The 72,089-nt window shown below is 45.6% G+C and overlaps 2 protein-coding genes across 2 annotated transcripts in view; both read left to right on the top strand.

Annotated features, from left to right (window-relative positions):
• The first annotated feature begins 70,125 nt into the window (after positions 1-70,125).
• LOC137374999 (dynein heavy chain-like) lies at positions 70,126-71,925 on the top strand. The gene has a single exon (XM_068041625.1). The coding sequence runs from the start codon at positions 70,126-70,128 to the stop codon at positions 71,923-71,925; it is 1,800 nt and encodes a 599-aa protein (XP_067897726.1).
• Positions 71,922-72,089, top strand: part of LOC137374998 (dynein heavy chain-like) — a 1,314-nt gene continuing 1,146 nt past the window's right edge. Inside the window, exon 1 of the mRNA XM_068041622.1 lies at positions 71,922-72,089. This exon is cut by the window's right edge and continues 1,146 nt beyond it. Coding sequence (XP_067897723.1) covers positions 71,922-72,089 — 168 coding nt within the window.

Genomic DNA, 72,089 nt, shown 5'->3' with positions numbered 1-72,089 from the left:
TATTCAAGATCATCCATTGAAGAACATGCCAAAACCATGCTAGTGAGGATGGATTAGCCAATAACTTCCAAGGTGATGAACACTTCGAGAGCTAAGAGCTCCTATATGTTTAAAGGATGTCAGTATATAAGCAATAAATGGGAAGTTGAAAGGTCAGAGAGTGCTCAGTTTTCTCATTGGTGGGGGGAATACAAGCAAATCTCTCAGGAATAGACAAGATTGCCTGTGAGTAGGAGATTGATGGCACTGTTTGCTATGAGGAAAATTTTGGATCATGTGAAATGCCCAGTGCTCAAGCTCAACAACAGTTTTAATGTCCAAATCATGTGCTCATATTATGCAGCTGTTTCAAACCACACTGCAGGTCTTCTGTAATCAAAATATTAATCCTTGAATTCTGCAAAGCTCAGATTCAGACAAAGAACTTGCATATTCCTAGTATTATGAGGGTTTGCAATGTAGATCTGTTGCCCTTGTCATGGCCTGAAACAGGGAACAGATTAATGTGCTATGGGACTTGCAAAAACAGCTAACTTGCAAGGGAGTCTTGAAAAGCAATTAATATGAGGGCCTATTCCCCAGTCATGAATTGGACACCAAAAGAAAGGGAAGGAGTGTCACACCTAATTGGAGTTCTGCCGTTCAGCAAACTAATTGGCATTTGGCAATTATAGTTCCTGAGACATGCCTGTCCAGTTGAATAATGCCCTGATTCCATATGATGGAACTGATTGTCATTATTGGTCCCATCCCTTTTGTGGGATTTGCTTATCAAATAAGACCTACGGGTTCCAAAGCTCTCCCTCACTGTGGTTTTCCTTGCATCCTGTCTGGGGCTGTTTTGGTCTTGACTTTGTGCGCTTGTGTGAAAAGGGTGACAGCGAGTCGGGAGCCTGTTTTACATCTTTCACCATTTTTTATGCTCTTTCACTTCAATGTAAAATGAGTTACCAATTTGCTGTCACCCTTTTCATACGAGCACACAAAGTCAGAATTACCGTCATTGATAGGTCAACATCTGCTCATCATTATGTTGCTGTTTGTGGGAGCTTGCTGTGCACAAATTGGCTGCCACATTTCCCCTACATTACAACATTGACTACACTTCAAAAGTACTTCATTGGCAGTGAGCATTCTAAGGCTGTGAAAGACTTTATGTAAATGCAAGTCTTTTTTTCTATAAACACTGAATAACTATTAACACATGTTATGTGATCATCAGAATGTTCGAAGAAGAGCTAGATGGACCTTGATCTTTTTTCATCTGGCAGCTTGGCAGCTGTGCCTTCAGTCACCTGGGCCCACACTCTGGAATTCGCTCCCTAAATCTCTTCGTCTCTCCACCTCTCTGTCCTCCTTTGAAACCATCCTTAATACCACCTCTTTGACCCAGCCTTTGGCTTCCCTTCGCAGTATCTCCTCCTATGGCTGGAAGTCCATTTTTTCATTACGCCCCTGTAAAGCACCTTGTTGTATAAATGCGATTTCTGTACCTCCTCCAATATAGCTTTGTAAATGAAGAATCTGTTTTTATTAACAGAATTACATGAAATCTGCAATACAGAAACAGGCCATTTGGTCCAACAGGTCTATACCAGTGTTTGTGCACCACACCAACCTCTTCTCATTCGCATTACCTCTTGCCACACGGCTCCTTCATCTTTCTACTCCCATCTCCCTCATGTATGCAGCAAGCCTTTGCTGAAATGTATCATTGCTACATGATTCAACCACTCCATGTGACAGCAAGTTCCTCATTCTCACCACTCTCTGTGTAAAGAAATTCCTCCTAAATTCTTTATTTGATCTGTTCATGCCTATCTTAGATTTATATCTCTTGTTCTGGACTCACACGCAAGTGAAAATGTTTCTCCATGTCCATCCTATAGAACCCCTTATTAATGTTAAAGTCTTCTATCAGGTTTCCTCTTAGACTTCTGTTCTCTAGAGAAAGGGGCTCCCACCTGCTCAGTTTTTCCTGATAATTGCAACCAGTTAATTCAGGTAACATCTTAATGAATCTTCTCTGCACTTTCTCCGGTCTTTCAATTTTTTTTTGCAGTGTGGAGACCAGAACTGCACAGTACAGCATAAATTAACATTATCTCCCTCAGTTTGTATTCTATCCCTCTAGAAATGGAACCGAGTACTTTGTTTGCACTCGTTGCTTTTGTTTCGCCAGTGTTCCATTAAATTCTGTTCAGAGTATTGGATTTATAGGTTGGAGTTTCTTTCAAAATGGTTGTAGTGATCAGGAACTCTGATCTAAAGCATCACTTGACATACTAATTTCTGACTTGAGATCAGAATTAAGTTCATGGTGGTTTGAGTGAAGGACAGTAGTTGATTTGTACAGATGAAAATTTGCCCTTGTGAACATTTTTGGCAATAAACATAAATGATCAAATATGGTTGTGGATCATGAATCCTTTCACAGAAACACCATTGGGTGCAATACACAGGCACACATTTGCATCTGTGCCTCTGACATATTCCCAGCCTGTCAAAGGGAGCAGGTTTAGTGAGTTCAACCCAAGGTAAATTCAGCTTGAATAATTCTTGATGATAAACCAAGTGAATCCCTGGCACAACGCCTGCTTAAGGCATTGGTCTGTCCACTTGATTGCCACAGGAGCCATGCCAGAAGCAGCACTGTTCGAAACAATCTCGGTGAAGCATCTGATTTGTAGTTGTCTGTGCACCAGGTAATTTATGGTATAGATATTACATTGAGCCTCTGGGATGGTACATTATCCCTGCTGGCCTCTACTGCATGGCCTGCTTACATCTCATTCTGTAATGGCATGTTGTCCAATCTGTATTTTAATTGCGGTCCTTACTACTTTATTATTCTTTCACAGGAAATGGTCACCACTGCCAAGGCTAGTATTTATTGCCCATCCCTAAATTGCCTCTGCAAATGCAACTGAATGTCTTGCTCAGCTATTTCAAAGCAGTTAAGAGTCAACCATATTGCTGTGGGTCTGCAGTCACATGTAGGTCAGGCTGGTTAAGGAGGGCAGATTTCCTCCCCCAAAGTACATTCGTGAACCAGATGCGATCTGGTAGTTTTCATGGTCATCATTTCTGAGACTAGCTTTTTTATTCCAGATTTGTTTAAATAATTGAATTTAGATTTCCCTTCTGCCGTGATGGGATTTGAACTCATATCCCTGGATTATTAGTCCAGGCCTCTGGATTACTAGTCTAGTAACAGAACCACTATGGTTTGAATTTTGCAGAAGACCATCAAGTCCTGCTACCAAGGCCCAAGGGGCTTCATTTTGCTGACTGCAGCCAATTAACAGGTGGTCGCCGGGGCTGCCGTCCAATTAAGGATGGGAGTCTGCCCCCCAGAGCTGCCAGCCTAATTAGAGGGCTGGCAGCTCGGCAGCCTCGGCAGTGCCATTGCTAGCTGTGCCCTCAAAGCTGGGTGAGTTTTTTGGGAAAGCCAGTGCCAGGCAGGCAGGCTCCTTGTGCGCGGGGTGGACATTGCCACCAGGTGGCCGAACAAGGAGGGCCTCCCTCCCGAGAACCTGCTGGTAGGCTGCAAAGGTTTATAGCATGGCCAGCGGGAAGACATCAGGCTCCCCTCCCGATGCCTTCCACTGCTATGTTGCCAGCCCTCCCACCTCCCAGCCCTACCCCAGTGGGCCGGGAAAATTCAACCCTATCCAACCGTACTACTTTATTTCATTATCTGATTTCTTTTAATTATCTAATTGCACAGTTGATGATAAGACAGCATGTGCCTGAGCAACGTTACATCTCACAGGTCTGCTCGCCTCTCTCTTCAATGTTTAATAAATGAGAGAGAGAAAGAGTCGACCAATGATTGCTCTTGAGAGAATACAAAGGTGCAATGGGTATTGTGTATCAGGAGTTATTTCCGAGGCAAGGTGAAGAATTTTGTCTGTGGAAAAGAGGAAGAATGACAGTTTTCAAGTTTATGAAAAGAATTGGCAAAGCTTGTTTTGTTGTGAGGATGAGTTCAAATACTATGAGGGAGCTGGGAGTCAGGCAGAACCTTTGTCCAGTGAAGTGTAGTAGGTTTGTGGGATAAGTTACCACAGAGGACCTTTGCAGCAGAAAATATAATCCGACTCAAAAGACAATTGGGAGATTCATTTCTTCTGGTGGCACCTTGGTTAACACGTTTGAACAAAATTATATAGTGCACTATTTTAGCATGATTCCACATAAATAGGTTAGTAACTACTCAGTGGCAGATGAAGGAACTTTACTCAAACATTTTAACCAATGCACAACAGGAGGAATTGATCTGCTTCTCCCTCAGTATTACTGGAGAGAAACGGTACCAAGGGACATGGTGAATCGGGGGTTCTGATCTAACCAAAATGCCAGGCTTTATTGACCTTTCTCCTATCCCTAAAAGTCCAGGGTGGAACTTCCACCCACTGCCAGGATGTGCCCCGAAACCAGACGATTTTTCTGGTTTTGAGGTCATTTGCATTTTTCAGGTATGTCTTTTGGTCTCTGGTAGGGAGAGCAGGCTGTTTCCGGCCTAGCACAATGAGTGACCTCTGGCAGAGATTGGGCCTGGAGAGTGGCCACTTCCAGCCTAGTGAGGTCAATGAGCTCTGGTGGGGAGTTGGCCCGGAGATGGGATGTTCCAGTCTAGCACAGTCAGTGACCTTTCTCCTGCCTTCAAAAGTGACAGAAATATGAAAGTTTTTAAAACTAATGATTGCACAGGTTTAAGTTATCAATATAATAAAAGCAAAATACTGCGGATGCTGGAAATCTGAAATAAAAACAAGAAATGCTGGAACCACTCAGCAGGTCTGGCAGCATCTGTGAAAAGAGAAGCAGAGTTAACGTTTCGGGTCAGTGACCCTTCTTCCTTCTTTAAGTTATCAATCCTGCACAGCACAGCTGAAGTTTAAACTTTTTATTTTCAATTAAAATCCCATTTTCACTATTTTATATTTAATGATTATGATTAATATCACAGCAGTAAAGCTTCTCATGAAATATCATTTATTTTATTAATTTCACAGGGAGCCAGTCTTTTCCCAGGAGCTGTCAGCAGTGTAGTATTGAAGTCCCATTCAAAGCCAACAGTGTGCGAGAGCTGATTTAGGAGCGTGTTGTTGTAACTGCAAAAAAAAAGGAAAAATGGAAATGTTTTATTCTGAAGTACCCGCGGTTTTGTCCCTGAAGAGTATGTGCTGATTCCACATTCACCACTAATGCCTCTCCGTTATGTGGGAAATGGGTAGCAGATCAAGAACCATTTGAAACAGAGACACAACTGCTCAAAGAGTTCGAAAGGATACAGAATGTTTTTCAAATATCTGGAAGGAGCTGAAGAAGAGCATATAATCCACCTCAAAAAAATTGGGGAGAGGAAATCTTTTAATTCCTTTATCTTTCTCCCATCCCCCATTACCAACAATTGTGCCTCTGGTTTGAAATCCTGATCCAACTCTGTGAGTTGGCAATCACCAATCACTGATACGCTGATCACAGTGTTTGTAGTTTAACATAAGCTTCTTGTCCCTTGTCCACACTGATCAGACTACACCAAAGCACTGACTCGCTACTGGAGCATGAGGAACTATTTTTCTCTGCAAAGTTCACTTTGTTCTGCAGCAGGGTTTCTGGTTATTATTGTTTTTTCCAATTACTTCCAGTTTTATCAAAAAGTGGGCGAATATTTAATTCCAGGAATAGAATTTTTATGTTGCAGTCACAAGGCCTTTTAACTGAAACTGATCCAGTTGTCCCCGGTCTATGCAGGAGATGGCAGTGTTATACCTTCGCTCGAGCTTTAAGCAGGCAATGTAGAAATATGTATGTTGCAAGAGAAATGAAAGGTTTCTCCATACAGTCATCCTTCAACCAGGAATGCAGGGGTATTCAGCTGTCCATAGATCCCATCAGATAGCAAGGAATACAGATTCAAATGTACAACAGGCATTGCCTCTCGCTAACCCCCTCCCCCGTAGTCAACTGATGATGAACATTTGAACACATGTCAGCATGAATGCTTCTTTTTCATTCATTCATGGGATGTGAGTGTCACTGACAAGGCCAGCACTTATTGCCCATATCTAATTGTCCTTGAGCCCGACCCGACCCGAGCCCGACCTGACCATAGTGCACTCACTTTTGGATTGAATGGAAGGAAGCTGCAGCATGAGCGCGATGACGTCATAGAAACCCTCACTTGCTCACTGCGCCGACTCAGAGTCTGTGGAGTCCGGATGCATGTTTCCCTGCTTGACATCCCAGACTCCCAGCTCAGGTAGGCTTTTCAAATTTTGACGCTTACTTACTCAACTTCCCTTTTCCTCCCCGCAGAGCAAAAGGTAGTACTGTGTGTGTCCGACCCGGACCCGGCCCGTCCCGGACCTGGCCTGACCCGATCTGAGCCCGAATGCTGGACCCGGAAGAGTGACCCGACGGGACCCAAACCCGACACATGTTGTTGGATCCCGTCGGGTTCAGGTCGGGTAGCAGGCCTTTAAGTGTAGGTACACCCACAGTGCTGTTCGGGAGGGAGTTCCAGGTTTTTGACCCAGCGACAGTGAAGGAACAGTGATCTAGTTCCAAGTCAGGATGTTGTGTGGCTTGGAGGGGAACTTGCAGGTGGTGGTGTTCCCATGCATCTGCTGCCCTTGTCCTTCTAGGTGGTAGAGGTCGCGAGTTTGGAATATGCTGTCGAAGGAGTCTTGGTGAGTTGCTGCAGTGCAATTTGTGGACAGTATACATTGCTGCCATTGAGCGTTGGTGGTCGAGAGAATGAATGTTTAGGGTGGTGGATGAAGTGCCAATCAAGCGGGCTACTTTGTCCTGGATGGTGTCAAGCTTCTTGTGTGTTGATGGAGCTGCACCCACCCAGGCAAATGACATGTGCCTTGTAGGTGGTGGACAGGCTTTGGGGAATCAGGAGGCGGCCCCCAGGATGTCAATGGTGGGTGATTTGATGAAGATAATGCCATTCACACTTCAGGGACGGTCGTTACATTCTCTCTTGTTGAAGATGGTCACTGCCTAAAACTTGTGTACCACAAAGGGGCGGCACAGTGGCGCAATGGTTAGCACTGCAGCCTCACAGCTCCAGCGACCCGGGTTCAATTCCGGGTACTGCCTGTGTGGAGTTTGCAAGTTCTCCCTGTGTCTGCGTGGGTTTTCTCCGGGTGCTCCGGTTTCCTCCCACATGCCAAAGACTTGCAGGTTGATAGGTAAATTGGCCATTATAAATTGCCCCTTGTATAGGTAGGTGGTAGGGAAATATAGGGACAGGTGAGGATGTGGTAGGAACATGGAATTAGTGTAAGGATTAGTATAAATGGGTGGTTGATGGTCGGCACAGACTCGGTGGGCCGAAGGGCCTGTTTCAGTGCTGTATCTCTAAACTAAACTATAAACGTTACTCACCATTTAGCAGCCGAAGCATGTTATCCAGGTCATTCTGCAAGAGGGCATGGGCTGCTTCATTATCTGAGGAATTGTGAATGGAACTGAACATTGTGCAATCATCAGCGAACATCCCCACTTCTGACCTTATGACTGAAGGAAGGTCATTGATGAAGCAGCTGAAGATGGTTGGACCTAGGACACTACCCTGAGGAACTCCTGCAGTGATGTCCTGGGGCTCAGATGGTTGACCTCCAACGACCACAACCATCTTCCTTTGTGCTAGGTATGACTCCAGCCACTCCAAGGAGAGTTTTGTCCCTGATTCCCATTGACTTGAATTTTGCTAGGGCTCCTTGATGCCATACTCAGTCAAAGGTTGCCTTGATGTCAAGGACAGTGACTCGTACCCCACCTCTGGAAGTCATGTTTAGACCAAGGCTGTAATGAGGTCTGGAGCCGAGTGTTCCTGGTGGAACCCAAACTGAGCGTCGGTGTGCAGATTATTGCTGAGTAAGTGTCACTTGATAACACTGCCGAAGGCACCCTCCATAACTTTGTTGATAATAGATGGTAGACTGCTAGGGCAGTCATTGGTCAAATTGGATTTGTTCTGTTTTTTGTGGACAGGGCATACCGGGGCAATTTTTCGCATTGTTGTGTACAGCCAGTGTTGTAGCTGTATTGGAACAGCTTGGCTAGGGGCACAGCTAGTTCTGGAGCACAAGTCTTCAGTATTATTGGATTTATTTACCTTTTTATGCCCCTCAAGCATACAAAGTTGCTGCACATTGGGTACAATCATTGTTGCTATGCAAGTCATTGTGTCAGCCATTTTGCTTGTGGCTCAGTTTCAGAAGAAACCAGTTAATCTGCTTTTACTGGAATTGCTCCGAACACCAGGGGATGCCCCGACTTTCAAAGAGCTGATACAGGCACAATGGGGTGAATGGCCTCATTCTGTATTGTACAATTCTATGGACTAAGTCTTCTGGAATCTGTTCTGATGCTAGGATGGAGGTCCGTGTCCCTCAGCAACATTTGAGTTGTTTTAAAATCACCTTTCTCCAAGGCAGAGTGCAGAACTGCTGCATGAACCTCTCCCAGAACAAACCAATTAAGATTCCAGCTAAAAACAGACCATTACCTAGGCCTTGAATTAATCATAGGATTACTTATCTTTCGACCTGACTTTGGAGAAATGATGAGTATTCATTTAAAGAAAGAAAAAAATTGGAATGTGCTTCATGATTTTAGATTCTCAATTTTGCCAAATGTTAGAGACAGAAAGTCGCCTGTAGGTACTATCAAAATGAAAGTCTGTTTTACAGGTCTTTGAAGCTTGCTGATGTCATGCTTATGAGAAGTGTGATGATGAAAAAATAGACTCAAACTGAACAGTTATAAAAGTGGACTTTTATTTTTTTTTTAAATGGACAGTGCTGCAAAAGCTGACCGAGTGTGTATTCGAACATTGCCACACTGTTTCAAACAAAGGATGCCTAACTAGGTTGAAAGGTGTCAATTACACCCATCCTGAAACATTCCTGAATTGAATGGGTTCGACTGAAACAAAGAAGGTACGAACTGGAAACATCATAAGCAGATTATTTTCATCCTGGGTGTGATCACCATGGGGGAGAGACTGAAGCGTCTCCTACCAGAATCTGATGTGACAAACCTTTACCTTAAAAAGGCAGCACTCAAGGAAGAGAGAAAGAGACCCAGAGAGAAACATCACCAAAAAAGCTTGTCCAGCTAAGGGCTGGGAAAACGTTCAGCAAGCCAGAAGGGAAGGCACCCTGCTGTAAATTCTACATTTCCAACCTGTGCAGCAGTGAATTGTAAATGATCCTCTGTCTTCAAACTGAACTTTCAACCAACAAAGAAATCTACAAACACCTCAAGCCTGCAACGAAAGAGAACTGGAGTCATACCTAGCGCAAAGGAAGATGGTTGTGGTTGTTGGAGGTCAATCATCTGAGCTCCAGGACATCACTGCAGGAGTTCCTCAGGGTAGTGTCCTAGGCCCAACCACCTTCAGCTGCTTCATCAATGACCTACCTTCAATCATAAGGTCAGAAGTGGGAATGTTCGCTGATGATTGCACAATGTTCAGCACCATTCGTGACTCCTCAGATACTGAAGCAGTCTGTGTAGAACTGCAGCAAGACCTGGACAATATCCAGGCTTGGGCTGATAAGTGGCAAGTAACATTCGCGCCACACAAGTGCCAGGCAATGACCATCTCCAACAAGAGAGACTCTAACCATCTCCCCTTGACATTCAACGGCATTACCATCGCTGAATCCCCCACTATCAACATCCTAGGGGCTACCATTGACCAGAAACTGAACTGGAGTAGCCATATAAATACCGTGGCTACAAGAGCAGGTCAGTGGCTAGGAATCCTGAGGTGAGTAACTCACCTCCTGATTCCCCAAAGCCTGTCCACCATCTACAAGGCACAAGTCAGGAGTGTGATGGAATACTCTCCACTTGCCTGGATGGGTGCAGCTCCAACAACACTCAAGAAGCTCGACACCATCCAGGACAAAGCAGCCCACTTGATTGGCACCCCATCTACAAACATTCACTCCCTCCACCACCGACGCACCGTGGCAGCAGTGTGTACCGTCTACAAGATGCACTGCAGCAATGCACCAAGGCTCCTTAGACAGCACCTTCCAAACCCGCGACCTCTACCAACTAGAAGGACAAGGACAGCAAATGCATGGGAACACCACCACCTGCAAGTTCCCTTCCAAGTCACACACCATCCTGACTTGGAACTATATTGCCTTTCCTTCACTGTTGCTGGGTCAAAATCCTGGAACTCCCTTCCTAACAGCACTGTGGGTGTACCTACCCCGCATGGACTGCAGCGGTTCAAGAAGGCAGCTCACCACCAACTTCTCAAGGGAAATTAGGGATAGGCAATAAATGCTGGCCTGGCCAGCGAAGCCCACATGAATAAAAAAAAACTTGTCTTCTGAGAGAACTCAACAGGTTTACTGTTGAACTCCAAAACCCTACCTCACTTGAAAACCACTTACCCTTTTGCTCCATATCTGTCTCTTCTTGTGTGTGTTTTTGTGTGTGTGTGTGAGTGAATGCGTGAGTGGGTGCAGTTGCAACAATTTCAGGATAAGGTAGATTACTCAATAAATAATGAATCTTTTGTTTTAAACCTACAAGAAAACCTGTCAGTGTCTGTTCATTTGACAAATAAACAGAAATCGGTTGAACTCTGATGACAAAAATATTTCACTGCAGTCTAGTGGGAGCTGAACAATGGGAACCACCCACACCCCTCACCACATGGCCGTAACACTGCCCATTTCAAGATGGTTTAGCTCCAGCACAGTAGCTGAGTCACTCTGGAACTGGACTAACAACTCAGAGGAGTGCATTTTACAGAACCCCAACATCGGGAGTCATACGAACATATGAATTAGGAGCAGGAGTAGGCCACTCAATCCCTCGAAAGTGCTTCGCCATTCAATAAGTTCATGGATGAACTGATTAGTCCACATTTCCAGCTACCCCTGATAACCTTCCACGCACTTGCTTATCAAGAATCTATCTACCTCTGCCCTAAAAATATTCAAAGACTTTGCTTCCACTGCCTTTTGAGGAAGGGAATTCCAAAGACTCACAACCCTCTGAGATAAAACATTTCTCCTCATCTCTGTCTTAAATGGGCAACCCCTTATTTGTAAACAGTGACTCCTGGTTCTCGATTCTCCCACAAGGGGAAACATCCTTTCCACATCCACCCTGTCAAGACCCCTCAGGATCTTATATGTTTCAATGAAGTCGCCTCTTACTCTTTTAAATTCCAGAGGATACAAACCGAGCCTGTCCAATCTTTTCTTGTAAGACAGCCCACCCATTCCAGGTATTAGTCTAGTAAACCTTCTCTGTACTGCCTCCAACCCATTTACATCCTTCCTTAAATAAGGAGACCAGTACTGTACACAGTACTCCAGATGTGGTTTCACCAAAGCCCTGTACACCTGAAGCAAAACATCCCCTCGCAATAAATGATAACATTCTATTAGCTTTCCTAATTACGTGCTGTACCTGCGTACTAACCTTTTGCGATTCATGCACTAGGACACCCAGATCCCTCTGCATCTCAGAGTTCCGCAGTCTCTTACCATTTAGATAATATGGGTCATGGCGGGGGGCTTCTGAAAATGCCTCCAGGAGAGGCCCACCACAGATCTTGACACCGGGAAGGCCTGGCCCCATATTGCCGGCGGCAGTAAGGCCACGTGGTGGACCCCTGCGATATTTGTGTCAGTGGCCAGCACTGCCGTGCCTTCAGATCTCCGTTAACACTGGTGGGGAGGGGGGAGCAGCTAAGTATTTCAGTGCGGGAGTGGGGTCAAACTAATATTATTGGTGTAGGGAGGGGATGGTGGGAAGGGTTAAAGATAACAGTTTGTGAACTTTGGAGGTGATGAATGTTCGGTACACAGGGTAAGTAGTTTGGTGGGGAGAGGGTAAAGAGTGTTTGGTTACTGGGGGTTGGGAGAGGGGCGAGGAACATTTATTGTTTTGAATGAATTCTAACTCTATTTCTTTAAAAATTCAAATGAAATGTAAGGACTCTAAGCCCTTTAAAATTGGTGTCGGTACCTGCGCAATGGCACCTGACGCTGTTGCTGGGGATGCACCACCCACCCCCTCCACGTCATCGGAGGGGGGCGGGGCGGTGGTGAGGGGCGGTCCACCCCAGCCATTTAAATGAGCCATCGTGTTTAATATCGCGGCGGCACCATGGCGAGTGGTCCGCACTGGCGGACCGGCGGCAGCAACATAAATTGCAGCCCAGAGATTATGGGTGGAATTTTAGGAGCCCTGCAAGAGTGGATTTGGTGGTGTGCAGGGTGATTTAATTAAGCAGGAGGTGTTTTCTCGGATTCCCGACAGTGTGATCTTTTTCCCAAATTAAGTCGACAGCGTGTTTGCAGCATTCCAGGGTTCCCCCCCGCACGGTGGCAGATTGCAGCTTTGAATTCATTTGCATGCCATGAATACTCATTATCCGACACTTCGTTACAATTAAATCCAATTTGCCAGATTAAGTGAGCAGCGAGTGATAGTCCCGTGCCACCCAGTTCACGCTTGTTTCAACATGGCGTGCAACAGTCAGCTTTGTGCTGTTGAGTCTCAGGTCAGTGTTTTCTCTCTCTAACTCATTGGCAAAATGAACAGCAGCATTGGAATGGATGTTTGACTCCAGGCCAGCACCAGCAAGAGTGATTCTTCTCAGGGAATGGCAGTGAAGGCATGGGGGTGTGTACATGGGGGAGCAGAGGAGGGAGGAGGGGAGGACAAAGGGTGGGGTGATCAGGTGCATGGAGGAGCAGGGGAGGGAGGAAGGGAGTGTCCAGGGTGTGTAATGGTTGTTATTGCTGCTGAAGCTGCATGTGGGCAGCTGCGAGGGTGGTCGGTTGATTTGGGTTTTACAATCAGAGATACTCGGGAAGGGTCAAAAGGGAGGGATGAGTGCTGTCAACATTGGGGACCTGTGGAGTGAATTCAGGGTACTGGCTGGCAGAGGGAACGGCCACAGTCAATGGGGGCAAATGGATTCTGTAGGGCAAAGGTCACGACTTATGCTTGGGTATTCTACAACATCATAGGGAGGGGAAGGGGACTCAGCAACAATATTTAAGACGATTTGAGGAGGATCAAGGATCAGAATTGGCATGTCAGTGGTAACGGGAGTAGGAACGGGGGGGAGCGATGGCACAAATACATGGATGATTACACTGAAAAGTAATGGGGGGAGGCTCAATGGTAACAGAGAGAAGGGTCACAATTTCGTCTAGGTGCTAGGTGCTACCCCGACATTAGTAGCTGAGGTGGAGGCAGTCTGCTCAGTGCGCTGCCCCATTGCCGTGGATGACCGTGGCGGGCGTCCTCTGGAGGAATGGGGCCTTGATGACTTAATCCGACTGGGGGTTTGCAGCACTGGTGCTCGAGTATCCCCCGTTTGCTCGCCTGCTGGAGGTAAGGGGGCCAATGTCAGGGGGGAGGACAAGACGCCGTTTACCCTGCGGGTGTCCTGAGAGGAAGGCCGCAGGGAAGCTGGCACACGGTCCTCCTCCATCTGTGTGCACGATGGCACCTGCCTGTCTCCCTGAGGGGAAGGAGCACCTGGAGAGAGGTACAGGTTCCTCGTCCCCCTCTCACTTAGACTCAGCATCAGTGATGGCGTGCAGGTGAGGTCACATATGGCTTGAGTGCTCAACCAGACTCGCCACGGAGCTCGCCAAACTCTCAACTGAGGAAGCCATATGCTCAAATGCCTGGGACAGGGCAGACTTCATGACTTGCATGGACTCCTCCATGGCATGCACAAAGCCACACATGACCTGAGGCATCTCTGACATATTTTTCACATGGCTTTGCTGCACATCCAGCAGACTTCTCGAGCAGGATGTGTCTGTTTCGTGCACTGAAGATTGTGACCCAGATTCTAATCTTAAACCCCCTGCAGACAGTGTGGATGTATCTGTGCTGGCGGAGGTGAAAGAAGAAGCAGGTGACAGAGCACCTTCTGGGACATTGGCTTCATCATCCTCCCCAGAGGAGGAGTCTTGGGCCTCGCGGCGTCCTGGGCATTTGCAGTGGTGACACAAACAGAGGCACATTGAGCATCAGCTAAATATGTGTTCACACACTTTCCTTTGGTGTGAGCATGTGGATGAAAGACTGAAGATGAAACTTCATCTTTACGCCTTGCGGATCCTGCCCCACCATCTGTGATTGCCCTCCCTCCCTCCTCTCTCACAATTTCTGACACCTCCTCTTCAGCTGGTGTTAGGTCTCTGATATCTGGGACACCTCCATCTGCCTTTGTGCGCTCGTGCTGGTTCTGGGTGCATTAGTCCTGCAGGAGACAGTGCAGATTTAATGACAGGTCAAAAGATGAATCACAGCCATTGTGCACATGCATTGATATCACTCATTCAGGACTGACTTTCACACGACACATCCAAGCACATCAACAATGTCAGTCGTCAACTTTGTACACAATCAATAAGTACATGGCACCAAGACTGCTCACGCAATCCACAGCATGTCTTGTCTGCCCTCCGTCTTAAAGAGATGGAGCCAGGGAGAAAAACAATGGAACAGCTTCACCAAGACCACTTACCCTTACCGCTCTCAGCAAGTCATACATTTGCGACACTGCACCCGGTTCTGTGCATCACCCCACGGCTTGACTCCTCCTCTACTATCTCCATCCAGGCCACCTTGGTCAGGTGGGAGGGTCTTCGGACTCCATCTGCAGGGAAGACGACGTCCCACCTTTCCCTGATGGCCTGGAGGAGGACCTCCAGGGAGGCATCACTGAACCGTGGGTCGGCACACTGCCTGCTCGCTGCCATTTTCTTTGTTGTTGCTGCAATGAAAATAAATGATGTGAAATTGGTGCTGGGTAACAAAAATTAAGGAAGGCAAAAACATTTTAAATTAAGTACAAGCTTTTACTTCAGGTTCCTATGTAGAGACTTACATGACATGAGGCTGTAAGCACAGAATGCTTTATATCTGTGGTGATCATGCTGCTTGGCCCAGTGATGGTGGGTTCCACCTATGAAAGGCCGTCCCCACCATATAATCCCATGTGTCTCCCATGCCTGTCGCCACATGGTTCATTTACATACAAAATAGCGCGTGAAACAGGAAAAATGGCACTAGCAAAAGTTGCACCGACTTCCAGTCTCACCATCGACAATGTTATGGGACTCATAAAATCCCAGTTATTGTGTTCAAGGCCCACTGAGGAAAATTGTGGAATTTAATTTGATAATCCTGGGAATTTGAAGGCTCGTACCAAGAAAATGTAAAACTGCTGGATTGTTGTAAAGGCCTAATTGGTCCTCAATGAAAAAGAAAAGAAAGACTTGATTGAAAGAGCACCTTTCATGACCACTGGACATCTCCAAACGCTTTACAGCCAATGAAATACTCATTGAAGCGTACCACTGTTGTAATCTAAGAAACATAGCAGTCAATTTGCACACAGCAAGCTCGCAGAAATAGTAGTGTGATAATGGCCAGATAATCTGTTTTTGCGATATTGATTGAGGGATAAATATTGGCCAGGACACCAGGGATAACTCCCCTGCTCTTCTTCGGAATAGTGCCATGGGATCTTTCACACCTCTCCAAGCAGGCAGATGGGGCCTTTGTTTAACACCTCATCTGAAAAATTCCCTCAGGACTGCAGTGGAGTGTCAGCCTTGATTTTTGTGCTCAGGTCCTGGAACCCTGAACCTTGTGACTCTGAAAGGAGAGTGCTATGAACTGAGGCACAGTTGACACACACCAATGTCCTTCACTGAAGAGAACTTTCTCTCCCTACTTGGTCTGGGCCTACATTTGACTCCAGGCCCCACACAATGCCATTAGGTTTAGAAATACGATAGCGCATTGTTGTTTTCAGGCACAAAACAGGCATCTAAGAAGGTGGAGCAATCATTCCATGCCCCTCCATGACATATTGATAAAGGCAGATAAAGAGGAGTCCAGTACCTGCTCTGTTTATCTGCCACTTGCTTGTGGACCTGCTTTGTAAAACTGGGCTGTCCTGAGGCAGCTGGTGCCAGACTGGCTACATTCTGAAAAAATGGGTCTACATGCAGCCTAACCAGGGATCCTCAAAGCAATTGCTGTAGCCCCCCCACCACCTAAAGGTAAGTTTAAAAGAACCTATCTGGATGTGGAGCCAGGAGGTGTAGGAGAGGGAGGAGGTGTAGGAGAGGGAGGAGGTGTAGCCGGATGGCTAACAGCTAAGCAGCTGCAGAGCGTGAAGGGAAAAATAGCCAGCCTTACACAAGGTCAAGGACTGTGAAACAGCTGCAGTTGCAGTTCAACGAACCCAACCTGAACAGGCAGTGTGTGATAAGATGTGCACCAAATGAGACTGTGAACAGTTGCGAAGGTTGTTAAATAAGGATGAATAAGAAGGACAAGGACAGCAGAGGTATTTTGTTTTGCTTTGCAAATAACACCGACTCCAAGTCAGGGGTGTACGTGACTAAGAACATACTTGAGGTTGGGAACAACTGGATAAAAAGGGGAGGCTAGGGGCCTCCAAAGGAAGAAGACGTGCAGGACCATCGTGGAAAGGGAACCCTGAGTTCGGGATTCAGTGAAGAGAACCCATCAGAGGGAGACTGATCACCTTGCCTCGCAATGGGTAGTATTTAAGTCCAAGCTGTGGGTCATGTGATTTATTGTAACAAGTAGTTTAACAAGTGAAATAACAGCAGATATGTGATTTAAGTATCAATAAAAGTGTTTATACGAAGAATCTCGTGCAGGTGTCTTTTGTCCAACATGTTAGTTGACACTCTAGTTTGAGGGTCAACAGAGGTGATTGGGAGGGAGCATTGGGAAGGGGGTCAAGATCCTTCCAGCTCCAGTGCAAAACTGAAGACTGTTGCTGTTCCCCACTTGCTGCCTCCTAATCGCCTCCCTCAGGAGCTACCCGAGGGCCGTACCAATGATACAGCAACCTGAAACTGAAATCCTCTGCACTGTCAGCTGCCTGAAGACACCCAGTAGATGTCATGTATCTCTCGGCTGGGGGGAATGGGGGAGAAGCGTGGGTGTGGGGGTGATTCAGGCAGACGGGCTATGCTGTGTTCCCAACCTGTTCCCACGCCCTCATTATAGTTCCTTTCCTCAAAGCAGGGTCCGGGATGGCCGCTTTCTAAGAGGGGTGGGGGCCGACTTTACATGGAAAAGGTGCAGATCAATAGCATCACTGGATCTGTGAAGCTATCTTCACTCGAGGGTTCGGGGGCCCACAAGAGGCCAAACAGAACAGCTCAAGCATGGTGGGATTCTGCAGAGTGGTCAGTAGAGGCCAGGCTAAACTTCCATGGAATCTTTGTGGAACACATAAGGGAGAAAGATCGTCATCACCAGGTCACGCATTGAGTCCTGGCGCCTCCCCGATGATCCTGGCCTTGCCTCCCCCGCCCAGCCCCGTGATCTTAAACCAAACCCTACCATACCCCATCCTCACCACACCAACACTAACTTCACACCAGGCCTTCCAGTTCAGTGCTTGGGCCCCAGTTATTCAGTGCTTGGGCCTAACTTATTCAGTCCTTGGGACCCAGTTATTCAGTTCCTGGGCCCCAGTTATTCAGCCCTTGCACCCCAGTTATTCAGTGCTTGGGCCCCAGTTATTCAGTCCTTCGGCCTCTGTTATTCAGTCCATGGGACCCAGTTATTCAGTCCTTGGGCCCCAGTTATTCAGTGCTTGGGCCCCAGTTATTCAGTCCTTGGACTCCAGTTATTCAATCCTTGAGCCCCAGTTATTCAGTCCTTGGGCCCCAGTTATTCAGTGCTTGGGCCCCAGTTATTCAGTCCTTGGGCCCCAGTTATTCAGTCCTTGGGCCTCAGTTATTCATTCCTTGGACCCCAGTTATTCAGTCCTTGGACCCCAGTTATTCAGTGCTTGGGCCCCAGTTATTCAGTCCTTGGGCCCCAGTTATTCAGTCCTTGGGCCCCAGTTATTCAGTCCTTGCACCCCAGTTATTCAGTCCTTGGGCCCCAGTTATTCAGTGCTTGGGCCCCAGTTATTCAGTCCTTGGGCCCCAGTTATTCAGTCCTTGGGCCCCAGTTATTCAGTCCTTGGGCTTCAGTTATTCATTCCTTGGGCCCCAATTATTCAATCCTTGGGCCCCAGTTATTCAATGCTTGGGCCCCAGTTATTCAGCCCTTGGGTCCCAGTCATTCAATGCTGGGGCCACAGTTATTCAGTCCTTGGGTCCCAGTTATTCAATGCTTGGTTCCCAGTTATTCAGTCCTTGTGCCCCAGTTATTCAATGCATGGTCCCCAGTTATTCAATGCTTGGGCCCCAGTTATTCAGTCCTTCGGCCCCAGTTATTCAATGCTTGGGCTCCAGTTATTCAGTCCTTGGGTCCCAGTTATTCAATGCTTGGGTCCCAGTTATTCAGTCCTTGGGCCCCAGTTATTCAGTCCTTGGGCCCCAGTTATTCAGTCCTTGGGCCTCAGATATTCGGTCCTTGGGCCCCAGTTATTCAGTCCTTGGGCCCCAGTTATTCATTCCTTGGGCCTCAGATATTCAGTCCTTGGGCCAGAGTTATTCAGTCCTTGGGCCCCAGTTATTCAGTCCTTGGGCCCCAGTTATTCAGTCCTTGGGCCCCAGTTATACAGTCCTTGGGCCTCAGTTATTCATTCCTTGGGCCCCAGTTATTCAGCTCTTGGGTCCCAGTTATTCAATGCTTGGGCCACAGTTATTCAGTCCTTAGGTCCCAGTTATTCAGACCTTGGACCCTAGTTATTCAATGCTTGGGTCCCAGTTATTCAGTCCTTGGGTCCCAGTTATTCAATGCTTGGTTCCCAGTTATTCAGTCCTTGGGCCCAAGTTATTCAGTCCTTGGGCCCCAGTTATTCAGTCCTTGCGCCCCAGTTATTCAATGCTTGGGCCCCAGTTATTCAGTCCTTGGGCCCCAGTTATTCAGTCCTTGGGCCTCAGATATTCAGTCCTTGGGCCCCAGTTATTCAGTCCTTGGGCCCCAGTTATTCATTCCTTCGGCCTCAGATATTCAGTCCTTGGGCCAGAGTTATTCAGTCCTTGGGCCCCAGTTATTCAGTCCTTGGGCCCCAGTTATACAGTCCTTGGGCCCCAGTTATTCAGTCCTTGGGCCCCAGTTATACAGTCCTTGGGCCTCAGTTATTCATTCCTTGGGCCCCAGTTATTCAGCTCTTGGGTCCCAGTTATTCAATGCTTGGGCCCCAGTTATTCAGTCCTTGGGTCCCAGTTATTCAGTCCTTGGACCCGAGTTATTCAATGCTTGGGTCCCAGTTATTCAGTCCTTGGGTCCCAGTTATTCAGTCCTTGGGCCCCAGTTATACAGTCCTTGGGCCCCAGTTATTCAGTCCTTGGGCCCCAGTTATACAGTCCTTGGGCCCCAGTTATTCAGTCCTTGGGTCCCAGTTATTCAGTCCTTGGACCCGAGTTATTCAATGCTTGGTTCCCAGTTATTCAGTCCTTGGGCCCAAGTTATTCAGTCCTTGGGCCCCAGTTATTCAGTCCTTGCGCCCCAGTTATTCAGTCCTTGGGCCCCAGTTATTCAGTCCTTGGGCACCAGTTATTCAGTCGTTGGGCCTCAGTTATTCATTCCTTGGGCCCCAGTCATTCAGTCCTTGGGCCCCAGTTATTCAATGCTTGGCTCCCAATTATTCAATGCTTGGGCCCCAGTTATTCAGTCCATGGGCCCCAGTTATTCAATGCTTGGGTCCCAGTTATTCAATGCTTGGGCCCCAGTTATTCAGTCCTTGGGCACTAGTTATTCAATGCTTGGGCCCCAGTTATTCAGTCCTTGGGCCCCAGTTATTCAGTCCTTGGACTCCAGCTATTCAGTCCTTGGGCCCCAGTTATTCAGACCTTGGACCCCAGTTATTCAATGCTTGGGTCCCAGTTATTCAGCCCTTGGGCCCCAATTATTCAGTCCTTGGGTCCCAGTTATTCAGTTCATGGACCCCAGTTATTCAATGCTTGGGTCCCAGTTATTCAGTCATGTGGTCCCAGTTATTCAATGCTTGGTTCCCAGTTATTCAATCCTTGGGCCTCAGTTATTAAGTCCTTGGGCCCCAGTTATTCAATGCTTGGCTCCCAGTTATTCAATGCTTGGGCCCCAGTTATTCAATGCTTGGGTCCCAGTTATTCAATGCTTGGGCCCCAGTTATTCAGTCCTTGGGCCGCAGTTATTCAGTCCTTGGGCCCCAGTTATTCAGTCCTTGGACTCCAGTTATTCAGTCCTTGGGCCCCAGTTATTCAGTCCTTGGACCCCAGTTATTCACTGCTTGGGTCCCAGTTATTCAGCCCTTGGGTCCCAGTTATTCAATGCTTGGGCCCCAGTTATTCAGTCCTTGGGTCCCAGTTATTCAGTCCTTGGACCCCAGTTATTCAATGCTTGAGTCCCAGTCATTCAGTCCTTGGGTCCCAGTTATTCAATGCTTGGTTCCCAGTTATTCAATGCTTGGGCCTCAGTTATTCAGTCCTTGGGCCCCAGTTATTCAGTCGTTGGGCCCCATTTATTCAGTGCTCGGGACCCAGTTATTCAGTCCTTGGACCCCAGTTATTCAGTCCTTGGGCCTCAGTTATTCATTCCTTGCGCCCCAGTCATTCAGTCCTTGGGCCCCAGTTATTCAATGCTTGGGTCCCAGTTATTCAATGCTTGGGCCCCAGTTATTCAGTCCTTGGGTCCCAGTTATTCAATGCTTGGTTCCCAGTTATTCAATGCTTTGGGCCCAGTTATTCAGTCCTTGGGCCCCAGTTATTCAATGCTTGGGTCCCAGTTATTCAGTCCTTGGGCCCCAGTTATTCAATGCTTGGGTCCCAGTTATTCAGTCATGTGGTCCCAGTTATTCAATGCTTGGTTCCCAGTTATTCAATCCTTGGGCCTCAGTTATTAAGTCCTTGGGCCCCAGTTATTCAATGCTTGGCTCCCAGTTATTCAATGCTTGGGCCCCAGTTATTCAATGCTTGGGTCCCAGTTATTCAATGCTTGGGTCCCAGTTATTCAGTCCTTGTGTTCCAGTTATTCAGTCCTTGTGTTCCAGTTATGCAATGCTTGCTTCCCAGTTATGCAATGCTTGGGCCCCAGTTATTCAGTCCTTGGACCCAAGTTATTCAGTCCTTGGGCCCCAGTTATTCAGTCCTTGGACTCCAGTTATTCAGTCCTTGGGCCCCAGTTATTCAGTCCTTGGACCCCAGTTCTTCACTGCTTGGGTCCCAGTTATTCAGTCCTTGGGCCCCAGTTATTCAGTCCTTGGACCCCAGTTCTTCACTGCTTGGGTCCCAGTTATTCAGCCCTTGGGTCCCAGTTATTCAATGCTTGGGCCCCAGTTATTCAGTCCTTGGGTCCTAGTTATTCAGTCCTTGGACCCCAGTTATTCAATGCTTGAGTCCCAGTCATTCAGTCCTTGGGTCCCAGTTATTCAATGCTTGGGCCTCAGTTATTCAGTCCTTGGGCCCCATTTATTCAGTTCTTGGGACCCAGTTATTCAGTCCTTGGACCCCAGTTATTCAGTGCTCGGGAACCAGTTATTCAGTCCTTGGACCCCAGTTATTCAGTCCTTGGGCCTCAGTTATTCATTCCTTGGGCCCCAGTCATTCAGTCCATGGGCCCCAGTTATTCAATGCTTGGGTCCCAGTTATTCAATGCTTTGGGCCCAGTTATTCAGTCCTTGGACCCCAGTTATTCAGTCCTTGGGCCTCAGTTATTCATTCCTTGGGCCTCAGTCATTCAGTCCTTGGGCCCCAGTTATTCAATGCTTGGGTCCCAGTTATTCAATGCTTTGGGCCCAGTTATTCAGTCCTTGGGCCCCAGTTATTCAATGCTTGGGTCCCAGTTATTCAGTCCTTGGGTTCTAGTTATACAATGCTTGGTTGCCAGTTATTCAATCCTTGGGCCCCAGTTATTCAGTCCTTGGACTCCAGTTATTCAGTTCTTGGGCCCCAGTTATTCAGTCCTTGGACCCCAGTTATTCAGTGCTTGGGCCCCAGTTATTCAGACCTTGGACTCCAGTTATTCAGTCCTTGGGCCCCAGTTATTCAGTCCTTGGGCCCCAGTTATTCAGTCCTTGGGCCTCAGTTATTCATTCCTTGGACCCCAGTTATTCAGTCCTTGGGTCCCAGTCATTCAGTCCTTGGGCCCCAGTTATTCAATGCTTGGGTCCCAGTTATTCAATGCTTGTTTCCCAGTTATTTAATGCTTGGGCCCCAGTTATTCAGTCCTTGGGCCCCTGTTATTCAATGCTTGGGTCCCAGTTATTCAGTCCTTGAGTCCCAGTTATTCAATGCTTGATTCCCAGTTATTCAATGCTTGGGCACCAGTTATTCAGTCCTTGGGCCCCAGTTGTTCAAGGCTTGGGCCCCAGTTATTTAGTCCTTGGACCCCAGTTATTCAATGCTTGGGTCCCAGTTATTCAGTCCTTGGGTCCCAGTTATTCAATGTTTGGTTCCCAGTTATTCAGTCCTTGGACTCCAGTTATTCAGTCCTTGGGCACCAGTTATTCAGTCCTTGGGCACCAGTTATTCAGTCCTTGGGCCTCGGTTATCCATTCCTTGGGCCTCAGTTATTCAGTCCTTGGACCCCAGTTATTCAGTCCTTGGGCCCCAGTTATTCAGTGCTTGGGCCCCATTCATTCAGTCCTTGGGCCCCAGTTATTCAATGCTTGGGTCCCAGTTATTCAATGCTTGGGCCCCAGTTATTCAGTCCTTGGGCCCAGGTTATTCAGTCCTTGGGCCCAAGTTATTCAGTCCTTGGGCCCCAGTTATTCTGTCCTTGCGCCCCAGTTATTCAGTCCTTGGGCCTCAGTTATTCAGTCCTTGGGCCCCAGTTATTCAGTCCTTGGGCCTCAGTTATTCATTCCTTGGGCCTCAGTTATTCAGTCCTTTGACCCCAGTTATTCAGTGCTTGTCCCCCAGTTATTCAGTGCTTGGGCCCCAGTTTTTCAGTCCTTGGGCCTCTGTTATTCAATGCTTGGGTCCCAGTTATTCAATGCTTGGGCCCCAGTTATTCAGTCCTTGGGCCCCAGTTGTTCAATGCTTGGACCCCAGTTATTCAATGCTTGGGTGCCAGTTATTCAGTCCTTGGGTCCCAATTATTCAATGCTTGGTTCCCAGTAATTCAGTCCTTGGGCCCAAGTTATTCAGTCCTTGGGCCCCAGTTATTCAGTCCTTGCGCCCCTGTTATTCATTCCTTGGGCCTCAGTTATTCAGTCCTTGGACCCCAGTTATTCAGAGCTTGGCCCCCAGTTATTCAGTGCTTGGGCCCCAGTTATTCAGTCCTTGGGCCTCTGTTATTCCATGCTTGGGTCACAGTTATTCCATGCTTGGGCCCCAGTTATTCAGTCCTTGGGCCTCTGTTATTCAATGCTTGGGTCCCAGTTATTCCATGCTTGGGCACCAGTTATTCAGTCCTTGGACCCCAGTTATTCAATGCTTGGGTCCCAGTTATTCAGTCCTTGGGTCCCAGTTATTCAATGCTTGGTTCCCAGTTATTCAGTCCTTGGGCCCAAGTTATTCAGTCCTTGCGCCCCTGTTATTCAGTCCTTTGGCCCCTGTTATTCAGTCCTTGGGCACCAGTTATTCAGTCCTTGGGCCTCAGTTATTCATTGCTTGGGCCTCAGTTATTCAGTCCTTGGACCCCAGTTATTCAGTCCTTGGGCCCCAGTTATTCAGTCCTTGGGCCTCAGTTATTCATTGCCCCAGTTATTCATTGCTTGGGCCCCAGTCATTCAGTCCTGGGGCCCCAGTTATTCAATGCTTGGGTCCCAGTTATTCAATGCTTGGGCCCCAGTTATTCAGTCCATGGGCCCCAGTTACTCAATGCTTGGGTCCCAGTTATTCAGTCCTTGGGTTCCAGTTATGCAATGCTTGGTTCCCTGTTATTCAATGCTAGGGCCCCAGTTATTCAGTCCTTGGTCCCCAGTTATTCAGTCCTTGGGTCCCAGTTATTCAGTCCTTGGGCCCCAGTTATTCAGTCCTTGGGTCCCAGTTATTCAATGCTTTGGCCGCAGTTATTCAGTCCTTGGTCCCCATTTATTCAATGCTTGGGCCCCAGTTATTCACTCCTTGGGCCCCAGTTATTCAATGCTTGGGTCCCAGTTATTCAATGCTTGGGCCGCAGTTATTCAGTCCTTGAGTCCCAGTTATTCAATGCTTAGGCCCCAGTTATTCAGTCCTTGAGTCCCAGTTATTCAATGCTCGGTTCCCAGTTATTCAGTCCTTGGACCCCAGTTATTCAATCCTTGGATCCCAATTATTCAGTCCTTGGGTCCCAGTTATTCAGTCCTTGGGCCCCAGTTATTCAGTCCTTGGGCCCCAGTTATTCAGTCCTTGGGTCCCAGTTATTCAATGCTTGGGTCCCATTTATTCAGTCCTTGGGTCCCAGTTATTCAGTCCTTGGGCCCCAGTTATTCAGTCCTTGGGTCCCAGTTATTCAGTCCTTGGATCCCAATTATTCAGTCCTTGGGTCCCAGTTATTCAGTCCTTGGGCCCCAGTTATTCAGTCCTTGGGCCCCAGTTATTAAGTCCTTGGGCCCCAGTTATTCAATGCTTGGGCCCCATTTATTCAGTCCTTGGGCCCCATTTATTCAATGCTTGGGCCCCATTTATTCAGTCCTTGGGCCCCAGTTATTCATTGCTTGGGTCCCATTTATTCAGTCCTTGAGTCTCAGTTATTCAGTCCTTGGGCCCAAGTTATTCAGTCCTAGGGCCCCAGTTATTCAGTCCATGGACTCCAGTTGTTCAGTTCTTGGGCCCCATTTATTCAATGCTTGGGCCCCTGTTATTCAGTCCTTGGGCCCCAGTTATTTAATCCTTGGCCCCCTGTTATTCAGTCCTTGGGCCTCAGTTATTCATTCCTTGGGCCCCAGTTATTCAGTCCTTGGGCCCCAGTTATTCAGTCCTTGGACCTCAGTTATTCAGTCCTTGGGCCTCAGTTATTCAGTCCTTGGGCCCCATTTATTCAGTCCTTGGGCCCCATTTATTCAGTCCTTGGGTACCAGTTATTCAGTCCTTGGGTCCCAGTTATTCAGTCCTTGGGGTTCAGTTATTCAGTTCTTGGGCCCCAGGTATTCAGTCCTTGGGCCCCAGTTATTCAATGCTTGGTTCCCAGTTAGTCACTGTTTGTGTCCCAGTTATTCAGTCCTTGGGCCCCAGTTATTCAATGCTTGGGTCCCAATTATTCAATGCTTGTTTCCCAGTTATTTAATTCTTGGGCCCCAGTTATTCAGTCCTTGGGCCCCAGTTATTCAGTCCTTGGGCCCCAGTTATTCACTGCTTGGGGCCCAGTTATTCAGTCCTTGGGTCCCAGTTATTCAATACTTGGGTCTCAGTTATTCAGTCCTTGGGCCCCAGTTATTTAATGCTTGGGCCCCAGTTATTCAGTCCTTGGGCCCCAGTTATTCAGTCCTTGGGCCCCAGTTATTCAGTGCATTTGCCTCAGTTATTCAGTCCTTGGGCCCCAGTTATTCAGTCCTTGGGCCCCAGTTATTCACTGCTTGGGTCCCAGTTATTCAGTCCTTGGGTCCCAGTTATTCAATACTTGGGTCTCAGTTATTCAGTCCTTGGGCCCCAGTTATTCAATGCTTGGGCCCCAGTTATTCAGTGCTTGGGTCCCAGTTATTCAATGCTTGGGCCCCAGTTATTCAATGCTTGTCTCCCAGTTATTCAATGCTTGGGCCCCAGTTACTCAGTCCTTGGGTCCCAGTTATTGAACGCTTGTACCCCAGTTATTCAGTCCTTGGGCCCCAGTTATTCAATGCTTGGGCCCCAGTTTTTCAGTCCTTGGACCCCAGTTATTCACAATCTATCTCAGTGATTTGGATGTAGGGACCAACTGTAATATTTCCAAGTTTTCTAATGACACAGAACTATGTGGGAATGTGTGTTGTGAGAAGGATGAAAAGAGGCTTCAAGTGGATTTAGACAGGTATTTAGTGGGCACGGACATGATAGATGGAATATAATGTGGAAAAAGGTGTAATTATCCACTTTGGTAGGAAAAACAGAAATACAGAGTATTTCTTAAATGGTGAGAGATTGGGAAGTGTTGATGTCCAAAGGGACCTGGGTGTCCTTGATAATGAGTCACTGAATACTAACATGCAGGTGCAGCAAACAATTTGGAAGGCAATTGATATGTTGGCCTTCATTGCAAGAAGTTTTGCGTACAGGCGTAAAGATGTCTTGCTGCAATTGTTTAGAGCCTTAGTGAGAATGCACCTGGAGCATTGCGTGCAGATTTGGTCACCTTACCTAAGTCAGGATAAACTTGCCATAGAGGGAGTGCAATGAAGGTTCACCAGACTAATCCCTGGGATGGCAGGATTGTCCAGTGAGGAGAGATTGGGGAGGCTGTACATGTATTCTCTCCAGTTTAGAAGAATGAGAGGTGATATGATTGAAATATACAAAATTCCTACAGGGCTTGACAGGGTAGATACAGATAGGAGGTTCCCCTGGCTGGGAGGCACAGTCTCAGAATAAGAGATAGACCATTTGGGACTGAGATGAGGAGGAATTTCTTCACTCAGAAGGTAATGAATCTTTGGAATTCTCTGCCCCAGAGGCAGTGCCAGGGCAGTCATTGAGTATATTCAAGACAGAGATCGATAGTGTTCTAGATATTACATTTAGGCATCAAGGGTTGTGGGTGTAGTGGGGGAAAATGGCAATGAAGTAGAAGATCAGCCATGATCTAGTTGAATAGTGGAGCAGGGTTGATGGGCTGAATGGCCTATTACTGCTCCTGTGTTCCTATGTTCCCTTGTACCTCTGGTATGCTCAACTTCCTGGAACATGGTCCTGCATTATTTAAATGTTAAAATTGGCTAGGCCTCATGTTGAGTTCCCTGAATTGAAACAAATTCCATCCTGCTCTGCATTGAACATGCTTCGAGCATGCACTGATTTCAAATTGACCCCTTGGTGTCAGAACCTGATATCCCACCATTGCCTTGGTGACTCTAAAGTCCAGGTTATCGGCAGTTTGACCTGTACTGAGTAGTGTTTATACATCTTGGCAATGCCACCTGAGCTCTGCGGAGAGCTGGTCAGGGACACATGGTAAATGTATATCACAACCCTCCGAGGTATCTGCGCTTCTAAAATGCTGACCTCTTGTACATCCGCCATTTTAATCACTCCACCTCTCTGCCTTTCTACCACTTTCTCCTCCTATAAGATGCTCCTCAAAACCTTCCTCTTTGACCAAGCTTTTGGTCATCTGTCCTAATACCTCCTTTGGTTCAGTTCAAATTTCAAATTTCAGTTCAACGTACCTTGTAATGTTTCACTATGTTAAAGGTGTTAGATAAATGAAAGTTGTTGTTGTTTTAGATGCACACTCCAGCTATTTTCAAAAGCACTGTTCATTTTTCTTCAAATTCAAACTGAAGCTGAGCTTATTTGATCTTTATGAGTGCAGAATAAAGTTCTGTAAAGGTACCCAGAGAATGAGTGACATGTTAAATATCGCGACCCAACGAAAGCAGCATTTTAAATTTATCCACTCAGTAAGGGTATAAAAAATGGGGCCAAATATTCGCAGCCTTTCTGGCACACTTGCACAGAAATTGCATTGCACATGTTGGAAAACAGACCAGAACCAGGATGCACCGAGCCCTTGTATGAGCTGGGATTTTTTTGCGGAGCCTTGTGCAGAGAGAGACAGAGTTTCTTCCCCTTTGTTACGAGGCCATACTGGGAGCCCCTGCCACCTCAGCTAAGGAGGAGGAGGTTGGCACACTGTTGGAGGCCCACTGAGGATACATGCATCAACCCTCTCAATGGCACATGTGGATGTTCGGGTTTTGTCACAATGGCTCAGTGGGTAGCACGGTCATCGCTAAGTGAGGAGATCATGTGTTCAAGTCCCACTTCAGGTGCTTAAGCACTTAATCTAGGCCAACGCTCCAGTGCTACACTGTCTGAGGGTGCTGTCTTTTGGATGAGATGTTAAACTGAGGTCCCATCTGCCCTACTATCTGGATGGCATTATTTTGAAGAATAGCAGGAGAGTTTTCCCCTGGCCAATATCTGTCCCTCAATAAACATCACAAAGGGGCCCACTATGGCGAGGCAGGAGGATACATCTAGCTGATTTGGGGGAAATGCACGGTTGCTCTCTCCTCCCTTCCCCGCAGCCTTGGTGTCAAGCCCATATTTTTATTTTTTATTTATTTTTTTATTTCGAGATACAGCACTGTAACAGGCCCTTCGGCCCACCGAGTCTGTGCCGACCAACAACCACCCATTTATACTAACCCTACAGTAATCCCATATTCCCTACCACCTACCTACACTAGGGGCAATTTACAATGGGAAATTTACCTATCAACCTGCAAGTCTTTTGGAGGTGGGAGGAAACCGGAGCACCCGGAGGAAATCCACGCAGACACAGGGAGAACTTGCAAACTCCACACAGGCAGTGCCCAGAATCGAACCCGGGTCCCTGGAGCTGTGAGGCTGTGGTGCTAACAGTTTAATATGTAATTGAGGTGACCTCCTATGTTCATATTCCATGGGGTCAGCAGAGCAGAGGCCACCAGCAGGCCTGATCTAGGTATAATTGCAGACGCTGCATCCCCAAGGAATGACTTACATTGAATTACGAAGATTTCACAGCACAGAAACAGGCCATTCAATCCAAATGGTCAATTCCAGTGTGCACGCTCCACATGAGCCTCCTCCCATCCTAATTCAATCTCACTCTCTTAGCAGATCCCTCTAATCCTTTCTCCCTCATGTATTTAGAATTGAAGCTGTATTAACTCCCAAAGTTCAATTACATCAGAGAATGGAATTTCAGCTGTTGTGGGACGACCTTAAGAAGCTGTAAGTGGTCACCAGAGGAGGTAATGTCATGTCACACATGACCAGGGAGTTGAGGGGATAGCCTGACAAAGTGAGACATGTCTTGGTATGGTTCCTGCAGTAGCTGTTCTAGTTCAGTTACAATTAAAGTATTCTTTGAATATTAATTGTAATACTGTGAATCTTACAACAGTTCACACACCAAAAGAACAAGTAATATGACATGGTGGCAACTTTTGGGATTTATTTTTCTGAAGCCCACAAAATATTACATCATAGCAATGTTTGATTTTTACTGAAGAACACACCCAGAGAGAACAAAGAACAGCTAATTGCTTATTTTTTTAATTTTTATTTAGAGATACAGCACTGAAACAGGCCCTTCGGCCCACCGAGTCTGTGCCGATCAACAACCACCCATTTATACTAATCTTACATTAATCCCATATTCTCTACCACATCCCCACCATTCTCCTACCACTTACCTACACTAGGGGCAATTTACAATGGCCAATTTACCTATCAACCTGCAAATCTTTTGGAGGTGGGAGGAAACCGGAGCACCCGGAGGAAACCCACACAGACACAGGGAGAACTTGCAAACTCCGCACAGGCAGTACCCAGAACTGAACCCGGATCGCTGGAGCTGTGAGGCTGCGGTGCTAACCACTGCGCCACTGTGCCGCCTAATATGGCTGTGTGCCATATTAGGTAAAACCCCGTTTCTGCCCATTTGATTGGTCAGTCATTACCTAACTGCCCTTCTATGATGGTACCTTGAGCCTTGTTTAGGCCATTGTCATTCCGGGAGTTCCAGATTCGTGCTTCCTTGTTTATTCATCAACAATGACCACTTAACGAGATTGATAGGCACTTGTCCTGTTTAATAGCTATTTGGGCCAGACATGTTTACAGTCTTTTACCATTTAAAAATCTAACAGTCTCCCTAGGGTTATCCACAGTCTAATGACTTTTAATTACAGGGTCATTACATAGTCTGAATTAACCCTTTCCATCACTTCTCAACATGTCATGACTTGTACAGAACTTTATCTAACATCATGCAATGTGGTTATGTTACATACAGATTACAATTTTAACTAATATATTTACAATTAAGTTCTAACAGTCCTATAATAAAATAAACTCAATCCTGCATGTACCCGGAGGTCAGAGGGATTGCTGATGATTGGTGATGTTGCCAGTCATCATTTTTCTAAGCTTTCTAAATTGTAAGAAGGACAGAGGGTCAGAGGCCTCATTCATGCTTCAGGAACTTGGTATCTGGCAAAGGTTGCTAGGATATGCGACCAGCCCAGAGAGCTGTATGACAACACTCCATGTGACAACCCTGTGGCATCGCGGACATGTTCAAAGACAAAGTCTGAAGACAAATGTACACAGGCTATGAGCACAGAGGAAGAACATGCTAACCGGAGCTCCGAGTGACCAGAGTCATAGAGGAGTCATCAAGACGAGCTCGACTCTGGGAAGAGGTTTACAATAACAAGAGCGGGATGAATAAGCAAATCTCCTCTATGCTTTAGAGAGTGTGAACATTACTGACCTGTAAATGATGTTTTGTTTTAATCATGTATAGTTAGTTTGAACTGCAACTATTGCATATTATAGGTATGATTTTATCTTTGGGAAAAAGGAGGATGTTGTGGGACCACCTTAAGAAGTTGTAAGTAAAGGTTACCAGAGGAAGTGATGTCATTTCACATATGACCAGGGAGTTGTGGGTGGAGCCTGACAGAATGAGATGTGTGTTGGTGTGATTCCTACAATAGCTGTGTATATATCTGTCCTAGTTGTTACAATAAAAATCCACGTATTCTTTGGATATTGCTTGTAGCCCTGTGAATATTACAATAATTCACACACCAAAGGAACAAGTAATACTACAGTAGCCAGAGAATTACCTGCAATGGCTCTTTTCCTACTCCTGCACCGTTATCTCTGGAGCTCCCAAGGATCTACCCTTGGTGCCTTCCCATTTTTCATTCACATGAAAGCACGTCAGGTTCCACATGCACCCTGATGGTGCCCAGCTCTTCCTCAACACCACCTCTCTTGACCACTCCACTGTCATTGATTTGTCATGCCGCTTGTAAGAACATGTTACTTTTTTACTCTGTCATGTTACTTTTTTGGGGTGGTACAGTGGCGCAGTGGTTAGCACCACAGCTCCAGGGACCCGAGTTCGATTCTGGGTACTGCCTGTGCGGAGTTTGCAAGTTCTCCCTGTGACCGTGTGGGTTTTTGCCGGGTGCTCCGGTTTCCTCCCACAGCCAAAGACTAGCGGGTTGATCGGTAAATTGGCCATTGTAAATTGCCCCTAGTGTAGGTAGGTGGTAGGGAATATGGGATTACTGTAGGGTTCGTATTAATGGGTGGTTGTTGGTCGGCATAGACTTGGTGGGCCGAAGGGCCTGTTTCAGTATCTCTAAATAAAAAAATAAATAAATAAACATAACTATGTATGCTGTGTGATCGGAGGCGGAGTGAAGATTGCAGTTTGTTTAGAGGGCTTGGGGGCAGGATGACATTAGCCTTGCTTTTCCAAACCCTATTAGATTAGTCGGTGCCCAGCAGTGGTTGGAATTCCGGAGCTGTACATTTGGAAGGAATGATTGTACATTAGTTCGTATTTGTACCAGATGCTCTGTTTGGTCTCCCATTTGAAGCTTATTTTCAAATTCTCATTTTGTTGGTAGCTGCCAACAGCTGATGGAGTTTCTCACTGCTGCTCAGATTGGAATATTCAATCTATTATCTCTAATGCTGCAGTATTGATTCCTGTGGTCTGCCCCAGTCTCCTGGATTATACTGAATCCCATGTTTGCTGTAACTCATTTGCTGCTGTGCGTTTTGTTTTGTGAATTTTTAAATCTTGAATGCTGAGAGTTTCTTTCAGCTCCATTTCCATTTTCTGATTTATTAGTTTTCTTTCCTGGAATACTCATGCTTCATGTTCAATTTTTTTCCACCGAGTTTTGCACTTGTATCTTCTGAGCAATGTTACGATGCCTGGTGGGCTGGAGATAGACTTTCTCAACTTGAAAATTCATTACTAAACTAAAGATATACAGCAAGACAGCCAGAATATGAAAAATAAACAGTTTGAGGTGCAGGGCAGGCCCCTTCCCCAGTTTAATGCCTCAGGTATGATTGCCATCAGTGACTGGGGGCATTTCTGGTAATTTGACATGCGTTCTCATCATATCTGCAAAATACTACTGCATTGCTCTTTATATATCCTTGCACTGTGGTTTGGACTCAGATTCTGCACGAAGGTGACAACTCTGAATTGGTATCCTCAGTCAGAGCTGTTCAGCACTTGGACATTACACGTCAAAACCAGTCAGTACAGACTGACCTGAAACAGACTGAGAGATTGGACAAAGGGCAACGGAATTGGTGCTTAAGGCACTTTAGCCACCTCGGCCCCCCACTGGTCTCGTACGGAAAATCCTTGATCGGATCCCGGGAAAAGAAGCTCCACATCGCGGACGGCCATAACACTAACGCCCCCACCCTCTCTCCCCTCCCCCCCTTGCACAACCTTGCCCCCCACTCCCTCCCCCTTCCCCCCTCGCACCACTTTCCCCCCTCGCACCCCCTTCCCCCCCGCACCCACTTCCCTGTCCTCCCTCGCATCCCCTCCCCCCTTCCCTCTCCCCCAATGAAATCGCACAGTTTACTTGTTAGGATCCCTGCTCAGGGATAGAAGCTAACAACCCCACTGCCTTGTGGGCATCTCAGGAGAGTCCAAGGCTAAGGGAGTAAACCATAACAGAAAATCCGTAGCGGAACCCCTAAGGCGGTCATGTGTCACCTTTGGCATGTTTCCGGCAGTTCCTGCAGCCATCCCGGTGCCAAACGTCGTGCTCTGCACTCCTTTGGACCCCACCAGAAAGGCCGAGAGGGGGGTTTTGATGCTTGGGCAACTCACAACCTCCATACATTCCGCCCAGGCATGCGCCATGGAGAGGTCACTCCATAGTCTCCTCACAGCATGGAAGGCAGCAGTTACGGGTTATAAGTGCAGCTCCATTGGCGTAGAGTTTGGGCGCCACGAGTTTCCTTTGTCGGTGGGAGAGGTCATCACATCTCACTGGACAGCTGCCGCCTGCCTCAAACCGGGAAGCCCCGGACAGTAAGGTTCTGTCCCGCCACAGTCTACCTGCTTCAATAGGTGCTTGGAGCTCAGGGTCATTGCCCGACAAGTGGACTGTAACACCACACCAAACAGCACGAGAAAAAAAGGATAGAAGCCCTTCGTTTTGCAAGCTGGAACATCAGAACTATGTGTCCTGGCCTGTCGGAAGACCTTACACAAGTCAACGACTCTTGGAAGACCGCCATCATTAACAACGAGCTCAGTAGACTCAATGTAGACATTGCAGCACTTCAGGAGACACGCCTCCCTGCGAGCGGATCTCTAAGAGAGCAAGACTACACCTTCTTCTGGCAGGATAGGGAGCCTGAAGAACCAAGACAGCATGGAGTGGGCTTCGCCATCAGAAACTCTTTGCTCAGCATAATAGAGCCACCTTCAAATGGCTCGGAACGCATACTGTCCATCCGACTGCTCACCGCCTCTGCTCCAGTACACCTACTCAGCATCTACGCTCCAACACTCTACTCCCCCCCTGAAGTTAAGGACCAGTTCTATGAGGAACTCCATAATATCTTTAGTAGCATTCCTAATACCGAACATTTGTTCCTGCTGGGAGAATTTAACGCCAGGGTTGGGGATAACCATGTCTCATGGCCCTTCTGCCTTGGACGCTATGGCATTGGAAGGATGAATGAGAATGGACAGAGACTGCTGGAGTTGTGTACCTATCATAACCTCTGCATCACCAACACATTCTTTCATACTAAACCCTGTCACCAGGTTTCATGGAGAGACCCAAGATCATGTCGTTGGCACCAGTTGGACCTCATCCTCACAAGGTGAGCCTCGATCAACAGTGTTCAAATCACACGCAGCTTCCACAGTGCGGACTGCGACACTGACCACTCCCTGGTGTGCAGCAAAGTTAGACTCAAACCAAAGAAGCTGCATCATTCCAAGCAGAAAGGCCGCCCACGCAGAAACACAAACAGAATTTCTTATCCACAGCTGTTACATAAGTTTCTAAATTCACTTGTAAAAGCCCTTCAAAACACTCTTGCAGGGGATGCAGAGACGAAGTGGGCCCACATCAGAGACGCCATCTATAACTCAGCAATGACCATCTTTGGTAAACGTGAGAAGCAGAATGCAGACTGGTTTCAATCTCACTTTGATTTTCTTGAGCTTGTTGACTTCATTTCCACACAAGATATTCAAGAGTACAAAAGCCAGGAAGGTATATTAACATTTTATAAATCACTAGTTAGGCCTTAGCTGAGGATTGTGGCCATTTATGGATGGTGGAAGACAGGAGTCTGGCCAGGAGTGCATCAGAATAGTCAAGTCAAGAGGTAACAAAGGCATGAATGAGGGATTCAGCAGCAGATGAGCTGAGGGAGGGCTGAGTCGGGTGATGTTACAGAGGTGGAAGTAGGCGCTCTTAGTGCTGGTGTGGATGTGTGGTTGGAAACTCATCACAGGGTCAAATATGATACTAAGTTTGTGATTGGTCTCGTTCAACCTCAGACATTTCCAGGAAGAGGATGGAGTCAGTGGCTAGCAAATGGAGTTTGTGGCAGAGACCAAAGGCCATTGTTTTGGTCTTACCAATATTCAGCGAGAGGACATTTCTGTTCATTGAGTACTTGATGTCAGGCAAGCAGTCTGACAATTTAGAGACAGTGGAGAGGTCAAGGGAGGTGATGGTGAAGTAGAGCTGGATGTTGATGGGTAGATGTCGACCTGACATTTTGTTTTTGGATCATGTCATCGAGGAGCAACATGTAGATGAGAAATAGCAGGGGGTCAAGGATAGATCCTTGGGAGACACGAGAAGTAACAGTGTGGACATGGGATGAAAAGTCGTGCAGGTGATTCTATGGGTATGACTGGATAGGTAAGAATAGAACAAGGCAAGTTCAGTTCTAGCTAGCAGGATAACAGTGGAGAGGTGATGGAGGAGGATAGTGTGGTCAACTGCAGACAGGTCAAGAAGGAAGAGGAGGGAAAGTTTACCTTTGTCACAGTATTACAGGATGTCACTTGTGACTTTAATAAGAGCTGTTTCAGTTCTGTGGCTGTGGACCCAGCCCCCACTGCTTTCTGGGGAAGATAATTCCACAGACTAACGACCCTCAGTCTTAAATGGGAGACCCCTAATTTAAACTGTGTCCCCCGGTTCTAGACTCCTCTACAAGGGGAAACATCATCTCAGCATCCACTCTGTCAAGTCCCTTCAGGACCTTATATGTTTCAATAAGATCACCTCTCATTCTTCTAACCTCCAATGATTATGGGCCCAACCTGCTTAACCTTTCCTCATAAGATAACGCCTTCATCCCAGGAAACAGTCACGTGAACCTTCTCTGAACTGATTCTAATGCAATTATATCCTTTCTTAAGTAAGGAGAACAAAACTGTACACAATACTCCAGATGTGGTCTAACTAAGGCCCTGTACAGCTGTAGCAACACTTCCCTGCTTTTATACTTGATTTCCCCTTGCAGTAAATACCAAAATTCCATTTGCCTTCTTAATCACTTGCTGTACCTGCATACTAACTTTTTGTGATTCATGTACCAGGATACCCAGATCCCTCTGTATTGTAGAGTTCTGCAGTCTCTCGCCTTTCAAATAATATCCTGTTTTTCTATTCTTCCTGCCAGTGGACAAGTTCACATTTTCCCTCCATCTGCCAAATTTTTGCCAACTCGCTTAACCTATCTAAATTCCTTTGTAGACTCTTTATGTCCTCTTGACAGCTTACTTTCCTGTCTATCTTTGTGTCAACAGTGAGTTTAGCTTGTACTTTACATTCGTTCCCTTCATCCAAGTCATTAATATGGATTGTAAATAGTTGAGACCCCGGCACTGATCCCTGTGGCACTCCAGGAGTAACGGCTTGCCAACCCAAAAATGACCTATTTATTCCTACTCTCTGTTTCCTGTTAGCTAACCAATCCTCAATCCATGCTAATATGTTACCACCTACACCATGAGCTCTTAGGTTGTGTAGTAACCTTTGATGTGGAACCTTATTGAATGCTTTTACAAAATCCAAGTACACTACATCTACAGGTTTCCCTTTATCCACCTTGCTTGTTACTTCCTTGAAGAACTCCAATAAATTTGTCAAACACAATTTCCCTTTCGTAAAACCACATTGGCTTTGCCTGATTATATTATGATTTTCTAAATGTCCTGCTATTACATCCTGGATTCTAGCATTTTCCCTATGACAGACGTTAGGCTAACTGGCCTATAGTTTCTGGCTTTCTGTCTCCCTCCTTTCTTGAATAGAGGTGTTACATTTGTGATTTTCCAATCTCCTGGCACCTTTCCGGAATCTAGTGAATTTTGGAAGATAACAAACAATGCACCTACTATCTTTGCAGCCACTTTTTTAAAGACCCTAGGATGCAAGCCATTTGGTTGAGGGGACCTGTCAGCCTTTAGTTCTAACGGTCTTCCCAGTACCTTTTCCCTAGTGATTGTGATTGTTTTAAATTCCTCCCTCCCTTTTGATTTTCAAGTATTCTTCTGATGTTTTTTGTGTCGTTTTCAGTGAAGATAGATACAAAACACCTATTCAAATCTTCTGCCATTTCCTTGTTTCCCATTATTAATTTCCCACTCTGTAAGGGACCAACGCTCACTTTAGTTCCTCTTTTCCATTTTTAATACTTATAAAAACTCTTATTATCTTTTTTTATATTTCTAGCTCGCTTTCTCTCAGACTTTAATTTCTCTCTCCTTATTGTTTTTTGTCATTCTTTGCTGGTTTCTAAAATCTGTCCAATCTTCTGAAATACCAATAACCTTCACAGTATTTTAGGCTTTTTCTTTGAATTTCATACTATCCTTAACTTTTTTATTTAGCCATGGATGGTGCATCCTTCTCGTAGTCTTTCTTTCTCAATGGAATACATTTTTGCTGCGCATTATGAAATATATCCTTAAATGTCTGCCATTGCCTCTCTACTGATCACTGATGCTTTGAGGATCCTTTACTCTGAGGCCATTAATTAATCCTGTCTCATTGCACATATACCAGGTCTAAAATAGCCTGCTCCCTGGTTGGCACGAGAATGTACTGCTCTAAGAAATTGTCCCGAATATACTCTATGAACTCATCTTCCTGGCTACCTTTGCCAACCCAAAAAGTGTTTCCAGTTACTCGTACCAGTTCGTTCACCAGTTATCAACTGGGAACTGAGATCCACATCACCAGTTGTGACTGTCTGCTGGTAACTAATTGAACGTGTGGTTTTCACCAGTTGAGCTGGCATGTACCAGCTGAACTGTGTGCATGTACCAGTTGAACCACCAGTTCTGGTGGTATTTACCAGTTTGGACTATCCCAGCAACTATGCCAGTTGAATATCCCAGTTGGAACCATTTGAAACCCATTATGTTAATATTGCCCATTATGTTCATTCAGTGTACTGCTGTATCATGGTGTTCATTCAGTGAAGTATGGGCATCAAATCTAGCAAAATCTCCATCCAGAAAAAACACTCTGAGAATGTAAGTTTGAGTAAAGCTGAACAAATTTTATTGTGAAAATTGAAATACATGTTTACACAAATACAAAATCATTGAACTTTTGGCTTCTTATTGAGATCTTGGATCTTCTCAGTTATGTCACCATTGAATCTCATAATCTCTTTTGAGACAGCCTCCTCAGTTAGCCTCTTCGTTCGTAGGTGATGGTGGAAACATGCTGAAAAGAGGAAAGAGAGACAAAATTAAGGAAAGACTCATTGAGATCTTCTCAAAATGAAGCAGAAAAGTGACTTCCATGATGTATTTATTAAAAATTTTTAAAAAGATTGAAAACATGGGACATCTTACAACAGAGATTTGCAATTTAAAAAGTGCTTGTTAGTTGCTATATTGGAGAGCATTGAGTTTCCTCGACAAGGGTGGGTTTGCCTGGAGGGATGAACCACCGGAATGTAAAAACCATCGGCACATTCTCCCACAGTAGGAGCTGACCCTCAACACAGTGGACCACCACACAGCAACAGCCAGGGATTTAACAAACATTGACTGGATCCTCTGACCTGTAATAGAGGTCTACTGGGGTTCAGAGATTTCAATCCCCCAACCCCCCTGCAACTGCACCTGTAAGGAAAATTGGAGATACATATCAATATCCTGCATATAAATCTTGAAAATACAGACTATAAATGACTATACAAATGCAATATGAATACAGATGAAACATATGGTTCAGACTTATAGGGCTGGATTTTATGGGTCCCCCTTAGGTGGAGTCAGAGGTGGGGGCGCCCATAGAATCACGAGAGGTGGTGGGATTACAGGGCCCATCACCAAGCGATTTTCCCCGGGCTGGAACAGGCCGACGATGGCTTTCCCACCCAGAGGCCAACTGAGGCCCTTAAATGGCCTGTTAATGGCCCCTCCATAACTGGGATTTAACCAGCACCCATGGGGGAGGGGGGGGGGGAATGGGCCTCGGCCACATGGACTTGGGGGGAGTCCCTCCTCCGTTGGCAATCCGTGGCCATGGAGGAACCAGCCGGGAAACAATGCACCTCCCAGGACCTCTTCCCCCTGGACTTTCTGACCACCCCCCACCCCCCACCTCAGTCTCCTCGGGGCCTTCCAAACTGGCCATGGTGACCCCGCCTCACTTACCTGAGGTGTGGGGTTCCAGGACTGACCCTGGCTCCAAAGCCTCTGTAATACCAGGTGTAGCCACCGCTAGCGCTGCTGATCCTGCTGAGCTTCCAGCCCTGAGATTGGCCAGCAGCTGTTGGAGGTGGGATCCCTGTCTTTCAAGGGACTTTGATCCGAGTGCTGGAACAATGGAGAATCGTGCCGAGGTGGAGGTGGGGGTGGGGGCGGGGGGGTTGCGATAGGTTCGAGGCGGTGGTCTCTCTGCCTTTTTGGCCTGGCGCCAGGAGCCCCATCTCTTCCACAAAATGCAGCCCACTTGCAAAAGGCAAGTTTAATGTTCCAATAACCATCTATGATCCATCACTTTCAAAGGTGCTTTTTGCGTATGCCGACATTGATTGTCATATATTTGGGAATTTGTGACAATCAATACCTTCCCATCAATCAGCGTGTACAGTTTCTCCGCTTGCCTCACCAACGCTGACAATTGTCACTGCAGCTTCACTGTGGGTTGGCCTGGGTGGTGAACTGAGAGGCGTGATCCTGGCCTGCGGTTGGACATGCGCGTGTGTAGTCACATTAAGAGGCTGCTGCGGTCCTTTTGCTGCAACAGGAAGCAAAAGAATCAGTATTTAATTCTGTGGTGGACACTTACTGTGCAGCTGTAACATATCTATCACCTTTTCTGGACTGGAGGGATGCTGCATTAGTCAGCACCGGAAGAGAATTGGCATTAAAATGAAACGTGCAGCTATATAAATAAATAAATTACCCTGGCCAAAAGCAGTAAGAATTTCTTCTTGGAGGCAGTGATTAAACATGAAAAGGTCCTCCACCCTTTCCTGGAGGGCTGCCTTCTCTGCGTCCAACCTCTTGATCTTACACTCCAGGTGCCGGGCATTTTTTCTGGGGTATGGGAGTGGGGCGGGACTTCCATAGAAGCACGGGGGGCTCTGTCACACCCTCCAGCTCTGTATGGGACTGGGAGGTATAGACTGTTCTTGGGGGCAACTTCACTGCTCCCTTCAGCTTTCCCATCAGTTGCTTGTCCATGATGGATTTGAGCTTCTTCACTCTGGGATCCTGTGTCCGTGCAGACTGCTCCTTCTGGAAGAAAAAATAGATATTAAGAGGCTTTTCACAGAAATTGGCATTCGTGATGTGACCGGATTTACACATCCCATGCACTGTTTGCAATCAGGCACTTAATTGTCCATGTGGACCTGTGAGGATAAAATTCCAACTAACGTGATGAAAATCAATGAGTGGTTAGCTGCCAGACAACATACCCTGCCCACATTTGCATTTTCGCTTGCCCTCTTTGCGCTCATCAATGAGAGGAGGACATCATTGGCACTGCTGTCCATTTCCACTGCGGTGTCCACAACCTTAGGGATCGGGAATCTCGAGTCGGCGAATATTATCGGCGAGGAACCAGACGTAAGCAGATTTAGCAGACGTCATGGAGTTAAATCTGTACTGATTCATTGAAATAGTTAATTTTAATAAGTGGCATTAGAAAATCGATGTTAAGACAAAGAGCTTTCTTCTTTCCTTTCCCCCAACTGCCAACACTCACATCCTAAACACTGTCTTGCCAAAAATTACCCAAAAATCTAAAATCTTCTGTGAAAATTTCTCACCCAAAGTAGCAATTCAAAAAAAACAATCAAGATCCAACCTTAAAATCTCTCTCCGTATTCTCCCATTAGCTAAAAATTATTACATGAAGTCCAGCTGCCACATAATTTTAAACTCTCCAAAAGCTTTTCAAATGTGCCTCCAAAAATTACCTGCAAGCTGAACCAGTGAGCAAGGGAATAATCAAAATACCTGCTGATTGACATGAGCAGTAGCCAATAAGCCACTGGTATTGCAGAAGCAGCAGTCCAATTGGAATGTAAGTGGGGTGGGGTGGGATTAGCATTTCGCCCTGTCCCTCTCTCCCTCATAGAGTTTGCAAATGGAAGTTCCTTCGGTTGTGATTAGTTCTGAAAAGCCAGCATTCCTGTTGATCTTTTGACATTTAAACATTAACATTTTAAACATTAAAATCACCCATTATTATTACACTACTTTGCTTACAAGCCCCCCATTATTTCTTCTTGTATACTCTGTCCTACAGTGTAGCTACTGTTGTTGGGGATGGTGGAAGGGGGTGCAGGGGCTATAAACTACTCCCACAAGTGACTTTGTTCCTTTGCTTTTTCTTATCTCTACCCAAACTGATTCTACATCTTGGTCTTCTGAACTAAGGTCATCTCTCACTACCCTACTGATGCATCTTTCATTAGCAGAGCTACCCTACGACCTTTTTCTAGCTTCCTGACCTTCCGAAATGTCACATATCCTTGACTATTTAGGACCCAGCCCTGGTCATCTTGCAACCACATGTCTGAAATGTTGTCATATATATTTTTATTTGTTCTATCAATTCATCCATTTTGTTATGAATACTACGAGCATTCCGATACAGAGCCTTTAATTCTGTCCTTTTACCATCCTTGCAAACTCTGACCTTATCTCCTGGTGCACTCTACATTTTATATTCTCTGTCCCTTCGTGCCACACTCTGGTTATCATTACGCATATTGCTACCCTTCACTATTGCCTTGTCCTCTCTCTTTAATTTACCACATCTCCCCTCATGTGATCCCTCCCCACCACTATTTAGTTTAAAGCCCTCTCTACTGCCCTAGGTATTCGACTCACCAGAACACTGGACCCAGCACAGTTCAGGTGAAGACTGTCCCAATGGTACAGCTCCCACTTTCTCTTGTACTGGTGCCAGTGCCCCATGAATTGAAACCCATTTCTCCCACACCAGTCTTTGAGCCAAGCATTCAACTCCCTAAGATTATTTACCCTCTGCCAATTCACTAGTTGCTGAGGTAAGTTCTGCTTATTTATTTAGCATCTAGCTGCTCACAATCCCTAAGCAGAACCTCTTTCCTAGTCTTATCTATGTCATTGGTACCCACATGGACCACGACAACTGGATCTTCCCCCTTCCAATGAAAATTCCTCTCCATCCCTGAGCATAATGTCCCAAACCCTGGCACCGAGCAGAAAACACAGCCTTCTGGACTCACGCTCTCGGCTGTAGAGAACTGTGTCTATCCCCCTGACTATACTGTCCCTTACTACCGCTACATTTCTATTTATTCCCCCCACTTGAATGGCTTCCTGTACCATGGTGCTGTGGTCAGTTTGCTCAACCACCCTGCAGCCCCCGTTCTCATCCAAACAAGCTGCAGGAGCTCGTATCTGTTGAACAATTGTGAGGACTGAGTCTCCTCCACTTCCACCTTCTCAATCCACATACCTGCCTCACTTGCAGTCACACCCTCCTGTCCCTGGCCACAGACCAAATCAGAAGACCCTGGCCTAAGGGGTGTGACAGCCTTCTGGAACCAAGTGTCCAGTAAATTTCCCCCTCCCTGACACATCACAAGGGGAAGAACAGCAGATTCTGTAATCTAACTTTACAGTCAAAATCCCTCATAGAATCACAGAATAATATAGTGCAGAAGAAGCCCTTCGGCCCATCGAGTCTGCACCGATGCATTAAAGACACCTGACCTGTCTACCTAATCCCATTTGCCAGCACTTGGCCCATTGCCTTGAATGTTATGATGTGCCAAATGCTCATCCAGGTACTTTTTAAAGGATGTGAGGCAACCTGCCTCTACCACCCTCCCAGGCAAGGCATTCCAGACCGTCACCACCCTCTGGGTAAAAAAGTTCTTCCTCAAATCCCCCTTAAACCACCTGCCCCTCACCTTAAACTTGTGTCCCCTCATAACTGACCCTTCAACTAAGGGGAACAGCTACTCCCTATCCACCCTGTCCATGCCCCTCATAATCTTGTACACCTCGATCAGGTCACCCCTCAGACTTCTCTGCTCCAGCGAAAACAACCCAAGCCTAACCAACCTCTCTACATAGCTTAAATGTTCCATCCCAGGCAACATCCTGGTGAATCGCCTCTGCACCCCCTCCAGTGCAATCACATCCTTCCTATAATGTGGCGACCAGAATTGCACACAGTACTCCAGCTGTGGCCTTACCAAAGTTCTGTACAATTCCAACATGACCTCCCTGCTTTTGTAATCTATGCCTCGATTGATAAAGGCAAGTGTCCCATATGCCTTTTTCACCACCCTACTAACCTGTCCTTCTGCCTTCAGAGATCTATGGACAAACACGCCAAGGGCCCTTTGTTCCTCGAAGCTTCCCAGTGTCAGGCCATTCATTGAATACTTCCGTGACACATTACTCCTTCCAAAGTGTATCATCTCACACTTTTCAGGGTTAAATTCCATCTGCCTCTTTTCTGCCCATTTGACTATCCCGTCTATATCTTCCTGTAACCCAAGACACTTAACCTCACTGTTAACCACTCGGCCAATCTTTGTGTCATCCACAAACTTATTGATCCTACCCCTCACATAGTCATCTATGTCGTTTATATAAATGACAAACAATGGGGACCCAGCACAGATCCCTGTGGTACGCCACTGGACACTGGCTTCCAGTCACTAAAACAGCCGTCTGTCATCACTCTCTATCTTCTTCAGCTAAGCCAATTTTGAATCCACCTTATCAAGTTACCTTGTATCCCATGTGCATTTGCTTTCTTGATAAGTCTCCCATGTGGGACCTTGTCAAAGGCTTTGCTGAAATTCATGTAAACTACATCAACTGCACTACCCTCATCTACACACCTGGTTGCATGCTCAAAAAATTCAATCAAATTTGTTAGGCATGACTTCCCTCTGACAAAGCCATACTGGCTATTCCTAATCAAATTTTGCCTCTCCAAGTGGAGATAGATTCTCTCCTTCAGAATTTTCTCCAATAGTTTCCCTACCACTGACATGAGACTCACTGGTCTGTAGTTCCCTGGCTTATCTCTACAACCTTTCTTAAATAGTGGGACCACATTAGCTGTTCTCCAGTCCTCTGGCACCTCCCCCCTGGCCAGAGAGGAATTAAAAATTTGGATCAGAGCCCTTGCAATCACCATCCTCGCCTCCCACAGCATCCTGGGACACAAATCGTCCGGAGCTGGAGATATGTCCACTTCTAAGCCTGCCTAAACCTCCAATACCTTGTCACTCCCTCTGACAATTTGCTCAAGAACCTCATAGTCTCTCTTTTTGAGTTCCATAGCTACATCCTCATTCTCTTGGGTGAAGACAGATGTGAAGTATTCGTTCAACACCCTACCAAAGTCCTCTGGCTCCACCCACAGATGTCCCCCTTGGTCCCTAATGGGTCAAAGAACAAAGAACAAAGAACAAAGAAAATTACAGCACAGGATCAGGCCCTTCGGCCCTCCAAGCCTGCGCCGATCCAGATCTCTATCTAAACCTGTCGCCTATTTTCTAAGGGTCTCTATCTCTTTTCTTCCTGCCCATTCATGTATCTGTCTAGATACATCTTAAAAGACGTTATCGTGCCCGCGTCTACCACCTCCGCTGGCAACGCGTTCCAGGCACCCACCACCCTCTGCGTAAAGAACTTTCCACGCATATCCCCCCTAAACTTTTCCCCTCTCACTTTGAACTCGTGACCCCTAGTAATTGAATCCCCCACTCTGGGAAAAAGCTTCTTGTTATCCACCCTGTCTATACCTCTCATGATTTTGTACACCTCAATCAGGTCTTCCCTCAACCTCCGTCTTTCTAATGAAAATAATCCTAATCTACTCAACCTCTCTTCATAGCTAGCGCCCTCCATACCAGGCAACATCCTGGTGAACCTCCTCTGCACCCTCTCCAAAGCATTTACATTCTTTTGGTAATGTGGCGACCAGAACTGCACGCAGTATTCCAAATGTGGCCGAACCAAAGTCTTATACAACTGTAACATGACCTGCCAACTCTTGTACTCAATACCCCGTCCGATGAAGGAAAGCATGCCGTATGCCTTCTTGACCACTCTATTGACCTGCGTTGCCACCTTCAGGGAACAATGGACCTGAACACCCAAATCTCTCTGTACATCAATTTTCCCCAGGACTTTTCCATTTATTGTATAGTTCACTCTTGAATTGGATCTTCCAAAATGCATTACCTCGCATTTGCCCGGATTGAACTCCATCTGCCATTTCTCTACCCAACTCTCCAATCTATCTATATTCTGCTGTATTCTCTGACAGTCCCCTTCACTATCTGCTACTCCACCAATCTTAGTGTCGTCTGCAAACTTGCTAATCAGACTACCTATAATTTCCTCCAAATCATTTATGTATATCACAAACAACAGTGGTCCCAGCATGGATCCCTGTGGAACACCACTGGTCACACGTCTCCATTTTGAGAAACTCCCTTCCACTGCTACTCTCTGTCTCCTGTTGCCCAGCCAGTTCTTTATCCATCTAGCTAGTACACCCTGGACCCCATGCGACTTCACTTTCTCCATCAGCCTACCATAGGAAACCTTATCAAACGCCTTACTGAAGTCCATGTATATGACATCTACAGCCCTTCCCTCATCAATCAACTTTGTCACTTCCTCAAAGAATTCTACTCTTTCACTGGTTATCCTCTTCCCATTGATATACTTATGGAATATTTTGGGATTTTCCCTACCTTTACCAGCCAGAGCTTTCTCATATCCCCTCTTTGCTCTCCTAATTGCTTTCTTAAGCTCCATCCTACACTTACTGTACTCCACTAATGCTTCCGTTGATTTGCTCTCCTTGTATTTGCTAAACGCCTCTCTTTTCCTTCTCATTGTACCCTGAATGTTTCTGGTCATCCATGGTTCTCTGGGCTTGTTGCTCCTACCTATTACCCTCGAGGGAACATGTTGGGCCTGTACCCTCCCCATTTCCTTTTTGAATGCTCCCCACTGCTCTTTTATGATTTCTAGTCTACCTTGGCCAGATCCTGCCTTATTTTACTAAAATTCGCTCTCCCCCAATCCAAAACCATTTTTTGCAACTTGTCTATTTCTTTTTCCATAACAGGATTAAATTGTACCATGTTGTGGTCGCTATCACCAAAATGCGCCCCCACCAACACATCAACCACCTGTCTGGCTTCATTCCCCATAATTAGGTCCAGCACTGCACCCTCCCTCATTGGATCCTCTCCATATTGAGCTAAAAAGTTCTCCTGTATACATTTTAAGAACTCCACTCCATCTAAGCCCTTAACACAATGACTATCCCAATTAATGTTGGGAAAGTTGAAATCACCTAATATAATTACCCTATTACTATTTTTACACACCTCTGCGAATTGCGCACATATTTGCTCCTCAATTTCCCGCTGACTATCTGGGGGTCTATAATAAATCCCTAGCAATGTGGCTGTCCCTTTTTTATTCCTAAATTCTACCCATAAAGCTTCATTTGATGCCCCCTCCAAGATATCATCTCTCCTTGCTGCAGTAACTGACTCCTTAACTAATATTGCAATGCCCCCTCCTCTTTTACCCCCTTCTCTGTCTCGCCTGAAGATTCTATATCCCGGGATATTGAGCTGCCAATCCTGCCCCTCCCTCAACCATGTCTCCATGATGGCTACTATATCACAATTCCACGTGTCAATCCTTGCCCTTAACTCATCCGTTTTACTTGTAATACTCCTGGCATTAAAGTAGAGGCCATCCATCCTGGTCTTACTCCCTTGAAACTTACTTCCGCTGTATTCCCTCTGACTTGTTTGCTTTCCTGTGTTTAGCTGTGTCCCTATTCTGCTAGGAGTCTGCGTCCCCTCCCCCGCCAAATTAGTTTAAACTCCTCCCAACAGCACTAGCAAACCCTCCTGCAAGGATATTAGTCCCCTTCTGGTTCAGGTGTAGACCGTCCCGCTTGTACAGGTCCCACCTTCCCCATAAACGGTCCCAGTGGTCCAGGAATCTAAAACCCTCCCTCCTGCACCAACTCTTAAGCCATGTACTCATCTCTGCTAATCTCCTATTTCTATACTCACTAGCACGTGGCTCTGGGAGTAATCCAGAGATTACAACCCGAGAGGTCCTGCTTTTTAGTCTGCTGCCTAACTCCCTGAATTCTTGATGCAATACCTCATCCCTCTTTCTTCCTATGTCATTGGTACCAACACGTACCATGACCTCTGTCTTATCACCCTCCCTCTTCAGGATGCCCTGCAGCCGTTCAGTGACATCCCGGACCCTGGCACCAGGGAGGCAACATACCATCCTGGAGTCACATTAATGGCCACAGTAGCACCTATCTGTTCCCCTGACTATAGAATCCCCCATTACTATTGCTCTTCCTCTCTTTCCCCCTTCCTGTGCAGACAGGCTGCTTGTGGTGCCAGAAGCTTGGCTCTGTCCGCACTCCCTGGAGGAACCAGCCTCATCAACCTCCAAAATGGAATACCGATTTGCAAGCGGGACCCCATGGGACTCTTGAATTACCTGTCTGTTTCTCTTGGACTGCCTGGTGGTCACCCCTTCCTTTCCTTCCTCAAGTCCCTTCAGCTGCGGTGTGACCACCTCTTTAAACGTGCTATCCACGATGCTCTCAGACTTGCGGATGCTCCACAGTGTTTCCAGCCGCCGTTCCAGCTCTGAAACCCGAGCTTCCAGGAGCTGCAGCTGGACACACTTCCTGCACACATGCTGGTCCCGGGGACTGGAAATGTTCCCGCATTCCCACATGCAGCAAGAGGAGCAAACCACGGCTTTAAGCTCTCCTACCATGACTAAACCCTTTAAATTTAAAACTTTATAAAACTATTATAATAAAAAAAATCAAATAATTCTTGCTCAAACAATGACTTACAATTCAATTCGGTTTGAAAAATACCCACCAGGACTTACTCACCAGTCAGCTGTGCTCTTTGGAAACTCTCGGTTCCTCTCACGCTCTTTGAGGACAGGTAGGAAATGAAAGGAGCTCCTCGGTCCCACCTCACCGAACTCCCTCAGTCACAAGACTCCCACTTCAGTACTCTACTGCAGGCCCAAGTCAGCACTCCAGTGCAAATGAACCCTGGAACCCTCATCCCTGGAACCACTCTGGTAAATCTCCTCTGCAGCCTGTCAAGTATTCTCACATCCTTCCTAAAGAGTGGTGACCAGAACTGGACACAATACTCCAGTTGGGGCTTAACCAGAGCTTTATAAAGGTTCAGCATAACTTCCCTGTTTTTGTACTCAATACTTATCTAGTTATGAAGCCCAAGATTCCATATGCTTTGCTAACTACTCTCAATATGTCCAGCCGCCTTCAAAGATTTATGCACATGAACCCCCAGGTCTCTCTATCCCTGTATACTCTTTAGAATTGTGCCATTTAGTCTATATTTCCTTTCCCTCTCCCTTCTGCCAAAATGCATCACCTCACACTTCTTTGTATTAAATTCCATCTGCCCGTTCTACTAGCCTATCTATGTCCTGTTGCAGTTGATTGGTATCATCCTTGGTGTTTGCCATAGCACCAAGTTTGGTATCATTGGCAAATTTTGAAATTTTACTCTATATTCCAATATCCAAATCATTTATATATATATATCAAAAAAGCAGTAGTCCTAGCATGAATCCTTGGGGAACACCACTGTCTACCATCCTCCATCTGAAAAATAACCATTTACCACAACTCACTGTTTTTTGTCCTTAAGGTAATTTTTTATCCAAGCTGACACTGACCCTCCTATTCCAGGAGCCTCAATTTTGGTAACCAGCCTATTATGTGGTACTTTGTTTAAGGCTTTCTTAAAATCCATTTAGACAACATCCATTGCATTCCCTTCATCAATCCTCTCTGTTACTCCATCAAAAAATGTAATTAAATTAGTCAAACACAATCTGCCTTTTACAAATCCATGCTGGCTCTCCTTAATTAGTTCAAACCTATCCAGTTGCCTTGTGATTTTTTTCCTTGATTATTGTTTCTAAAACCTTACCCACCACTGATGTTAGACTAACTGGCCTGTAGTTACTAGAAATGTCCTTTCTTGAATAAGGGTATTATATTTGCTACTCTCCAATCCTCTGTCACCTCCCCCATATCTAGGGAAGATTGGAGGATTATGGCAAGCCCTTCTGCTATTTCTACCCCACTTCCTTAAGCAACCAGGGTTGCATGCCATCTGGACCAGGTGACTTATCCATTCTAAGCATAGCTAGCCTTTCCAGTACATCCTGCCTATCAATTTTCACCCCATCCATTATCTCTAATATCTCTGCTTCAATCGATATTTTATCAGAATCTTTTTTCTTAGTAAACACTGATACAAAGTACTCATTAAGTATTCCAGTCATGCCCTGTACATCGAAGCATATATCACCCTCCTTGTCCCTAATAGGCCCCACCCATCTCTTACTACCCCCTTACAAATGTGGGTTAATTCATTTATTTATTTATTTATTTATAAATAAATTAATGAATTAACCCACATTTGTAAGGGGGCAGTAAGAGATGGGTGGGGCCTATTAGGGACAAGGAGGGTGATACATGCTAGAATTAAAGAAAGCCAGCATGGATTTCTTAAGCGAAAATCATGTTTGACTATCATGCTGGAGTTTTTTGGGGAAGTAACAGAGGGTTGATGGTGTACATGGACTTTCAAAAGGAGTTTGATACAGTGCCACACAACAGACATGTGAGCAAAGTTATGGCTCATGGAATAAAAGGGACTGCAGCAACATGGATACGGCATTAGCTGAGTGACAGGAAACAGAGAGTAGTGGTTAATGGATGTTTTTCAGGCTGGAGGAAGGCTTGTAGTGGAGTTCCCCAGGGGTCAGTGTTGGGACCCTTGCTTTTCTTGATAGATATTAATAACCTAGACCTTAGTGTACAGGGTACAATTTCAAAATTCGCCTTTGATACGAAACTTGGAAGCATTGTGAACCGCAAGGAGGATAGTGCAGAACTGCAAAAAGGCATAGACAAGTTGGTGTAACGGGTGGATAGGTGGCAGATGAAGTTCAGTGCAGAGAAATGTGAAGTGATGCATTTTGGTAGGAAGAATATGGATTAATTATATCTCAAGCTCAATTTGAGAGTGCACAGACTCGAATTCATGTCTTTCAGACATGAGCCAAGCGACTCCATGGACCAGTTTGTCAGTCGCTGTCATGCCAAAGACCGAGTGTATGATTTTACTGACACCAAACTGGCAGATTGTATCATCGAGCTTGTGATTGCATCCACAACGAAGGATTTCTTGGACAAATCCAAAGATTACACGGTTGATGCCTTGAAGGATGGTCACAAATTTGAGTCCATCATCGCGGATCAGCAAAGCCTTCAACCTTTGTGTGTTAGGAAGAACATCAGTGCATGGTTTCCAAATCTAAGTCACATGCACAAGGTGCAGGCTTTTATGTTTGCCTAAAGTCTCAAATCCATATTCAAAGCATGTGGTGTCGGGACCATTGGAAGCAGCAATGTCACAAAGCCAAGACAGACATTGCGGGCAAGAGTCCTGAACACAAACAGTCGAACCGCAGGACAACTCTCCGCCCTGACAAGCTTTGCAATTCTCTATCACAACACAGCCTATTCATCCACGAGGTTTCAGGTGACACTAACATTACTGATCCTGAAGATCAGTGTATCAGTATAAGTGAGCAAGCGGAACAGACATTCCATGTCATCAATGTTTCCGAGCACATTGATTCGATTACTCCACTGGAAGCATTTGCATCCATTCATATTTCCTGTTTAGGAAAAGAGAACACACACTTGCTCCAGACAAAAGGGGGCACGGGTGCTAGGGTAAAGATTTTACCCCTACACATCTTAAAACACATGTATCTGGGTAAATGCCATTCCAAGATAACTTCGACCTTCACTCAGCTAACTGCTTACAATGGATCCCTGATCCCATGTCTCGGATCCATTATGATTAAGTGCTGTTATAATGATTCTGATTGGATACCCTAACTCTTCTATATTGTTCAAACAAATGGATCTGCTATGTCTGGACTGCAAACATGCAGTGACCTAGCCTTGACTACCATCATTGGGCAACACCAAACACTATTTCTTCCAGTCCTCAGACAGTAACTAGAAGGAACCTTGCTGGGAGTGAACTTCCCAATACGAGCCCTGGTTCTCCTGGTTTTCCAATGATTTTCCAATTCTGCCCATACTGTGCCCAGAAAATAAAAGCTCATTTCAACTTCTGTGCACCTAGTTGTTTCAAGAGTCCCAAGGGTGAGAATGAGGATGTTCATTATCTCAAGTCCATGGAAGACTCCGTTGCAACTCATACAAGATCCAAGACTAGATTTCAGACAGAGTCTACACAATCTTCTTCTGCAAAATGCAGTTCACAAACATTTGTTCCAGTATCTGAGAACCGCTACCCAATTTTGAACTCTGGCAGAGTTATCAAACCACCTTTACGTTTTCATGATGCATGTTCTCGCATTTTCTTATTGTTTTATTTTGTATTATCTCAGAACACTTTTCTGTACATGTATATAGTTAACTTCAATAAGGGTGCAACAGTAATTATGGGTGACTTTAATCTACATGTAGATTGGTCAAACCAATTTCGCAATAATATTGTGGAGGAGGATTTCCTGGAGTGTGTACATGATGGTTTTTTAAACCAACATGTTGAGGAACCAACTAGAGAACAGGCTATCCTAGACTGGGTATTGTGCAATGAGAAAGGATCAATTAACAATCTTGCTGTGTGGGGTCCCTTGGAGAGGAGCAACCATAACATGATAGAATTCTTCATTAAGATTGAGAGTGAAGTAGTTGAATCCGAAACTAGGGTACTGAATCTAAATAAAGGGAACTACGTAGGTTATGAGGCGAGAGTTGGCTATGGTAGATTAGGTAACTTTACTGAAAGGGTTGACAGTGGATAGGCAATGGATAATATTTAAAGAACATGTGCATGAATTACAACAATTACCCATTCCTGTCTGGTGCAAAAATGAAACCGGAAAGGGGGCTCAACTGTGGCTTACGAAAGAAATTAGGGATAGTATTAGATCCAAAGTGGAGGCTTATAAAATTGCCAGAAAAAGCAGCAAGTCTGAGGATTGGGAGCAGTTTAGAATTCAGCAAAGGAGGACAAAGAGGTTGATTAAGTGAGGGAAAATAGAGTATGAGAGTAAACTTGTGGGGAACATAAAAACTGACTGTAAAAGCTTCTATAAATATGTGAAGAGAAAAAGATTAGTGAAGACAACTGTAAGTCCCTTACAGTCAGAAATGGGGGACATTATAATGGGGAACAAAGAAATGGCAGAACAATTAAACACATACTTTGGTTCTGTCTTCACAAAGGAGGACACAAATAACCTCCCAGAAATGTGAGGGAACCAAGGGTCTAATGAGATGGAGGAATTGAAGGAAATCAGTATTAGTAAAAAAAATGGTGCTAGGGAAATTAGTGGAGTTAAAGGTTGACAAAATCCCCAGGGCCTGATAATCTACATCTCAGAGTACTAAAGGAAGTGGCCCTGGAAATAATGGATGCAATGGTGGTCATCTTCGAAAATTCTATAGACTCCGGAGTAGTTCCTACCGATTGGAGGGTGGCAAATGTAACCCCACTATTTAAAAAAGGAGGGAGAGAAAAAACAGGAAATTACAGACCAGTTAGCCTTACATCAGTAGTGGGGAAAATGCTAGTGTCTATTATAAAGGATGTGATAGCAGAACGTCTGGAAAGCAAAAACGGGATTGGACAAAGTCAGCATGAGTTTATGAAAGGGAAATCATGCTTAACAAATCTACTGGAGTTTTTTGAGGATGTAACTAGTAGAATAGATAAGGGATGTGGTGTATTTGGATTTTCAGAAGGCATTTGATAAGGTCCCACAGAAGAGGTTAGTGCGCAAAATTAAAGCATATGGGATTGGGGGTAATATACTGGCATGGATTGAGAATTGGTTGACAGACAGGAAACAAAGGGTAGGAATAAATGGGTCTTTTTCCAGGTGGCAGGCAGTAACTAGTGGGGTATCGCAGGGATCAGTGCTAGGACCCCAGCTATTCACAATATATATCAATGACTTGGGTGAGGGAACTAAATTTCCCAGTTTGCAGACGACACAAAGCTGGGGGGAATGTGAGCTGTGAGGAGGATGCAAAGCGGCTCCAATGTGATTTGGACAAGTTGGGTGAGTGAGCAAATGCATGGCCGATCCAGTATAATGTGGATAAATGTGAGGTTATCCACTTTGGTTGTAAAAACAGAAAGGCAAATCATTATCTGAATGGTGATAGATTGGGAAAGGGGGAGGTGCAACGAGACCTGGGTGTCCTTGTGCTCCTGTAGCTGAAAGCAAGCATTCAGGTGCAGCAAGCAGTTAGGAAGGTGAATGGTATGTTGGCCTTCATTGCAAGAGGATTTGAGTACAGGAGCAAGGATGTCTTATTGCAGTTATACAGGGCCTTGGTGAGACCACATCTGGAGTATTGTGTGCAGTTTTGGTCTCCTTATCTGAGGAAGAATGTTCTTGCCATGGAGGGAGTGCAAAGAAGATTTACTAGGCTGATTCCTGGGATGACAGGATTGACGTATGAGGAGAGATTGGGTCGACTAGGCCTATATTCACTAGCGTTTAGAAGAATGAGAGGGGATCTCATTGAAACCTATAACATTCGAACAAGACTAGACAGGCTAGATGCAGGGAGGATGTTCCCGATGGCTGGGGAGTCCAGAACCAGGGGCCACAGTCTCAGGATACGGGGTATGCCATTTAGAACCGAGATGAGGAGAAATTTCTTCACTCAGAGGGTGGTGAACCTGTGGAATTCTCTACCACAGAAGGCAGTGGAGGCCAAGTCATTAAATATATTCAAGAAGGAGATAGATATATTTCTTAATGCCAAAGGAATCAAGGGATATGGGGAGAAAGTGGGAACAGGGCACTGGGTTAGACGATCAGCCATGCTATTTTTTGAATGGCGGAGCAGGCCCAAAGGGCCAAATGGCCGGCTCCTGCTCCTATTTTCTATGTTTCCATTTCGATGTTTCTACTTGCCTAAAGGAGATGCTTATATTTGTAAATATGTTCCTCTTTTCCTTTTGGAAAAAGGGAGCGTGTTGTCTGTGAACACCTTTAAGAGGTGTGGTTGCAACATCACATTAGACATGTAAGAGTTATGATGTAACACACCACATAATGCTGAGTGTTAAGTCAGTCTTGAAGATATACCTGTATTGTAAGCATCTCAATGGAATCGCTGCTATCTCAGTAATCAATAAAGACCCCACAATACTGCATTCCTGATTCCATCTGGAGTGGTTATTCTTTGTGTGAAATCAATACTAACACAGAAATTCAAGGAACACACAACACTAACTGCCGCATTTCCTGCATTATAACAATGACCACACTTTGAAAAGTACTTCATTGGCTATAAAGCACTTTGAAATGTCTGGTGGTTGTGAAAGGCGTGATATAAGTGCAAGCTTTTTTTTATGAGGAAGAAACAGCGCCACTTGCTTTCATAATCACAGCTACCAGCTCAGATACTGACACTGTGCGGACTGCAGCGGAAAGCTTTGATACACGATTTGCACATTGTGAGACACTGGGTAGGGGACAAGGGTAGCTAGAACAGATACCAGCTCACCATAGGGCATGGTCACAAATGAGTTCATTTGCAGAGGACTCAGATGAGGACTTTGATGGCATGGCCAGCAGAAGAAGGTAGATCGGTGTGCACAATGCTTGGTGCATTGGCAGGCCTGGCAGAAAGACTGCAATCAATACCAAAGAGGATGAAGGAATCTGGCACCAACTTGGCACAGGGCTTTGCAAAGAGCTTGGAGCTCATTCTTTCCAGCATGGAAGTGGTGGCCAACCATGAAGCAGCATCTGAAATGAGAGGAGAGCTGATGAATGCATGGCTGGAGAGATGGTGCAGGAGGGAGGGCTTTAGATTCCTGAGACATTGGGGCCACTTCTGGGAGAGGTGGGATCTGTACATGGATGCCTCAACAGGAGTTTTGCTATTGCTGTTGGGAAGGGTTTAAAGTAGCTTGGCAGGGAGATGAGAACCTGAGAGTATATTCAGATGTGAGAGAATAAAAGTTGGAAAAGGAAGGCAGAAAATTAGCGAGGCTGTTTGGAAGGCAGAGGAAACAAAGGCTGGAAAATAGACAACAAGAGAGTTTGACAGTACTAAATTGGATAGCGTCAATGCAAGAAGTCTTGCGAATAAGGTAGATGAGCTGAGAGCACAGATTGATACATGGGAGTTTGATATTATATCTTTTATTGAGACATGGCTGTAAGAATGACAGAAATGGCAGCACAACATTCTTGATAATAGGGTTTTCGGATAAGATAGAGAGGGGGTAAAAAAGGTGGTGGGTTGTAATATTGATTAAAGAAACAAGTATAGCTGTGAGGAGGGATGATATAGTAGAAAGATCATCAAATTAGGCCATATGTGTTGAAATGAAGAACAAAAAAGGAGCAATCACTTTACTGGGAGTATCCTATTGACCCCCAAACAGTCAGAGGGAAATATAAAGGAAAATATGTTGGCAAATCTCTGAAAAGTGCAAAAACAGTAGGGCAGTAATAGTGGGGAATTTCAACTACCCTAACATTAACCGGGATAGAATTAGTGTGAAAGGCACTGAGGGAGAACATTTTTAGCCAATACATAACAAGCCCAACAAGACAGAGGATGGTTCTGGACTTTGTTTTCGGGAATGAATCTGGGCAGGTGGAAGGGGTATCAATCGTAGGATCAAAATCCTGGAACTCCCTCCCTAACAGCACATGGACTGCAGTGTTTCAAGAAGGCAGCTCACCACCATCTTCAGAAGAGCAATTAAGGATGGCAACAAATGCTGGTCTTGCCAGCAATGCTCACATCCAGTGAGAGAATAAAAAAAGTGCTTGGGGATCACTTTGGTGAAAGTGATCATAATTCAGTTAGATTTAGGGTAGTTATAGAAAAGGACAAAGATAGGCCAGGAATAAAAGTTCTCAATTGGGGAAAAGCTAATTTTACTGAGCTGAGATGTGATTTTGCTAAAGTGAACTAGAAACAGCTACTTGAAGGTAAACTAGTGCCAGATCAGTGGGAGGCATCAAGGAACAGATAGTGAGGGTTCAGACCAAGTATGTTTCCTTAAAGAAAAAGGGTGGGACTAAGAAATCCAGAGGCCCCTGGATTTCAAGAGGCTTAAAGGAAAGGATAAAGAAAAAAGAGAAGCTTCTGACAAGTACCCAGGGCTCAATACTACAGAGACCCTAAAGGAGTGTAAAAAGTGTATGGGTGAAATTAAAAAGGAAATTAGGAATGCAAAGAAAGGGCATGAAAAATATTGGCAATTAAGTTCAAGGAAAACCCAAAGACTTTTTATAAACACATAAAGAGCCAGAGGAAAACTAAAGAAAGAGTAGGGCCTATTAGGGACCATAAGGCTAACTATGTGTGGAAGCAAAGGACCTGGGTATGGTTCTTAATGAATACTTTGCCTCTGTTTTCACAAAAGAGAGGGACAATATAGACATTGCAATCAGGGATGAGGAATGTGAAATATCAGATGAAATTAACATAATGAGAGAGGAAGTATTAACGAGTTTAACATCTTTGAAAGTGGCTGAATCCCCAGGCCCGGACAAAATGTATCCTAGGCTGTTAAGGGAAGCAAGAGAAGAAACAGTAGACACTCTGACCATCATTTTCCAGTCCTCCCTACAGGTATGGTGCCAGAGGACTGGAGGACAGCTAACATTGCACCATTGTCAGGGCCAATATCCTTTGCAGTATCCATTTCTTGATATCACATGCAGTGAATTGAATTGACTGAAGTCTGGTATCTGTAATGCTGGGGACTTCAGGACGAGGCCGAGATGGATCATCCATTGGCAGTTCTGGCCGAAGATTGTTGCACATGCTTCAGCCTAATGTTTTGCACTGATGTGCTGGGCTCCACCATCATTGAGGATGGGGATATTTGTGGAGTCACCTCCTCCTGTTAGTTGTTTAATTGTTCACCGCCATTCACAGCTGCAGAGCTTAGATCTAATCTGTTGGTTGTGGGATCGCTTAGCTCTGTCTATCGCATGCTGCTTGGCATGCAAGTAGTCCTTGATTGTAGCTTCACCAGGTTGACACCTCATTTTGAGGTATGCCTGGTGCTGCTCCTGGCATTGCCTCCTGCACTCCTCATCGAACCAGGGTTGGTCTCCTGGCTTGATGGTAATGGTAGACTGAGGGATATGCCGGGCCATGAGGTTACAGATTGTGGTTGAGTACAGTTCTGCTACTGCTAATGGCCCACAGCACCTCATGGATGCCCAGTTTTGAGTTGCTAGATCTGTTCAAAGTCTTTCCCATTTAGCACAGTAGTAGTGCCACACAACACGATGGAGGATATCCTCAATGTGAAGACGGGACTTTGTCTTCACAAGGAATGTGTGGTGGTCACTCCTACCAATACTGTCATGGACAGATGCATCTGTGGCAGGCAGATTGGTGAGACAAGGTCAAGTATGTTTTTCCCTCGTGTTGGTTCCCTCACAACCTGTTGCAGACCCAGTCTAGCAGCTATGTCCTTTAGGACTCAGCCAGCTTGGTCAGTAGTAATACTACCGAGTCACTCTTGGTAATGGACAGTGAAGTCCCCCACCCAGAGTACATTCTGCGTCCTTGCTACCTCAGTGCTTCCTCGAAGTGGTGCTCAACATGGAGAAGTACTGATTCATCATGTGAGGCCAGGATGGTAGATGATAATCAGCAGGAGGTTTCCTTCCCCTTGTTTGACCTGATTGCATGAGACTTCATGGGGTCCAGAGTCGATGTTGAGGACTCCCACGGCAATTCCCTCCTGACTATATACCACTGTGCTGCCACCTCTGCTGAATGCACCCAGGGATGGTGATGTCAGGGACATTGTCTGTCCGATATGATTCTGTAAGTATGATTATGTCAGGCTGCTGCTTGACTAGTCTGTGAGGTAGCTCCCCCTATTTTTGGCACAAGCCCCCAGATGATAATAAGGGCGACTTTGCAGGGTCGACAGGGCTGGGTTTGCCATTGTCGCTTCTGGTGCCTAGGTCGATATCAGATGGTCCGTCTGGTTTCATTCCTTATCGACTTTGTAACAGTTTTTTTTACAACTGAGTGGCTTGTTAGGCTATTTCATTGCTGTGCCTCTGGAGTCACATGTCGGCCAGACCAGGTAAGGACAGCAGATTTCCTTTCCTAAAGGACATTCAAGAACCAGAGGGGTTTTAATGACAATGGTTTCATGGCCATCATTGGACTAGCTTTTAATTCCAGATTTATTAATCGAATTCAAATTCTACCTTCTACCATAGTGAGATTTGAACCCATGTCCCCAGAGCAATACCCTGGGTGTTTGGGTTACGTCCATTCGGCCCTTCGGGCCTGCTCTGCCATTCAAAAAAATAGCATGGCTGATTGTCTAATTCAGTGCCCTGTTCCCGCTTTCTCCCCATATCTCTTGATCCCTTTGGCATTAAAAAATATATCTATCTCCTTCTTGAATATATTTAATGACTTGGCTTCCACTGCCTTCTGTGGTAGAGAATTCCACAGGTTCACCACCCTCTGTGAAGAGATTTCTCCTCATCTTGGTTCTAAATGGCATACCCCGTATCCTGAAACTGCGACCCCCGGTTCTGGACTCCCCAGCCATTGGGAACAACCTCGCTGCATCTAACCTGTCTAGTCTTGTTCGAATGTTATAGGTTTCAATGAGATCCCCTCTCATTCTTCTAAACGCTAGTGAATATAGGCCTAGTCGACCCAATCTCTCCTTATACGTCAATTCTTCCACACCTGCCACTCTACCAGTGCCCTTACTGTTGTCTCTCTGCCAGCCAACCCAGACTGCTATTGCCCATGTTGGAAATACTCAGCAGGTCTGGCAGCAACTGTGGAGAGAGAAACAGTGTTACTGGGCTGGCTTTTATGAGCCTGCTGCCTATCTCGGCGGTGAGTTCAAAAAATGGCGGCCCGCCCAGGCGGGCCACATGCCAGAGAACTGCTGTGATCTCAAGCGCAGTGGCTCATTTAAATAGCCGGGTGGCGCACCGCCACCCACCTCCCAATCATGTGGAGGGGGCGGGCAGTCTGTCCCCGGCAATGACGTCATCTGCTTGTGCGCAAGCGCTGACGCCATTTTTAAAGGGCAGCCAGCCCTGCCGGGATATTTAAATTTTTGAAGTGAACCCCCACCAAATTTAAATAAGTAAAGTTCCAACATCCCTTTCCCACCCCCCCCCCACCAACAATGATTACATTAACCATTTGTTCTTCCCCCCAAAATACTTACCTTTAAAATCTGACCATCCCCCCTGCAAACTGCACAAAGTGTAAGGTTCAACCCTTCGCACCATCCCCTACACCCATTTGACTCCGTCCTCCGTCCCCCACCCCCGCACTGATAAACCTACCTCCTCCCCCCTCCTCACCAGTGTGGCGCCTCATATACCTGGACGGGGAACTGCCGGCCCCGCCAAAGATCGCGGCAGGCCCTCAAGATGGTGGGTGAGTACATTTAAATCAATTAATTTTATTGATTTGATTATTTAAAGTGTGTCCTGTCGTCCAGTAGTAGGGGGAGGGAGGGGGTGGCTGCCACAGTGCCCAGCTACCGTCAGGAGGATCGGGCTGGGCTCTACCAGAGTCGACGTCTGTGGTGGGCCTCATCTGGAGCCATCTTCAGGCACCCCTGCTACTGATCACGATGTCGAGGGCTTCTTTAAATGCAGCCAGTGTTTCAGGTCAATGACCAGGCTGGCCATTCTAGAGCCAAAGCTGCTTGAGGACATTCTGCAATGTCTCCTCCACTGAAAGTCAGCAGTCTTCTGCCAGCCATCCTGCAGCCACTGCATAGGGGCAATAGGCCAGGCAAAGGCACAGGGAAGACAGGCAATAAGGGAATGCACAAGGGTGATTAGTTGATGTTTGTCTGCAATATGGTGTGCTTGATTCATAAATTTGATTTGGACTGTTCATTTTATGATAGCTTTTATTTTTGGATTGCAGCCAAGTGAACACTGTGATGCATAGTAACAGAGGGAAGGTAAGGTGTGGGACTGTTAGTAAATAGGGAATTGGAGTTGTGTTTATTGGTTTCACAGTCCTCTTTCTTCCTGTTTCTCTTCTTCCTCCTCAGCTGGTCCCCGTACAGCTGGTGGCAAGGGCTGTGCCCTCATGATTGTGAGGTTGTACAGCATGCAGCAGACTACCCCGAGTCTTGACATGTGTTCTGCAGGGCAATTCGGGCAGTGGAAGCAATGTTTCAGTATCCCAATGATCTAATCATTTCATGTGGCAGCGTGGCTGTCCTCACAGGTACACTGCGTGTGTGTGTGTGTGTTGCAACTGGTGTGTCAGCCATGACATTACCAGATAGTCATTGTCATCCATCCGTTACCTTCTGGTTTGTTGTGGTGGCTCAAGTGCAGATGGTAGAGCAGACATTTGCAGAATGAAAGCATCATGACTGCTGCCAGGATTCCGGCCATTGACCTGCGTGATATGCTGCATATGGTCGCATACCAGTTGAACATTGAGGGAGTGGATCCCTTTTGATTGTGGTACATCTCAGAATTGACATGTGGTGTCTGCAAAGTGTCGTGCATGCAGTCAATGGCACCCTGCACCCTGGGGAAGCCTGCAATCCTCGCAAAGCCACATGTTCACTCTGCCTGCTTCACCACACTGTTGTAACTCTTGTGCTACCTTGTGATACATATCAAAAAGCTCATCATGCTTGCTTCTTTACATAACCAACAGCTGTTTTGTAAGATCAATGTGCCTAAAGTGCATATCAATATTAGACAGCACTGATTGGAACTAAAATAATGCAAGAGTACTACAGAAGCATTTTGGTCCAGATTTGTGTTAACTGAGTTCAAAGAACATGATGGTATTTTACAGGCACAGATAAAGTCCAGAACTTGGGGTTATCACCTTAAAATTAGAGCTGGGCTGTTCAGGCGTGATGTCAAGAAGCACTTCTTCACATAAAGGGTAGTGGAAATCTGGAACTCTCTTCCCCAAAAAGCTGTTGAGGCTGGGGGCTAAGTGAAAACAGATTTTTGTTCAGTAAGGGTATTAAGGGAAATGGAATTAAGATGAATTTAAGATCCAGAACAGCCGTGATCTAATTGAATGGTGGGATAGGATTGGAGGGCTGAATGGTTTACTCCTGTCCTTATCTTCCAATAGCTTCCTCCCCTCGCTGTAATGGGCAGAAATCCAAGGATAAAACTCCATGCACACCCAGACAGCCACCATCTATTGGATAATGAATGAGAAAGCCCATTTGATGCGGTTCTATAGAAATTAATTAAAGCTGCTCTATGTAGGAAGGATGATTTATTGTGGCTCATTCAAAGGCAAGTTTCCCAACCTGCTTGGTGCATAATTGTAACTACATCAGTTAATAATCTGTTAGAAAACAAAGAGCTCTATTATTATGGCTGTACAAAACTCTGGTGAGACCGCACCTGGAGTATTGCGTGCAGTTCTGGTCACCGCATTATAGGAAGGATGTGGAAGCTATGGAAAGGGTGCAGAGGAGATTTACTAGGATGTTGCCTGGTATGGAGGGAAGGTCTTATGAGGAAAGGCTGAGGGACTTGAGGTTGTTTTCGTTGGAGAGAAGGAGGAGGAGAGGTGACTTAATAGAGACATATAAGATAATCAGAGTGTTGGATAGGGTGGATAGTGAGAGTCTTTTTCCTCGGATGGTGATGGCAAACATGAGGGGACATAGCTTTAAGTTGAGGGGTGATAGATATAGGACAGATGTCAGAGGTAGTTTCTTTACTCAGAGAGTAGTCGGGGCGTGGAACGCCCTGCCTGCAACAGTAGTAGACTCGCCAACTTTAAGGGCATTTAAGTGGTCATTGGATAGACATATGGATGAAAATGGAATAGTGTAGGTCAGATGGTTTCACAGGTCGGCGCAACATCGAGGGCCGAAGGGCCTGTACTGCGCTGTAATGTTCTAATTCTAATTCTAATTATCCATGTCTCTTCAGAGAGGCTATAAAAATATTCTCATGTTCATTTTTATGAAAAGTATTTATTGAGGAACCAAGACAGAAAGCCAAGTTCAATAATGTTAATAAGTTCACCAAGGATGAAAACATTCAAAGAGAAGCTGAGTTACAACAGCAACGGTAACAACCACTTTAGTTTGTTTGGTGCTGAAAAGGTAAACAAGGAATCTGAATGTTTGACAAAGGGAAGCAATGGACATTGAGCAGGAAGTAAGGAATTTGGAAAGGGGAAACCAAAGGCAGTCAAAGAGGTGTGTATTCAGTTTTACAAGGGAAGCAACAAGATGAAGTGATATGACTGAGATTTCCAGAGGGTAAGGACATTCTTGGGTGACAGATCAGCTACAAAAAGAGCATGGAACAAGCAATAATCCACAGACTCCTGTATTTCCAATTCAAACTGGAGCAATGACATGAAGGGATTTGAAGCACTGGAAAAAGATCTTCAAACCAATTCAAAGATAGGGAGGGATTTGAATGCAAGACTGAAACTTGCTTGGACAGCGGGAGGCAAGGGAGCTTGTTGGTGGGATTGTATGGCAGCTCACCATTCAAAAATCACGCAAGAACATATGGTTAATGCTTATAGGTTGGCAAAGAACTTATGCACCCAAGTGTTATGATAGAGGTCAAGGATAACAGCCTGGGTCTGGATTACATCTTTGAACAGTGGTCTAGGAAATGAGATAAGGGTTTTGCAACAAAGAGTCAAGTAGGAGTAGGAAGAAGCTGAATGTCCTGCTCATGACCTGAGTGTCAGCAAATCTAGACCTCAGCAAACCAATTGATGCTTGGGGGAGTGTGACAACAAGGTGAGAAAGTTGTCTGGGGTCAGTTAATGTCTTCACCTGGTCTTATTGTAACAGGGTTTTATTTTTTAAACACACTTTTGAGCTCCCTCTTTTGTGAATCCTTGTTCACAGCTTTCCAATTATAAGGCAAAGAAACCAACACACCAGGTTTTCTCAGGTTTAAAGGAGAAAAGTGATATTTATTAAATCTTAGACTTAAACTCTAATACGGTTGAGGCCTACGAATATACGATGCGCCCATGCTAGCATGCACACACAATATACACAGGCAAATAGGGACAGAAAAGAGGAGAGGAAAATATAGTAGAGAGGAGTTTGAGGCAATATCAGAAGAGTTTCTTGTTTACTGCGCTTCGAGCTCACTTGATCGTAGGTAGTCTTGCTGTTCATCGGGGCCCAATGTTCTTCTTAAACCTTGTTCACGTAGGAGACTTTTCTCTCTTTGAGGTTCATGTGTTTCCACAAGATTCAGTTTCATGGGAAAGAGATGGAGGCAGGCAGGACTGGAGAGGAGGCTCTGTTCCAACCGGGAGCACATGGCTTTCTGAGTTCAAATCCTCTGTTGGAAGTTCAAATTCAAAACCTCCAGGAGTCAGTCAGTCAGGTGACCAAACTGGTCAGACCACTTCTTCTGTGTATTGGGGAAGCAACAACTCGGTCCCCTTGTTCCAACACTGTCTGTTACTATTCAAATGTCTTTCCAGTCAGGGGCTTGCAATTATAAGTTTTAATGTTCATGTGGCGAAATAATGTGTGCCTCAGTCTTGGCCGGCGTGGTGGGGGAGGTGGGGGGGGGCGGTGGGGGGTGTTGTCTGACAGGGACCTTTAACCTGCCAGAGTGGTTGTGTGTTGGGGCATGTAGGAGTTTAATAAAGCAAAAAATGCTGGTGTGTTGGGAACCCAGTATAAACCTGATGACCTTCGTGACAAAGAGGGGAATTTTAACTCCACGTGGACTAAAATTTCAAAAATCTGAAGCTGCCTTGACCACACCTGCTTCCAGTTTTAGAAGAGGTGGGTTGGTGGGGTGTATGACTATCTTGCTTTCGAGAGGCAGGTCAGTTATTGAAACATGCTAATGAGGCAGGTATCAGGCCAGGTTTCCCGGGGTTCAGGAAAATCAACAGCTGAAGGGAGGTGAGACAGGCTGGATCAAGTAGGTAAAGTAAGCACCTTTCTAGCACTGCTTGTGGGCCAGGAAGAGAGGAATGCTTCCCCCACAGCTCCCCTCACAACACCCCAAGCTATCCTGCCATGATCTGTCTCCTTTCCCACTATCTGAAGCACGGAAGACTGATTTGAGGAACCCTCCCCCCTCACAAAGATCTCTCCCTGCCTTGCAATCTCTTCAAAACCTGTCCCCCAATCTCTCTCTCTCCCTGCTCTGCACTCTCCAGCTACAACCTTCTAGCGCAAGTCTTCCTGCTCAACAGCGACTTGATTCTCAACTGACTAGCTGTCAGCTGGGAAACCAAGGAAAGGAGTTAAATGAGGTCCCTCCGTTAAATTCAGCAGGACCTCTGTGCTACTCGGGGTTTCCAGCTGTTCAGACCTCTCCCTCCATTCTCTCTCCGTCTCCCTGTAAATATAGGGGTGTAAGAGTCATCAATTTAACTGAGGAGAGAGGTTAGGAGAAATATCTTTCAACAGAGGATTGTTGGAGCATAGAATGCTTTGCCACAGGTGATGATTGAGCCAGAGACCATGGCACATTTTAAGGGAAATTGGATAAATAATTTGAAATAGAGGAAGATACAGGGTCTACAACGAGAGCAGGTGGCTGTGGGATCAGTTCCAGATTGCAATAGCAAAGAGCTGGCACAAACACAACGGGCTGAATGGACTCACTCTGTGATATAAATCTTTTTGGTTTGATGGTTCTAAGTAACAGCAGTTTTTCTCCCAGTTTCTGTTAATGTTTTTCTATTTTTGGAGGGGTTGGAATGCTTGGAGTTGGGAATCTGGGAGAAGACATCTTTCGAGTGGCATTATTTGATGTGTGAATCTTTGGAGTTTGAAACCATGGAGTAGCAATATTTGGAATAATAACAAAGTGAGCATCCTTAGGATAGGGATCCATGGAATCCAGGATCTTTGGAGTAGGGAATCCTTGGAATTGGGGATCTTTGGAGTGGGCAGTCTTGGAGTGAGGATCCATGGATTCAGGGATCCTTGGAATAGTGATGCTTAGAGTTGGGATTCTTGGAGTATTGATACTTGGAGTTGGGATCCGTGGAGTATGGCTATCTATCTATAGATAAAAGATCTATGAGCTGTGTATCTGTGATTTCCAGATATGCAGAGCCAAGGCTTCGCTGTGGTGTGATCAGGTTCTTCTATTGATCCTGGGTCAAATGTTTCCTCATGCTTGTGAAAAGCTGGCACCTTGTGTTATTGAACCCATTCTCGTTTAGACAAGAGACAGAAAAAAGTCAATGTTTAATCACACTGCCAATGCGTTTGCAGATTCCCACTGTTTTCCGTTTTAGTGAAATTCTGACACATTCTCAAAGAACTCATTTATGCTGTCACTCCCAACAGCAAGCAGGGGAATTTTGCTTCCAGGATTCTTTTTCAAATATATTAAAAATTATAAAGAATAGTAGTAAGGGAATTCAGAGCTAGAGATCATTTTTACAGGACAAGAAACTAATAAATGATTGGAATTAAATTATATAGCAACTATTCCTCACTTAAAATTTAAAGCTGAGCATCTGTTTTATAATTCATTTGATATCTAACGGTATAATTTATCTGATAAGTAACTGTATAATTTATTTAATATAAAATTATAATTACTTTTTGAATCATTCGGTACACGGTGTTGGTTTTGAGAAATCACAGGGTAATTAGATTAGAAAATAGCTGTCACATTTTTGGGTTTTAACTTCAAATATTTTCTCAGAATTTGGAAGCAGACCTTACATGCCCTATGATCTAGAATACATCTTTTAATAGAATCATACAGAACAGAAAGAGGCCAATAGGACGATTGTGTCTGTGCTGGATCTTTGGAACAGTTGTCCAATTAGCCCCATTCCCCTGCTGTTTGACTCTAGCCCTGCAACTTTCTCCCCTTCAGTCCAATACTCAGGTAAAGAAAAGCAAGACTTAGGTACTGCAGTACAGAACCCTTACCCCTTATATCAATTGCTGGAATGCCTCATGTGCCCCCAAGTGTTCCAAAGTGCACAATCTACACTGAGACCCAGGTTGTGAACCAACCACCCATTCATTTAAGTAAAACAGGTAACTGAACAGTATAGAGTGCAAAAAAGTGTTAGACATTGCACTATTTTTCTCTATGCAACAGAATAATAAATGTGACCATCCCTTTCACTCTGTATATGCCGATAATTTATGTAGGGTTCTCTCAACAGTTGTTGAGGGAAGATATGTGGAAAGCACGCAGCAATAATGTAGTTCAGTCCCACAGATTTTAAAAAAGGATCTGAACAGTTAATTCTGTTTTGATCTCCACAGATGCTCCCTGACCTGCTGAGTATTTCCAATATATTCTGTTTTTATTTAAAATCGGAGCTCACTTCTTGCTTTGTGAAATATGCCACAATTTCAAATGAGCAAATCGTTTCCGCTGAATAGTGTAACCGCAAACACAGAACTTCTCAGCCGATTAAAAAAACAGAACCCTCTGATATGGGTAATAGAGAGCACACTTGGAAACGGACTGCCCAGCTTAAACTCAGACGAGATATATTACCCAACATCTTTTGAAGATGTACAAAAACAAAAGGTAAAACAATCAACAGCCGTTCATAGGTTATCAACAACGTGTCCACATAAATCCAACTGGCATTTTAGTGCAGTGAATACAGAGATACCTGAGCAACAAGAGTTCTTCTTACGATGGTGCATCTGAAATGAACTCTATTGCATCCTATACTGTAAAGTGAATTCCTTGTAAGTTGTGCAAAAATGTTACTACATGACTGATCTAACCCCACATGATGCTGGGTTTTTAACCCCTCATACACTACTTCTCGCAACAAGTAATTCAAATCAAAAAAATCATATTGATTTTGTTTCAAAAACAGCAAATTCACTGCAAAGTTCAGAAGGGAACTGGATGAGGTCCTGACTATTCCTGAGGCTGATATCACTGCAGACAAAATGTGCGATGATGGGTGATATGCCTCATCGCCACTGGTCTCCAGAATTCGGTGTTGTTCACCTTCAGCAGTTGGAGACGAATGTTCCAGAATTATTTTCTGGAACATTGGCCGAGGTTTCTTTTTTTTTGCCTTCTGTTATTTTCAGCATGTAGGCATCAAGGATAACGTTTATTGCCCATCCCTAATTGCCCCTAAGAAGGTGGTGGTGAGCTGCCTCCTTGAACTGCTGCAGTTCATGTGGTGCAGGTACACCAACACTGTTGTTAGGGAGGGAGTTCCAGGATTTTGACCCAGTGACAGTGAAGGAACGGCGATATAGTTCCAAGTCAGGATGGTGTGTGGCTTGGAGGGGAACTTGCAGGTGGTGGTGTTCCCATGCATCTGTTGCACTTGTCCTTCTAGGTGGTAGAAGTCGCGCGTTTGGAAGGTGCTGTCTGAGGAGCCTTGGTGCATTTCTGCAGTGCATCTTGTAGATGGTACACACTGCTGTCACTGTGCGTCGGTGGTGGAGGGAGTGAATGTTTGTGGATGGGGTGCCAATCAAGCAAGCTGCTTTGTCCTGGATGGTGTCGAACTTCTTGAGTGTTGTTGGAGCTGCATCCATCCAGTGGACAGTATTCCATCACACTCCTGACTTGGGCCTTGTAGATGGTGGACAGGCTTTGGGGAATCAAGAGGTGAGTTACTCACCGCAGGAGTCCTAGCTTCTGACCTGTTCTTGTAGCCACGGTATTTATATGGCTACTCCAGTTCAGTTTCTGGTCAATGGTAACCGCAAGATGTTGATAGTTGGGGATTCAGTGATAGTAATGCCATTAAATGTCAAGGGGAGATGGTTAGAATCGCTCTTGTTGGAGATGGTCATTGTGGCACTTGTGTGGCGCGAATGTTACTTGCCACTTATCAGCCTAAGCCTGGATATTGTCCAGGTCTTGTTGCATTTCTACACAGACTGCTTCAGTATCTGAGGAATCACGAATGGTGCTGAACATTGTGCAATCATCAGTGAACATCCCCAATTCTGATCTAATAATCAAAGGAAGGTCATCGATGAAGCAGCTGAAGATGGTTGGGCCGAGGACACTACCCTGAGGAACTCCTGCAGTGATGTCCTGGAGCTGAGATGATTGACCTCCAACAACCACATGTTTCTTTGTGCGAGGTGTGACTCCAACCAGCAGAGAGTCTCCCCCTTGATTTCCATTGACTCCAGTTTTGCGAGAGCTCCTTGATGTCATACTCGGTCAAATGCTGCTTTGATGTCAAGGGCAGTCACTCTCACCTCACCTCTTGAGTTCAGTTCTTTTGTTCAAGTTTGAACCAAGGCTGTAATGAGGTCTGGAGCTGAGTGGCCCTGGCAGAACCCAAACTGAGCGTCACTGAGCAGGTTATTGTTAAGCAAGTGCCACTTGATGGCACTGTTGATGACACCTTCCATCACTTTACTGATGATCGAGAGTAGGCTGATGGGGCGCTAATTAGCTGGGTTGGATTTGTCCTGCTTTTTCTGTACAGGACATAACTGGGCAACTTTCCACATTGCCGGGTAGATGCCAGTGGTGTCGCTATACTAGAACAGCTTGGCATTTTCTGGAGCACAAGTCTTCAGTACTATTGCTGGAATATTGTCAGAGTCCATAGCCTTTGCAGTATCCGATGCCTTCAGTCATTTCTTGATATCATGCGGAGTGAATCGAATTGGCTGAAGACAGGCATCTGTGATGCTGGGGACTTCAGGAGGAGGCTGAAATGGATCATCCACTCGGCCCTTCTGGCTGAAGATTGTTGCACATACTTCAGCCTTATCATTTGCACTGATGTGCTGGGCTCCACCATCATTGAGGATGGGGATATTTGTAGAGCCACCTCCTCCAGTTCATTGTTTAATTGTCCACCACCGTTCATGACTGAATGTGGCAGGACTGCAGAGCTTAGATCTGATCTGTTGATTGTGGGATCGCTTAGCTCTGTCTATCGCATGCTGCTTATGCAGTTTGGCACGCAAGAAGTCCTGGGTTGTAGCTTCACCAGGTTGACACCTCATTTTGAGGTATGCCTGGTGCTGCTTCTGGCATGCCCTCCTGCACTCTTCATTGAATCAGGGTTGATCTCCTGGCTTGACGATAATGGTAGAGTGGGGAATATGCCAGGCCATGAGTTTACTGATTGTGGTTGAGTACAATTCTGCTGCTGCTGATAGTCCACAGTGCCTCATGGATGCCCAGTTTTGCATTGCTAGATCTGTTCGAAATCTATCCCAATTAGCACAGGGGTAGTGCCACACAACACGATGGAGGGTATCCTCAATGTGAAGACTGGACTTCGTCTCCATAAGGACTGTGCGGTGGTCACTCCTATCAATACTGTTATGGACAGATGCATCTGCAGCAGGCAGATTGGTGAGGTTGAGGTCAAGTATGTTTTTCCCTCTTGTTCACCACCTGCCGCAGACTCGGTCCAGCAGCTATGTCCAGTGATATAATTCCAAGTCAGGATGGTGTATGACTTGGAGTGGAACTTGCAGGTGGTGGTGTTCCCATGCATCTGCTTGCCTTGTGTTTCTAGGTGGTAGAGGTCTCAGGTTTGGAAGGTGCTATTGAAGGAGGCTTGGTGAGTTGTTACGGTGCATCTTGTAGGTGGCACACACTGCTGCCGCTGTGCACTAGTGGTGGAGGGAGTGAATGTTTAAAGTGGTGGATGGAGTGTCAATCAAGTGGACTGCTTTGTCCTGGATGATGTTGAGCTTGTTGAGTGTTGTTGGAGCGGCACACATCAGGCAAGTGGAGAGCATTCAATCACAGCCCTGACTTATGCCTTGAAGATAGTGGAAAGGCATTGGGGAGTCAGGAGTAAGTCACTCACCATAGAAAACCCAGCCCGTGGCTTGTTCTAGTAGCCACACTATTTATGTGACTGGTCCAGTTGAGATTTTTTGCCTGTCCCAGAAGATTCCATGGCTGCTGGTGAGCAGAGTTGTTGAAGGTTATGATGCCTAATTGTGACATGGTTGTGAGGGATAGTCTCAATGGACCGCCTGATCTACTCCTGTTTCTTATATTTGTATGTTCACATGATCATCAAGCCCTTTTTGAACAGTTTCTCCTTCCTCCATCCATTGCTATAGGCTCCCAATTATGGTTTATGCAGGGCTGTGAATATTTAAGCTCCGATGCTTTAGGGCCATGTCTTCAGCCTGCAATCCACTGAGTACTGACCTTTCCAGTAGTGTGAAGCAGTTTAGAGGCCTGTTGTCTCCCTCAGGGATGGACAAAAGATCAAAGGACCAGTAAAAGGATGCCCCACTTCCTCTGCTCCTTGATGTCAATGAGAAGTAGCACAGCCCTGTGCCTGAGATCAAATTGGCTGCTACCAGCTTGACAGGGGAATGAAGTATACCAAGAAATAAATTCTAATTGTATCCAATTAAATAATAAGAAATGGATAAGATAATTTCACTATGCCTTTTGCAGTGAATGCAGCTTATGCATAATATTCACAGTGAATCTTTTTCTATTAGTTGCCTCCCATCCTGAAAGTATTGACTCCTCAGTACAGTTCAATGGGCTGCACTTCTCAGTGCAGTACAGTTCAATGGGCACTGACTCCTCTGTGCAAACCTGTTCAATGGGCATTGATTCTCAATGCACTACAGTTCAATGAGCACTGACTTTTTAGTGAAGTACAGTTCAATGGGCATTGACTCCTCAGTGCAGTACAGTTCAATGGGCATTGACTACTCAGTGCAGTACAGTTCAATGAGCATTGATTATTCAGTGAAGTACAGTTCAATGAGCATTGACTCCTCAGTGAAGTACAGTTCAATGAGCATTGACTACTCAGTGCACTACAGTTCAATGGGCATTGACTACTCAGTGAAGTACAGTTCAATGGGCATTGACTCCTCAGTGCAGTACAGTTCAATGGGCATTGACTCCTCAGTGAAGTACAGTTCAATGGGCATTGACTCCTCAGTGAAGTACAGTTCAATGGGCATTGACTCCTCAGTGAAGTACAGTTCAATGGGCATTGACTCCTCAGTGAAGTACAGTTCAATGGGCATTGACTACTCAGTGCACTACAGTTCAATGGGCATTGACTACTCAGTGAAGTACAGTTCAATGGGCATTGACTCCTCAGTGCAGTACAGTTCAATGGGCATTGACTCCTCAGTGAAGTACAGTTCAATGGGCATTGACTCCTCAGTGCAGTACAGTTCAATGGGCATTGACTCCTCAGTGAAGTACAGTTCAATGGGCATTGACTCCTCAGTGAAGTACAGTTCAATGAGCATTGACTACTCAGTGAAGTATAGTTCAATGAGCATTGACTCCTCAGTGAAGTACAGTTCAATGAGCATTGACTACTCAGTGAAGTATAGTTCAATGGGCATTGACTCCTCAGTGAAGTACAGTTCAATGAGCATTGACTACTCAGTGAAGTATAGTTCAATGAGCATTGACTACTCAGTGAAGTATAGTTCAATGGGCATTGACTCCTCAGTGAAGTACAGTTCAATGGGCATTGACTCCTCAGTGAAGTACAGTTCAATGAGCATTGACTACTCAGTGAAGTATAGTTCAATGGGCATTGACTCCTCAGTGAAGTACAGTTCAATGAGCATTGACTACTCAGTGAAGTATAGTTCAATGGGCATTGACTCCTCAGTGAAGTACAGTTCAATGAGCATTGACTATTCAGTGAAGTATAGTTCAATGAGCATTGACTACTCAGTGAAGTATAGTTCAATGAGCATTGACTACTCAGTGCACTACAGTTCAATGGGCATTGACTACTCAGTGAAGTACAGTTCAATGGGCATTGACTCCTCAGTGCAGTACAGTTCAATGGGCATTGACTCCTCAGTGCAGTACAGTTCAATGAGCATTGACTACTCAGTGCACTACAGTTCAATGGGCATTGACTCCTCAGTGCAGTACAGTTCAATGGGCATTGACTACTCAGTGAAGTACAGTTCAATGGGCATTGACTCCTCAGTGCACTACAGTTCAATGGGCATTGACTACTCAGTGAAGTACAGTTCAATGGGCATTGACTCCTCAGTGCAGTACAGTTCAATGAGCACTGACTACTCAGTGAAGTACAGTTCAATGAGCATTGACTACTCAGTGCACTACAGTTCAATGGGCATTGACTCCTCAGTGAAGTACAGTTCAATGAGCACTGACTACTCAGTGCACTACAGTTCAATGAGCATTGACTACTCAGTGCACTACAGTTCATTGGACATTGACTCCACAGTGCAATACAGTTCAATGAGCACTGACTTCTCAGTGCACTACAGTTTAATGAGCATTGACTCCTCAGTGCAATACAGTTCAATGAGCATTGACTACTCAGTGCACTACAGTTCAATGGGCATTGACTACTCAGTGCACTATAGTTCAATGGGCATGACTACTCAGTGCACTACAGTTCAATGAGCACTGACTTCTCAGTGCACTACAGTTCAATGGGCATTGACTCCTCAGTGAAGTACAGTTCAATGAGCATTGACTCCTCAGTACACTACAGTTCAATGGGCATTGACTACTCAGTGCACTACAGTTCAATGAGCACTGACTTCTCAGTGCACTACAGTTCAATG

This window comes from Heterodontus francisci, chromosome 11 (assembly GCF_036365525.1).
Source record: "Heterodontus francisci isolate sHetFra1 chromosome 11, sHetFra1.hap1, whole genome shotgun sequence".
NCBI classification, from domain to species: domain Eukaryota; kingdom Metazoa; phylum Chordata; class Chondrichthyes; order Heterodontiformes; family Heterodontidae; genus Heterodontus; species Heterodontus francisci.
This window is presented reverse-complemented; position numbering and strand designations above follow the sequence as displayed.

What these genes read in the sequence shown, in the direction of transcription:
- LOC137374999 (XM_068041625.1), top strand. Translation starts at nt 70,126, where the DNA reads ATGCACTACAGTTCAATGAGCACTGACTTTTTAGTGAAGTACAGTTCA.